This window comes from Lepisma saccharinum, chromosome 15 (assembly GCF_977018435.1).
Source record: "Lepisma saccharinum chromosome 15, izLepSacc3.1, whole genome shotgun sequence".
NCBI lineage: Eukaryota > Metazoa > Arthropoda > Insecta > Zygentoma > Lepismatidae > Lepisma > Lepisma saccharinum.
The window spans coordinates 21,009,906-21,081,994 of NC_139243.1; the positions used below are offsets into that span (position 1 = coordinate 21,009,906).

General features: G+C 39.6%; 1 protein-coding gene across 1 annotated transcript; it reads right to left on the minus strand.

Moving 5' to 3' along the window:
- Window positions 1-23,183: 23,183 nt before the first annotated feature.
- LOC145999157 (glycine receptor subunit alpha-4-like) lies at window positions 23,184-40,876 on the minus strand. The gene is made up of 9 exons (XM_083136090.1): window positions 40,836-40,876; window positions 39,578-39,672; window positions 33,857-33,924; window positions 32,085-32,299; window positions 30,444-30,526; window positions 29,314-29,466; window positions 27,801-27,999; window positions 24,929-25,142; window positions 23,184-23,396 (listed from the first exon to the last, which is right to left on the minus strand). Exons 1-9 carry the CDS (start codon window positions 40,874-40,876, stop codon window positions 23,184-23,186), a joined length of 1,281 nt encoding a protein of 426 aa, XP_082992216.1.
- Between the last annotated feature and the right edge of the window lie 31,213 nt (window positions 40,877-72,089).

Sequence of the window (72,089 nt, forward strand, 5' to 3'; positions counted from 1 at the left end):
ACCATAATTGTTCTTGACTACACAAATTAACACATTCACATTTCCAAAATCACTTCCATTATCCCGCAACATATTCATATTCATATTCATACTTTATTGGTTTTAGCTGTTATACCAGCTCTACACCAAGTGTCCTAAAAATTTGTCATGCATGACACTGTTACACAAATTACAAATTTTGAATATATACAGTTTTCTTATACATAATTTATCTACATCATTATCATACAAATTTAAAATTGATAATAAGTACAATTGTTATATCTGGTGACTATATCAAGTTACACATTTTGAATATTTACAATTTTCATATGTCTATATTAATATCATGAAAAAATCTACAAATGATAAATACAATTGTTACATCTGGTGACGATATTAAACAGGATAAAGAAGTTGGAAGAGGTATTCCTTTCTTTATTAGATTCTTGAATAACATCTCCCTTTGAGTGGTATAAAGTGGACATTGAAATATAACATGATGAGCATCTTCCTGATCTAGATTGCACTTGCACATAGGTGAATTTACTAAATTAATTTTATATAAATGGTGATTTAAACGTATGTGACCTGATCTCAATCTTAGTATTAAAACTAAAAACTTTCTGGGTATATTAAATGTATAAAACCACGGAGTCTTATTGTTTAAATTTAGTACATTTTTATATGAATGACCCATATATGTAAATTTTTGTTTGACCCATATCTCCCAATCTTGTTGAATTTTGTTTTTAACTCTTGGTAACATATCTGTATATGATAATAATATATTCGTTCTGTGATCCATAATTCTTGCTTCTTTAGCATTTTTATCTGCCAGTTCATTATAATGAAACCCTGAATGTGCTGGTATATATGCAAAATGAATTGTCCTTCCCTCTGTAGTTAACTTACCATACAATCTTATTATGTAAAGTACCAATGCTGATGCCTTATATAACTTTTTATATGAAGATTGCACACTGTACAAAACACTTTTAGCATCTGTTAATATTAATATCCTTTTATCTGGAATATTATTAATGTACATCAATGCACGATATATTCCATATGCTTCTGCCGAGAAAATAGAACACTCTCCAGGTAGTCTAAACTTTTTAATATTTCCATTTGAAGAGTCAATAAAAGCACATCCTACTTCTTCTTTATTTTTTGATGCATCTGTGTATATGAATCTATAATTCTCCCAATTTTGTAAATATAATTGAATATTTGCATAACTTGTTAATGAAACATTCCTTACCGGTATTTGATCATATGAAATTTCATAAATTGGATGTTTGCTATGCGTTATTATTGTAGAAAATAAATCTTGAAATTCTATTTTACATTGTAGGAAAGTTGAATATTGTCCCTTTATTTTGTTCTCTTGATATAAAATCCATTGGTCTTGCATAAGTTTATTTACTGGATGTTCTTGTGTTTCCCAGCACTTGAAAACGAATTTATTTGTAATCCATTTGCATCTATACTTAAAAGGTTTTTCTATGGATTCTAAATAAACTCCTACATTGGGAGCTGAATTCATGAGACCCAATGATCTCCTCAAGACTTTTCTTTCTAAACTATCTATCTTAGATAGAATTCTTTCTGTAGCATTTCCATATATGCTGCATCCGTATTCTAGCTTAGGCCTAAAAAAGTTTTTGTAAAATAAAAGCATTATTCTTGGGTGAGCACCCCAATTAGTATTTCCTAAAATTTTAAGCATGTTGAAAATTTTTTCACCTTTAGCTTGTAAATACCTTATATGATCCATCCACATTAATTTTCTATCAAAATTAATTCCTAAATATTTTATTTTATTTTGAAATGGAATACCAGCAATTTGTGTCAACGTATTTGGATATTTATGTTCACTTTTGTTATTAAAACATACAGCTGCTGACTTGTTCTGTGATATGATAAAGTTCATTCTCTCCAGCCAACATTTCACTTTATAAAAATTATTTTCTATTTTCTGAATACCTTCATATGGATTACAAAATGATCCTAATATACACAAGTCGTCTGCATACTGAATTATTTTTATTGTAGAATTATGAAATTGAAATATTCCTCTCATATATATATTAAATAATAATGGACTCAGTGGACTTCCCTGAGGTAATCCTTGTGAAGTGGTACGGGGCCCACTAAGTGTGTCCTGAAACCAAAATAATATTTTCCTATTTATCATCAAGTTCCATATTATCTTCATAATTATTTTCGGAGTATTTGTCTGATTTAACATATCAATTAATATATGAGGATCAACGCTATCATATGCACCTTGTATATCTATAAAGTGAGCAAATGTATATTGTTTCTTATACATTGCATTTTGAACATGCAATGTTAATGTTGATAATGCATCAATACAACCCTTGTTTAGCCTAAAACCGAACTGATAGGGATAAAAATATTGTTCTTTCTCAAAATACCACTCTAATCTTTTTAATAATAATCTTTCAAATATCTTCTCAATTGTAGGAGCCAACGTAATAGGTCGATATGATTCAGCTTCTTTCGGATCTTTAGTTGATTTAAGTATAGGTAGTATCAGATGTGTTTTCCAGTTTTGTGGCACATTTCCACTTCTCAGAATATTATTATAAATATTTACAAGTACTTTTAATGCATTGTCCGATTGATGTCCTATCATTTCATACGTTATTCCGTCGTATCCTGGAGCAGTTGATTTTATATTACTTAGAGTTTCTCTTAATTCTTGCAATGTTATTTTTGAATAAATTTCATCACTGGAACTTATATTATTTATAGTCTCGGGTATTTTATTTCTTACATAACTAGGTGTAAACTTTTTTTCAAAATGTTCTTGCCAAATTGTTGTTATAGGTGAAACTCTAATTTTATGTCCTTTTTTAAGAAAATTTATTTTTTTCCAAATTGTGTTTGTTTTAACAGATGGTGATAATGATTCACAGAATTCTTCCCATGCTTGCCTTTTTGCTTTATTAAAGATACGTTTTGCTTTAGCAATTACTTGTTTTAAATTTATCCAATTATTTGGCAAAGGTTGTTCAGCAAATATTTCAGACAATCTTATTCTTTCTTCTTTTGCATCTTGACACTCATCATTCCACCAACTTATAGTAGGAAAGTTGTTTTTATTATTAATTTTCTTCCGTTTAGCTACAATATCCATTGCATATGTTATTAATTGTAAGTAACGTTGACACGTTATGTTTTGTTCCTGTTTAATATCTTCCATTGAGATATAAGAGTCCAAAATTATAGAATATAATTCCCAATCGATGTTTTTAACCTGCCACCTTCTAATTGGTAATGAATATATTTTAGGTACTGAGTGTGCATCATTTAACAGTGTAATGAAAATTGGCAAATGATCACTACCCCTATTCACAAAATCTACTTCCCAAAACAATTTATTTATTATATTATTTGACACAATAGTTAAATCTATGGCTGTTGGTGATTTACCATTCCATGGATAATGAGTAGCTGACCCATCGTTCATGAAATGTAATGATCGATCACTAATCCAGTCCAAAATACTACATCCTAATGCATCTCTATAATTACAACCCCATGCTTCATGATGAGCATTCATATCACCTGTGATAATGACATTGTCGTGGACATAATATAATAATTCATTAAAGTGTGTTACTTTAATATGTTGAGATTTATAACTCGATGGAATATAAATTGAAACTATTGTACACTCTAATGTGTTCATCTTAATTTTCACTGCTATTAATTCTACATTAAATAATTTTATCAACCCTAATGATTCTGGTAATGTTACTCTCTTAAATTTTATACTTTCATGTATATATAAACCTACACCTCTTGTATCTTTAGTATGTAAATTAGATATTAACTCGTAATGAGGTATTTGATAATATTGATGCTGTCTACCACGAAATTCGGACAAACTCAATATACCTGGATGATGCTCATCTATAATTTGTAATACTTCTAATCTTCTAGCTGTAAATGAGTTTATATTCCATTGCACTATAAAAGACATACCTATTGATCCTCTTCTACAAGTTTAACTTTCTGATAATATTGCAATTATCTTTCCTATAATTTGTTGCATTGAAATTAAAATCTTCTGTTTCTTCCTGGAATCATTTAAATCACGAACTGATTCAATCATGTCTGGTAAAAGGTCCAACAATGACTGATATATTTCCTTTTGTCCACAAGAAACTGATTTACGATCCGAATATCTTCTGCAATTTATATTGTCCATATCTTGTTCTTGCTTACTATAAGGGGATTCTCTCAAATATACTGGATATTTGTATTTTATTTGTTCTTTTTCTGTGTCTGATGAGGATGAAGAATCCACGTTCACATCCTTTTTGTTTTCCCGTGGGAGTTGTACAATACGTCTTGTAGCCGTTTTCATAATCTTCTTTGGAGGTGATGTAACAACTTTGCTGTATTGTACTCTCATTTTTTGACCACTATTCTCTTTTGCTATTTTCTTTTGTTCCGCCATTTGAGTTACAAAACTCGCACAATAACTCTCTCTGCCCTCCTTGCAACTATCACTTGTTGGTGCATTCTTCTCATTCACATAACTCTTTTTGATGGGAGGGAATTCCAATCCGCTTCTTCGAACAGTTTCATGTTGAAATTGATCCCTAAATAATTTAATTTTTTGTTCACATGATATGGATTTAAACGTAACCGATCAACTACAGATCAAATTTTTCACATCAGACAGACACTTGAAAAAAAGTGGGAATATAATCAAAATGTCCATCAGCTATTCATTGATTTCAAAAAAGCATATGATTCGGTCAAAAGAGATAAATTATATAATATATTAGTCGAGTTTGGAATACCTAAGAAGCTTGTTAGTATGATAAAAGTATGCACCAGTGAAACAGAAAGTAAAATTCGTGTGGGTATTAATATGTCTGACAAATTTACAATTCATGATGGGTTAAAACAAGGAGATGCATTATCTCCATTGCTCTTTAATTTTGCCTTAGAATATGCTGTTAGGAAGGTAAAAGAAACTAAAGAAGGACTAAAATTAAATGGTGTGACTCAGTTGTTAGCTTATGCAGATGATGTAGACTTACTGGGGGATGATGTGAATACAATTAAGAATAATGCTAAAATATTTTTCAAAACTGCTAAAGAGATAGGTTTGGAAGTTAACAAAGAGAAAACTAAATATATGCTAACAGGCCGAAACCAAGTGTTAGGTAATAATCAAAATATAATTATTGATAACAACTCGTTTGAACCAGTTTCCAAATTCAAATACTTAGGAGTAATATTAACAAATGAAAATTATATTAAAGAGGAAATAAAAAGTAGGCTTAATTCAGGAAATGCATGTTACTTCTCTCTTCATAAACTTTTGTCTTCTCGTTTAATATCTAAGAAACTAAAAGTTAAAATATACAAAACAGTAATTTTGCCTGTAGTATTATATGGATGTGAAACTTGGTCCCTTACATTGAAAGAGGAACATAAATTGAGAGTATTTGAAAATAAGATCCTTAGGAAAATCTTTGGACCTAAAAGGGATGAGGAGACAGGTGAGTGGAGAATGTTACATAATTTAGAACTACATAATTTGTACTCATGTCCAGATATTATTAGAATAATTAAATCAAGAAGACTTAGGTGGGTAGGCCATGTGGCACGAATGGGAGAGGAAAGAGGAGTTTACAGGATTCTTGTTGGGAAACCAGATGGTAAGAGACCTGTAGGAAGGCCAAGACGAAGGTGGAGGGACAACGTTGAGATGGACCTAAGGGAAATCGGTAGGGATGGAAAAGAGTATATAGATCTTGCTCAAGATAGGGACAGATGGAAGGCCTGTGTTTCTGCAGCCATGAACCTTCGGGTTTAAGAAGGCTAGAGAGTTAGTTAGTTAGTTAGTTCACATGATATATTTTTTGAATTATTTCCCGTCACAATACCTTTTGCTTCATAGTATGAGATGTTTTTCTTGGCCATAATAATTTGAATTTGCTTTTCATCCTGATATTTTGAGCACATTTTGTTGCAAGCGTTATGATCTCCTTTGCAATTTATACATGTTTCACTCATTTCGCAGTTTCCTTCGTGATAATCTTGGCCACATTTATAACACAATTTTTTACCCTTGCACTGTTGACCTGTGTGAGCAAATCTGAAACATCTATTACATTGCAACACTGGTTTCACACGTGGCACTACCTCAACTATTTGTTTTCCAACTGCTATGTATTGTGGTAAAACTGTCCCCTTAAAAGTTACACATAAGACTTGAGTAGGTTCAAGCTTAAATGACCCATCATTCCGCCATATTTTCTTCTTCATTCTTTCCATCTTAGTCACTAGCACTGGGCTTTCTATACTGCTTTCCAAATACTGCATTTCAAATTCTGTGGGTATTCCAAACACAAGGCCTTCCTTCTCCACTAAAGATTTAGGAATTCTGGCATTTACTCCTAACTTGTCTAATAACACTTTATTTTTCACAAAGTTATTAGCTTCTTGTGACGTGTTGAATAATGCTCGAACTCTATTTCGTCCACTTTGATCTACATACTTTACTTTCACATTATTATCCATCAACATATATCCAACTTTAACTGGATGCAAATTTCCTAACTGTTGGTTTCTACTTTCTATTATCACTAAATAGGGTTCATTGGCACCTATGTCATACTGGTATATTTTTTCTTCATGATTGGTAGTGTGTTCCATCCTAGAACTTTTGTTACCCATTTCATTTTGTATTGTATTGTTCTTTCTTTTATTCGGCCCATTTACTTTGTGTGAAATGTCCATGACATCATTTACATAATTTTCTTCATGTTTTGAATCAGATGATATTATATCAATATTATCACTGGTTATAGTATTATTGCATATAGCACTATGTCCGTCCTCAACAGTATTGCTTCCCTTTTGATCCATTATGATAAATAAATGAGACAGTTAAAGCACATCTCTAATACAATCCAAAGGGATATTGAACGTCTTAAATTGTAATATATTTGATTATTATCAATCAACTTTTGTCCTTTTCTATCACAATAGATAATAATCTAAACACTACTTAATCTTACTACACAAGTCCTTCAATTAAATCCACATAACATTCGATTCAATCTAGCGAATAATCTTGCTTATTGAACCAATACGCCATTTTTTCACTCAATCCTCCCGCAACATTCATATTATCTCTCTCCACACAACCCACAATCAAATGTTTTAAGGTTAGTCCATAACCATAACAGAGTACCCAATTGAACAAAACAAATTACGTCATCACAGACAATTAACATATTAAACAATTAAAATGATACAATAAGTGGGTGCGTATCAGCTTTTTAAAAATAATCTTCTATCTTCCCAGGTTTACGCTGCGGTAAGGATGGATGGTGAAAACATGAAATAAGTTAGTATTTGATAGGACCTTGGATTTGTGGGGAGATATCCGTTAACCACTCCGACACAGTGTTTAAATCTTATTTATTGTTCGGGATGGTGCCTAGACGAGGCGGTTTTTAAAAAGTCGAGACGAGAAGGAGACCACACCCTTTCTGGCTTGTCGAGACAAGACCGAGACAGATCTTTCCGAAATAGATACGTAGTGTACCAGACTTTAATAAACCATATTGTAGGACATTAAATAAAGTTGTGCCTGAACAAAATTTGCCTCGCTGTGCAACTTATTCAGACATACATGAATATCCATAGGTATGTTCATACATCGGTTTAATATCCATTCTAGAACATTCAAACGAATCTTTTGATTACTTTCATTCGTAAATATCGTATTTGCCTGCGTATAAGATGCACTTTCCCCCCTTAAAAATAGGTCTTATACGCCGATACTCAGTTTTTTATTATCTCCATTTCTGGAAATTTTCTCTGTTCTGAGTTGGACAATTGCCTTGCGGTGTGTTGCAGAGAACATTAAAATGTCCTGGTCAAATTAGTTAAGTTATTTTTTTTAAAAGTAGACCTAGATATTACTTTATATTGGAAATATTGTACATTAATTATAATATTAACTGATAAAGCTTTTTCCTCAAAAATGTATCCAAAAAGGGGGCTGCGTCTTATACGCCGGCAATTACGGTAACTTTCTGGTTCCTTAAGTCCAATTTTCCATCGAGACGAACATGATGATGATTATGCTTGACTAGTGCGGAAGAAATTCTAAAGAGATGTAGTTTTTCGGAATTTGGAACTTCGTAGTGCTTTTTCGAAATAACCTACTGGACAAAAGGTTTTGAATAACCAAATAAATCTTGTAACCAAATGTTTTTTTAAATTGGTAAAAAATAAATAGAAACAACTTATTTTAGTAATCGTGCGCATTTGCTTAGTTACCAACACATTCAATCAAAAAATATAAAATTTAGTAAAGGTTACCTATTTTTTGTGTGCTGTTACCAAAAAAAGTTAACTGAAAGTGTTTTGTTAAAAAAAAAAATCGTTTTTTTCTGTGCACGCAACTCGAAATTTTAGTTCCTTTGAAATTATCTTGATCATCTCAATAATGCGTTTGTGACATTACTGGTTAAGGTTTTTGCACGATTAGAATTAGTTCATAAATATTTCGAATTATAACACGAAGGTAAAGATACAACTTCTATGGGTCTATGTATTAGTAAAATAACTGAGCAATATGAAATTCACTATTACCCGTATTTCCATTTTGTTATAACCATTGCTACATACGACTATTGATTCTCGTTGCTATAGCAATGTTAGAATTCTAAATATTATCTCATTTATACAGCGTTTAGCGCAATAAATAACAAAAAACATAATTAACGTTGTACAAAGTCATTATTAGCCTATACACTTTTTTATTATTTGATTTATTTTACTTCGTTCTTTTGTGCCACTTTTGGCTAATTTGCGAAGATGGGAATGAGGGATGATGTGATGAAATTGATGAATGGACACTCACAAACATCCATGCCCAGGCTAGGATTCTAACCCGGGATCCCTAGCTTCGTAGCGCGATGTGCAAACCACTCTGCCACCGGGGCCGGCTATACATTTTTGGTTGGTTGGTTGGTTGATTTGGTGTTTTAAGTCCACTTTATGCACAGTAAGGCTAATCGGGACTAGACCTATAGTTTAAAGTGGGATCCGAACCACTATGAGCCTCCACCGGGTATCGAACCCGGGACCCCTTGATTGCAAGGCGACGACGCTACCACGGCGCCATCGGGAAGGCCCCGGCTATACATTTTTAAACCGTTAATAGAAAGTTAGTTGTATAATATGAAATTAATAATTTCAATAAACATATAACTATATTGTGCGGATTCACAGGACCGTCACACGTTTTAGTGCCAGCAGCTGATACGAGTACCCTTTGACGCATTTCTGAGTGTATTTTAGTTTGAGTTTCAAGTCCAGTATTTTCCCAGTTTTTTCTAATTCGGATTGGATCTGCACTTTAAAGTGGGACCCATACCACTACGTGCCTCTATCGGTTATCGAACCCAAAGACCCATTGATTATAAGGGGACTACGTTACCACTAGCAGCCTAGGCCCGTAACGAAGGTTACGCCTCACGTTTTTGTGAGCAATGACGTGTTAGCGCTAAAGTAAATGCATCGCTTGAATGTGAAGCCAAGTGAAGGAAGGAACGAGATATATTAAACACAGGTACAAGAACAATCTCTAGGTGAGAATGTTTACCATAATCTGTGGAAAAGCCACTAGCACCGTGAAACGGTTGGACGGAAACTTGAAGTTACAAAGCCATATACCGCGACTCAAGAAACTCATAGAGTGATTTTGCCGGTCAAACTGGCGGAGTGGTTAGCACATCGTACTACGACGCCAGGGGTCGCGGGTTCGAATCTTCGCCTGGGCATGGATGTTTGTGAGTGTCCATTCATCAATTTCATCATATCATCACATCATCACCATTACCCAAAAGTTGCACAAAAAGTGAAGTAAAAATAATGCAAATCAATCAATCAATCATAGAGTGATTTACCAAACTTCATCTAATTGCATTGTAGGGTGTATTACGTTTTGTGTTAACATTGTAACATAAAAAAATCTTACTATATAGGAGAAAACATCGTACATGAAGAAATGCGCATTCGCGTGATCGATTTCAGTTTCTGACATTTTTTCCTATCTGCGTATTGCTACACTAGCGCATAGATTTGCAATTCGTTTCAATGGTTAAATTCACCGCTTACCGTCGTTTCGTCATCACTAGATAAACAAGCTCTTAACCCCCCCCCCCCCACCGACCACTACTGCAGCGGGGAGGCCTCGAAGTTGAGAGAGAGGCCAAAATGCCAGGGATACCTTAATTACACTATGCTTTAAAAACGTATCCTCCCGCATTAAATGAGAGCCTTTGTAGAACTCTTTTAATTCGTGTTGACTCCATGGGAAACACCCCCCTCTCTCTCCCTTCACCAGAAGCTCAACAGTTATAAGTTTCGCACTGTTAATTCGCCTTGAAGAATACAATAAAGCCCCTATTTTAAAGTGGCAAACGGCTTGTAACAGTATGAGGGTAGTAGGAATCACCCTCCAACCTGCTGCATGACGTTGCAACCCCCCACATGGCCGCTCCCCTTCAATTGACGACACGGGGTTGCTGCGTGGCCTTGGCATCACCAGACGCATTCATGCGGGCTCTTTATAAGGGCAAGGTGATTGTTCCCTCATTCGCCGAGGGGTGACGTCAGAAATCGGCGAGTGGGAAGGAAAGGAAGCTATTTATTATCTGTTGCTTTGTAACATCTATCTTCCGCGCCTTAGGCGGTCATTAGGGCACTATGCTTCTCTGAATTGACATGATCAGGGTTGTGATAAATGGGGAATCGATAAACTTCAAAACTGACTTTTGTTAAAGTTGTATTAATCATATTTTCTTCCCACGCGGTTTTTCCTGATTTCATTTTAATTTAGCCTACCTCTGTGGCGGTGTGGTTATCACAGCGCGCTACAACGCCACGGATGGTTCGAATCCCGACCTGGGCATGGGTATTCTTTGTAAGTGTCCCTTCATCAATTTCATCATATCATCACTCATTTTGTTCGTCGTAATTAACGGAAAGTGGAAGAAAAATGACGCTAAATAACATTTTCATTCGCAACGACCTTCACAGATGTATTGAAATGTAATTGTAACTACATGTGTCACGTAAGTGCCTATACTCTAGGTATATAATACAGTAAATTACTCGGTGGAGGAACATAGTGGTTCGGATCCCACTTTAAACTGTAGGTCCAGTCCCGATTAGCCTTACTGTGCATAAGGTGTACAAACACCAACTCAATTCAACTCAAATCAATGTAATAAGCAGGGAAAACTTTTAAGGTGCAAAACTATGGTCGGGAAAGGTAAAAAAAAGGTTCTGAAAATATTTTCAAAAGGTGTAATAAAAAGGTAATGATAAAATGCCTTTATTCAATGCTCTCTTTTTCTGCGCCTTCTGAATATAATGCTCGCGGACCGCGTAGAGAACTGTGGTCATATAATGCGCGCGGACCGCGTAGAGAACTGTGGCTCTGCCGAATAGTTTTTGTTTTAGTTTGTGTTTTCTCTCGCGGGTTTTGCTACATTATCTTGGGAACTATTGGGGCTGCAATGATTATATTATACCATTTTATAGTCCTAGTTCTGCTCTACAAAATGAGACTATAGGGTTTTATGTAGCTGCTCAAGAAGAGTAAAAATAATTTATTTTTCTGTCCAATTTTTTAACCAGACATGAAAGGAAAGAAGGGAAAAGGGTGCTGAAGTATCAAAGAGGGGGTAAAAAGGGGATAAATGTGCTAATCTCACGATACAATATGAATATGAAATACAATTCAAAATACAATATGAAAAATCAGGATATTTCATTGCTTTTATTGAATATTCTATTTACTTTAACAAGGAATACAGCACTACTTTAGTATGTTCTACGTTACAATTACTGTACAATTACTGATTGCAATGACACCTCTCGGAAATGTTCTGTTTGATTACAACGCCACCTCTCGGAAATGTTTTGTAAACAAAGAGCAAACCTCGGACCGCGCAGGGAGTAAAGCACTCGGTGTTTACAAAATGCAATCAATGATGGCTTGTAACCACACATTCTCACATATTATTCGCATTTTTACCAACTACAACAAACATGTACAAACAATGAAGTCAGTGGCGGCTTGTAATCACATATTCGCGATTATCTCGAAAACGGCTCGTTTGCAGACCCATGCTTACTGAGACTTTCTTTGCTTCTATTATCGTGTACTTTCACCTGTGTCAGTTTGCGCTATTACTTATAAGACACCCTGTATAAATATGCTTGCTCGCTTTGGTCGCAATATACGAGTAACTATATCTGTAAGAGTCACGATTCTATATTTATTGCTTAAAACTAGAAATTGCATACGATTTGTTCGTGATGATGGGACATAGTACAGAGTGATGTCTTAAATTATTTACTGGGACGTCATGCACTAAAACCAAAACTATTTGCATCACTGATTAGTGTTTTATTATATTTAAAAGAGATGCGCATCATTTTTACGGCGTTCTTCTATTACAAATAGTGTTTTAAACTACTTACATACGTAGGATCACAATACTTCATAAGCATTTCAGTGAGGAATGCTTAGTTTTTACAGTTTCTGCACACACACATTAGGAATAGTGCGTTCAAACCAAGACCGTCTTCCGCTTGATTAACACACATCTGCTAGTATTGTGATCCATTGCCTACTACCTTTTGGATCCCAAGCGTCTCGATCGAGATACCCAAAAGTAACCCCTCACGGTCCCAAGCGTCTCGATCGAGACGCTGTGTCAAGGTCGTAGTTTTTACGTTATAACTTTTCTATTTTTATATATTGTTCCTAACACATGTATTTAACAGAAATGTTTCTTGCACCTTTTTCTTTTCTTCATGAAAATGGAAGTGAAAAGGCGGGAAAAGGGACTTCTCTTTTGCGTCTCTTTTCAAGGGAAAATATAAATTTCAAACATTTCAACAATTTTTTAAAATAATTTTTGGGGGGTTTTCTCCCTTCCCCCTCCATATATACGCCAAATTTGCATAAATTTTGCATTTTGTGCATTTTGACATTTTTTTCGGGGGGCGGGGGGAAACGTCATTTTTTTTAAGAAAAGTATTTTTGAGGGGATTTCCCCCTTTCCCCCTCCATATATACGCCGAATGTGCATAAATTATATATCGTCTGAATCTGTGATTCATTCTGCCTACAACGGTATATAGTTCATATCTCCAGGGCAAATAGTCTCTGAGCTAAAGTCATTTCAAGGTACCGCTGCATTTTGAAGCTTGAATCAGTGGCGTGCCGACCATTCCTTTTGGGATGTACAACTCAAGTTACATTGGTCATATGATAATAATGCAAATATTTTTTCTTGTTCCTTACATGTCAGCGATCATTTTCATGTGCATGTGGACACTGTCATGTACTTTTTCGAGGGGGCGGGAGGAGGGCGAAACCCCATTTTTTAAAAAAAAAGTATTTTCAGGGGATTTCCCCCTTTCCCCCTCCATATATACGCCGAATTTGCATAACTTTTATATAGTCTGAATCTCTGGTTCATTCCGCGTACAACAGTATATTACTCATCTCTCTAGGGCAATTAGTCTCCGATCTACACTCATTTAATTGAAACTCTGCATTTTGCTCAAAATCGGCTCGGGACCGTGAGGCTTACTTGTGAAAATGGCCTTGGGACTCAAAAGGTTTTAACACACATCTGCAAGTATTGTAATCCATTGCCTACTACTCGTGACGTTGCACGAAACATAATCTCTGGGCAGGACTTGTGTTCAAGAAGGCCGGGAGTCTTCCAGAATCGTACTCACTATGCCGGACAAACCTTATCATCTCCCGTAATAACGAGATTTAGTATTATTATAGGCTACTTGTATTATTATCTTATAATTTCATTTCGGTAAGTAGACCTAGAGCGAAGGAATTTGTTATTGCAAAGCAAACAATTAAACCTCACAATAATATTTTGAAGACACGTGAACGAGATAAATGAGTCACTGTTTAAGTATGTGATTGGAGTGAGAAATAGAAAGTTTAATAAGCACATTGTTGCGTCAAAAGCGTCTACACAAGAGCTGAAGAAAATTAAAACAATGGCATTGTTGCGTCAAAGTCTCGAGACTTCTTTATTTCCCTCTACCGAATTTGCTTCATTATACTGTATATGTTAACTCCGTACCACCTAACTGTAGGCCAGGCGAACGAGAACAAGTCTCTGCGCAAATTGTGACGCGAGACGCCTCCACCAATGAACAGTGACAGAAACGGGATTGCGTAATGGACGACTGGAGTTACCCGCTTTCTCTCCTTCGCTCTGCAGCGTTGCAAACTTTTGAAAACAATAATACAGTACCAACATGGCAAACGGACCGTACTCTTTTCTCCAGGTCCGTTCGCTTGGTTTAAAAAATTGTTAGGGAAATATTAGCGATAAAACAGCAAGTGGAAATTTTGACAAGCCGTGCATTTAGCGTACGGACAAAGGTCTGGACAGTACGTCCGTACATGTACGATCAGGGTCCTACGGTTGGTAACGCTGCGCTTTCACCAATCGATTTCCCTTCTCCTTCTCTGCGGCTATGCGCGACCCCGCTTCACAGTTAGCTTGGACAGGGTATAGATTTAGTTCGAAGTATGTTACAGTTACATTTCGATGTTCCTGTTGTCGTGGCTAATTCGCAGTCGCGAGAAAAGAAAAGATTGGAAAGTAGGGATGTGCCGAAGCCGATTACAGATGTATGAAAATCGGCAGAAATTGACATATCGGAATCGGCAAAAATCCGATATTTAAACAGGTACAGATTATACTTGAGTTTTACCTTCTAATACGTTTTATATTCTAGTTTTGAAAGATTTATTGAAAATTTGGTTATGATTCGTCATTATTGTAGAGTTTTTGTAATAAAATGATTGCAAACTCTCATTCAGAGGATCAACCTAACTATAAATCGGAAATAAACCAGTACATTGCTGAACCAGGATCTGCTGTTGTATTGGAAATTCAAAAATGAGTATTCAAACCTGAAGCAAGTCCTGAGAAAATACTTGGGCATGCCTGCTGCATCAGTATTCAGTGATTGAGTGTTCAGTGTTGCTGAACAGATTTGCGATAAGAGAAGTCGGTTACTTCCTGAAGTGCTTCCAAAGCTATTATTTCTGAAGTTGAATCTGGCAGAACAGGAATTCATTTTGCATTTCAAAGAACTGCTTGTGTACTAATGTTTAATCTCTTGAGAATCCATGTTCTTCTTAAAGGTTCACATAACATTTTGTAGATGCAAATGTACGAGTACATTCGCATCTCTTGAGAATATATATGTATATACATATGATATGCAATAGAAATGTACATACCAAATTTATTTTTGTCATGCAGAAAATAACATCCCATTTCTGTTTAATAATCTTATGTATCGGAATCGGTTAAATATCGGCATCGGTATCGGTTCCAAAAGTTATCGGTGAGTACATCGGCATCGGTAAATTTTCAGCTTCGTCACATCCCTATTGGAAAGTATTACTAAAGCCCCTATCACACGGAACTGGATATCTAGTTGGAATGCCCTACTTGGCGATGAACTGACTTTCTAGGTAGAAATCATGGCCGCCTGGCTGACTGCTTGACTGGTTTGGAGGAATATGACATGTTCTAATTGCCACTTGTTTTCCTCGACTGGAACAGCCAATCAGACCAAAGTTTGGCCATGTGAAGATAATCTGTGAGTGTGCAAAGGAGCGTTTTTTGTCTGTGGCTTCCGAGTGCATACAACACGAAAGGCATGTTTACAATTGAAAAAGCTAAAATATTCTTCCATACGTGTATAGTAAACGTTGTAAAGTAGGTATTTTATCAGCGCCGTTCTTCTCTACCTAAAACCATTTAATACGAAGCGATATTCCTCTCGGTTGAATAGTTATCGTATTTTAAAAGTGTGCAGTGATACGTTGTTTACATCTCACGCGGCCGCCATAATGGGAACAAAAGACTATCGACAAGTACGGCGTAACAAGTATCGTGTGAGGCGAAAACTAGCAAATGGGTAGTCAGTCCAGCGTCAACTAGAGCATTCCTACTGGATATCCAGTTCCGTGTGATTCAGGCTTTGCTTGTAAACAGACAACTGATAGTCTTCCAGCATATTAATATAAAGGGATTGACGGCTCTACAGAAATCTCCCAAGATTTCATTCCAAGCCGGTTTGGCGGTTGACCCCATTCTTACTGTTAGAACGAAGTTAATGTGAACAAAACCACGTGACTTCTGAGGAACAATTCCTTTCCTATATGATGGTCCTGGAATTGTCTTGCCCGTAGGCAGTGGCGGTCCCTCCATGGAACAGAGGGAACAGGCTGTTCCCTCCTACTTATCGCCCATTGAAGCTATTTTAATTATCTATATTAACATAATAAGAACACTTCTTTCTCTCGAAATAAACACGCCGAAGAAAATTTTCACCGTGACTGGACGTTTCTTTACTTCACCCACCCTCGTCGTTCCACCCTCTGACCCCGAGTATTTCCGACCACGCGCGAAGGTAAACGATCCTCAAAGTCCCACTTCTAGTGATGGGTCGTTCCGGAACGAATCGTTCCAAAGGAACGAAACCAGCAAGTGAACGAATCGTTCCGATTCCGGAAGTCAGCTGGAATCGAATCCGGTTTTGTTTTTAGCTACTGCGCCTGCGTCGTTGTCAACACATGCGAGAAACTTCTACAAGCGGCTTCTCTTGTCCTTTTGTTCCCTTACTTTCCCGCCATCTGCCTCAGCATTGAAAAGGCACTCCGAGGAGAGGGAAGAGGTGGGGGGGGGGGTAGGAGGAAAGTTGTATTTTGCCCATTCCGAGTGGTCTGGGCTAAACAGCAGGGACATTGTGAATTCTGCAAAATTCTTCCCTGGCTCGGAGAAAAATTTCCCTCCCGTGTAGCAAAAAATTTCCCTTTCGACTTGAAAATTCCTGGTCTTCCACAACCAAGAAATACAACAATAGAATAGAAAATAAATTATCCATACTTTCACGATTTATCCAGAACTTCTAATCTAGTAGGGTGTAAATGATGTAAAGGCAAATTTAACACCAAATCAGACTGATTGATTTGCTTTATTTTACTTCGCTTTTTGTGCCACTTTTGGCTAATTTGCGAAGATGGAGATGAGTGATGAATGGACACTCACAAACATCCATGGATTCGAACCCGGGACCCCCTAGTGTTAGCGCGAAGTGCTAACCCCTCCGCCACGGGAGTCGGCCAGCAAATTAGATGATTGTGAATAAATTTAAAGGGGGTCTGTTGCGAAAAAAATATAGCCGTGATATGTAGAGGTGGATAAATCATTGAGTATGTACTTAATTTATTTTCTTCATGTTGGACAAAATCTGTTTTATTTGAGTCGTTATTGTTAATTAATATTTTTACTTGAATGTTGATTGATTGATTGTTTATTTTACTTTGCGTTTTGTGCCTCCTGGCTAATTTGCGAAGATGGGAATGAGTGATGAAATTGATGAATGGACATTCACAAACAACCAAGTCCGAGCGGGATTCGAACCCGGGACCCTTGGCGTCGCAGCGCGATGTGCTAACCACTCAGCCACAGGCTCCGGCTTTACTTGAATGTTGTTACACTTTTTAACTCAATCACGATTAACTGCGATCAACTGAGTTCGAACTGAAAGAAAATACATTTCAGGTGTTTATAAAAGATAAGTATTATTTAATGCAAGACATCTAATTCCACCGTTTCTTGCACATTTTAGACGTTTCACCCTTTTCCCTTCCTTGGCTCCAAAATTTCCCGTTTTTAGGAAAGTTTCCTGCTGGGTTCATCGCGGTTAAACTCCTCTCCCTCCTTCACCCGCTATTGAGGTCAGAAGGAACCAACCAAGAAGCCAAATATAATGGAGGGCGTTACTACAGTTTTTAACTCGCTCCAAGCTCCCCAATAGGCGGACTGTACGTTTGAAGGACTAGTCAGTGAGCCTTGGTACGAGTTTTTGGAATCGGAACGAGAATTTGGAGTCGGAACGAATCGTTCCGAGGTTTCGTTCCGACCAAACAGCCTGGAGAGAGGCAAGGGTGCGGGTGTGTTTGAGATACACCTGCACTTCGTAAAATCAAATGTTCGCTGAAATCTGAATCATAAGAACATCGAATTCTAAAAATAAAGGGACGTAACTATGTATTTGAAGTTAATAAAAATACATTTACATTGAGAGAAGAGCGCAGTAATCATTTGGCATCCATGACAATTTAATTTATTAAGTACATTCGACGGTTCATTTTTCTCCCCCTTTCCCTCCCATTACACAACCTTTATCAAGAATATATACAAGGTAAAAAGAAAATATCAGTTATGAACCATTCCTGTTGTCGACATAAAAGAAACGTATATTTCTAAAAAAAAAAACGATATTGATATATTTACGTCGAATCAATTACACGCAATCGGCCTTTTTGAGAGATTTTGTTTTACCACATGGCATATTTTTCTTAGCTTTATTTCCATCGCTTTTAGTGTGATTACAATTTGTTATAGCTAATATCAGTAATAAATGGGGAAAAAATGCATGATGATAATTTTCTCCTTTCAAAGTAAAGTACTTGTAATTTCACATTGTTTAGCAGTGCACCCGCGAAGTGTAAAACGCTGCAAAATAACATTGAATGGGCCCACCCTTTAGCAGCGTGTAATTAACACACACACACACATTACCAGGTCCACAAAACTCCATCCTACATTATTTTCAATTTCCCCCACCTCCTCTTCTGGCAAGGAGGAACGAAACATGAGCCTCGTTCCTCGGAACGAGAGGAAATGATTCCAGGAATCATGATTCCGAAAAGGAACGAGTGAACGAAAACATGGTGGAACTGGAACGAGACAGCCGGAGTCGGACCGACTTGCAGTGGAACGAAAGGAACGAAGGAACGAGTTGGAGGAATCGATTCCTTTAGGTGAGCGGAACGAAAGGAATCGAATCCGCAAAAGGAACGACTTTTCCCATCACTAGCACTACCCACTTCCCATCTCCCCCACCACGGAAGCTGAACTCTCTGGCTGTTCCCTTCGAGAGACAGCGAATTCCTTTTCCTTCGAGTTTTTGCTATGTGCTAAAGCTTAATTGCGTCGTAGTGATAGTTTTGAGTGTAGTAAGTCTATAGTTTCCTAATCTCATTGCAAAATTGCGTCTGACATTCATAACGAACTGGAAAAATCTTCTACAGTTAATCGTCTGCTAAATGCCTTGGCTAAATGCTGCGAAATACCTTCCGAGGGAACAGCTCGCATCCACCTGTTCCAACAGCCCCAAGACCAGGCGCACGCAGAGGCAGGACAAGAAACCGAATGTTGCGAGCGTAGGGTTGAGAATGTTGTATGATCGACAGGCTGAAGACGAAAGTTTTTAGTTCATTGAACTTTACAGAAAAGACAGCAAACCAAGACCTACCCTAACCGAATTAAAAACAAAAACGTAATTGTACACAAGGCATTTTATAAAAAGTTACAACAACTCTGTAAAATGATTAACTGGATACTCTTCCAGTGGCAAATTATTGTTGTCCTTGTTTGTTCACGAGAAGGGAGTTTGGAACAGTTCGGGTTTTGTCACAATTTCTACAAATCTAGCGGACGTCATGAAAAAACTCGGCCATCTGAATGCCATTATTGCACTGAGGACGTTTGAATTACAAGAATGCTCAACTCTACAAAAAAGTCAACTTAATCTACAAAGAGAGAGATTAAACATGTTTCGACAAAACATTTTTTCTCTCCGATCACTCATAAATTGCTTTTATTATTATGTTCTTTGTTGGGCATCAACAATTTTTGTTTTTAATGTTATTTTTACATTATAGTATCATATATGCTTTAACATTGTTATTGTCCAAATTATAACGTGCTTCATATATGTTACTTCTGACAATTTGTAACATACGTATCGTATGTTTATTTGGTCAGGAGGGGTGTCAACAGGGAGGATTATGGTGCAGGTTGCGCTATCAAGATTTTGGGGGGGGTCCCTTCAAATAATATAAAATTCAACATTTATATCTTTTTCCAAAATATATGTAACAATTTTACACCTTAAATACACCATATTTAATGCATTAGATGAAGAAAATGAAGTGTTTAAGGTGTTAGTATCGAAAGGGGGGGGGGAGAAATATCCAACTCTTACATATAAGGCCTTAATTGACACGGGGGTTCTGGGGGGATTCTGAATTAAATTTGGGGGGGGAACAGTATCCAACTCTATGTCTTAGATTATTGCGGGTATTTTAGTTAGAGGTGGATTGAGCCTTAAATTGAGGGCAATTATACAATTATTGTGTATTACTATTGTCTTAGACAGACTATTGCGGAAATTCTGGTGTGGAGACTGAGAATTAATTTTTTGGAGGAGGCATAATCCACTCTTCAATATCAACAGTAAGTCTAAAATTTTCATGGAAACTTTGGTGAAATCTCAGATTTAGCGATATGATATCCACACGTTTTCGACCCCGAACGTTCCAAAGGGGAAGCTGGAAAAGACTAAATATCTCGGGATCTTAAGAAAGTATTGACATCCCATTAAATTAATATTCTTGAAAGCCTGCAAAGGAATGGATTTAAAGATTTTCTTGCTCGCTTTGATCGCAATGATATGTTACTAGGATGCGTGTTTGGCGCTTGAATGAGGCGAATGTGAAGTTTATATACTATAGCTCCATTACAAGACAAGCTATATTCTCGATTATGATGAACGATTTTAGGGGTGATCTTGAGTGATAGGCACCCCTGTTTAGGAAGGAGGGGCAGATCAAGTATAGTGTTCAGTAAAGCTAAGAAAGAAGTTACTTTTAGTAGACATGCTGGCGTAATTAAATACGTTGTGGGGATTACGATATGGTTTAAGGGCACAAATTATATGATTTGGAGGGGATGCGCCATTGGCCTTGGGGCCAATGTATTTAGTTCAATTCAATAAGGGTTGAATTTTACTTGGTCTACTGTATTATATTACGACGGGTATGGGAGGGGAGGGGGCAAGTGCAGGTCACCTGTTCCCCTGTCTGATTTAGCACCGCACGCCACTGCCCGTAGGTCTTAGCAATACAGCTTATAATACGAGTATAAAAAGTCCCATAACTTTCTTTAGCTGGAGTGAGTGGTTTGATTAATTTTATTCACCTCTATACTCTGTCCCTAGAATCTCTGGAGTGAGTGCAAATACTAACTCGAGAGGTCTAGACCAATGAACACGTGAGAGGGAACGGGATTGCGTGGAGGGAGAAAAGAGCTGTCTTCCTTTATGCGCGGCCTTGCTGCACAGATTTTCGGTAGAGAATAAAGATGGAAGCACCTGCTCACCACTTGAACAGCTGCTCCTCGAGGGAGCAAGTAGTCGCTATGTGGGCAGGTTCTCGGCATTTCTATTCGTACGAAATTAAGTTCATGCTACAAATAGTCAAGAACTGAATAGGTGCTTAGTTTTATTAATGTGATCAATGGAACTGTAGGCATCCACTCCAAATTAGCGTCTTTCTCTCTATAGCCTTCTTAAACCCAAAGGTTCATGGCTGCAGCAACGCAGACCTTCCATCTGTCCGTATCCTGAGCAAGATCTATATACTCTTTTCCATCCCTACCGATTTCCTTTAGGTCCATCTCAACGTTGTCCCTCCATCTTCGTCTTGGCCGTCCTACAGGTCTCTTACCATCAGGTTTCCCAACAAGAATCCTGTAAACTCCTCTTTCCTCTCCCATTCGTGCCACGTGGCCTGCCCACCTAAGTCTTCATGATTTAATTATTCTAATAATATCTGGACATGAATACAAATGATGTAGTTCTAAATTATGTAACCTTCTCCACTCACCTGTCTCCTCATCCCTTTTAAGTCCAAATATTTTCCAAAGGATCTTATTTTCAAATACTCTCAATTTATGTTCCTCTTTCAATGTAAGGGAGCAAGTTTCGCACCCATATAATACTACAGGCAAAATTACTATTTTGTATATTTTAACTTTTAGTTTCCTAGATATTAAAGGAGAAGATAAAAGTTTAATAAGAGAGAAGTAATATGCATCTCCTGAATTAAGCCTGCTTTTTATTTCCTCTTTAATATAATTTTCATTTGTTAATACTACTCCTAAGTATTTGAATTTGGAAACTGTCTTTATAATTCAAATACAATTCTCTAACTGTGAAAGTAAAATCCCATTCAAACTGCCACGAATAATTTCTTAGTTTCCACTTGTTACAATACTTGACTTTATGCCTCTAATATATAAGAAATAACAAAAATAAATGGGGCGTGTTTAATGTTACACACATCATTACTCTTATTACTAAGCTCAGCATCCGTCGCGTCTACGGGAGGGGGGTAAAGGGGTTTCTTGGCCCCCTGAAATGTGAAGAAACGTCTTATTTATTATTATTATTTTTCTTCCTATGTTTGTATCCCTTTTCCGCTTTCTGTTTTTATTTCTCTATATTTTTACCTTGCTACACCTTTGAATCTATTTCTTGTTTATTTATTTTACTACGTTTCTTTGGTTGTCTTCGTTTCCTACTTATTCTCTTCTCTTTCTCGTGTTCCTTCTCTTTCTCCCTCTCTCTCTCTCTTCTCTGTAGCGTTATTTTATTTCCCCTCCTCTTTGCTTGTCTTGAAACATTTCTAAATCCTTGCTTCATTTTCTGACTGCTAGATTCATCTCTTTGGAACTGTATTGTACCGTCGGAGAATTCTGTTCAAATTTCTGATCCTGTCCCCTTCGAGAAACTTTCGAAATTTGAGTATACTATCGGATTCAAAATTATAGATACTCGATTTTGGACTCCAATTGTATTTTGGGGCCACCCAATTGTAAGAAAATGCTAGTTCGTAAAATTGATAAGAACGGATTTTTTGACAAATTTTAAAAATCTGAAAATTAAGAATTGTGTTTAAAATATTTCTGCCTGCAGCGTACTAAAATTTCGTCAGGATCGGGCAACCCATTTTTTTATTTATAGAATTTCGAAGAGAGCAAAACTGAATAATAACGGCATTTCTTTTCTCACGACGGTAAAAAATATAAGCATACTCGAAAAAAATATATTAACGCAGAATTGAATAACCTAAATTGAGATGCAATTCTTTTTTATGTAGGTCCACTGGAGTCCGAGTTTTTATCCGATAGTAGTTACATGCACTCTGGCGTGCTGATGCTTTCCGCTCTTTTGCTCACGTATGAATGGAAATAGGCGATTGCATAAGCCACAAATACCACCGGAAATATGATCAAGGATAGGCGATCCTCCGGTTTCCAGTTTGGGTGGTAGACGTATCTAATGACCATTCCTGTTGCCTTTCTCCAAGTCTTCAGGACTACCCCAATGCAACCGTTGTCACTAACCTGAAATAATATATATAAATGGTAAAATGGGTTTGCTGATAGGCCGTAGAAAACGTACTCTAAATTCTCAAAATTTAATGTTCACTACAGAAAGTTAAAGTAAATCCTACCGACATTCCTATTATTTCCACCAAGTGAAGTAACTGTTACAAAATGTAATTAATATATACGAGGAGGGGTCATAATATAACCTTAATATTTTGCGTTTTCTCACAAATTCAATATGACATACTCCCCTTTAACAAAACACGATTCAATTGTATTGCCCAAATACCGTTACTCATCTAAAGGAAAAGCAATGATTTACAATTCAGTATAAGTTACAATATTAGTACTATACAACTAATCTGAATTTCAACTTCAATGTTAAATTTTTAGTGCAACCTCAGACTTCGGTTAAAGGCGAAAGAATTTTGTTTCAGGAATAGACAGTGATGTGCCGTAGACTATAAGTTTACGTCTACATGCGTTGTCTACACGTAATCTACGCGTAGATTACATTGGGTTGTAGTTTACATAGACTATGTAGACAATCTAAAGTGCATTAAAATTAATCTTCAAGGGTTTCATGAAAGGAATGTGACATTTTCAACTATATTGGTTCCTAACGAAATGAAAAGAATCCTATTTACAACAAAATTTATCTCCTCTTATATTATCAACTATGGAAGGAGATAAATAGTATGCAAAAAACAACAACAGATGGCAGTCGTGAGGCAAAAGTGGTATTTTCCCCATAAAACACTAGAATATTTCCTATATTAGGTTTCTTCCTACGTGACAAATTGTTCAAATTTGGAAGAAAGAGCATGAAAATTGCTCCTCACACTTTAGCAACTGATACGCAGTATAATTTTCTTTTAATTCCACGGCGCCCTTTGCTAAGTTATCACCTTTTGCCATGTTGTTTACACAGATTACGTAATCTACGTGTATAAAATAGTCCACGTGTAGAATGTAGACTATCGTTGTTTACGCGTAGACGCACATCACTGGGAATAGATGAAGTAATAATCCAGTAATCTGAGACCCAGTGGGTGTATTAGCTTGAGGATATGAGACATATATGGGTATGAAATTTGTCAACTTTTCACTGTTTCAAATTTTAGAACCGAATAGGCTGGATTGTAACACCAGATAATATTATGTATTTTGACAGGTTGTTACTTCTATGTAAATACGAAAGTTGTGGAAATCCCGAGTTTTATATCCAAAGCAGGAATGAAATATGGAAAGTTGGAACATGTGAGCGATTATAATCTAATTTTATCTCAAAGTAAATCGTTTTAAGTATTGAGAATACAAAGACAATATTTTACTGTGAATATTAGGTAAAATAGATGTATTATATGAACATGATAACAATAATAATTAAATAAGTAAATTGAGTATTTTGTTTTTTTAAAAAATGGTGATTAATTTTCCTTGTGCATTACACAAATAGCTTTACAGTGACTGTTTAGAGTGAGAATATAGATTGTGTTGTGCCTTCTTCTTTTTTTTTTAATGCTAGTTCTGTAGTTGATGCTTACGTCTTGTTTTTCCATGCAATCCCCGTACATTGGCCTCCCCCTCGTACCAAAAAGAACAATTCTGGTTTGGTCCTTGACTGCTGACGGTACGGTACCAGAGCGAAGCCTGAATAGTAGAATGGCGTACTCTGCGAGGCTGGCGAAGACACTCACGATGCACATGAGGAGCCAGATTTCTAGCGGTTGTACTTTAACAGAAGGAGGTGATGTCTCTCTATAACAACAACAGAATTTATGTTAATATGATTTGAAACATGCACTGAAACGTAAAGTTTTAACTCGTGGCTCGTTACTATAAATAATCGTATCCGTAGTATCATATATTGATTGGATTTTACAAGCTCATGGAAAAAAAAAGTTTTGTTTTACGAAAGGTAAGAAAAGTTGTCCGGATGGACGACATCGGAAATTTGATATCGCGATATATCGTCAAGAGAATATCGTCACAGACGATACGATATGATATTTTTTTCCGAATCATGATATCGGTGATATACTTCGCTAAAATATCGTGACGATGTATCGCCGACCCGATATATATCGCCAAATATCGTGACGATATATCGCCCAACGTTAGTCGTCAGTCCTCAAGCTGCGCTGGCGTGAAACGTCCATCCTATCATTTTTGAACATCTCTTATTTCTAAGTATGAACATCTTCATTATCTAAATTAAATTTAATTAAAATTATTAGCATTGATATTATTACCTGATTATGTTTACACAAAACTGAGCTTCGGAAGTTTTTTAATCGATAATTTGTTTATGTAAAATGTGCATTCTAAAGACTTGACGGGTAAATGATGGTCTAATTCCGTCAATTTCCATTGCCGTAAAACTACCGTTAAAAACGACCATGACCGTTTTTAAAGTGTATTCGGCTATTATTGAATTTTCAACTTTTAAAATTATATTTATGGTGCAATCAACTGGAATTTGTCATAATTGTCAAGCATTATGTGTGATAAGATATTCAAATTTAAATAAAATACGGTTGCGTTCCAGACAGATTGTTACAATTTTAACTGTAGAATATTTGGGAATCTTACGGTAACTCCTGACAGTGTACCGTAAAGACGACGATAAATGAACCATAATAGTAAATGAACAGACAGATTGTTAAATTTTAAAGGTAGAATAATGTAAATTTAATGCTAATGTTTTACGGTGCGAAAGATAATTCACAATTTTTACATCCGTTTACCCTATCGAGAAAACATATCAAAATTTCTGATTCGTAGTAAAAATAGCAACATTACTACGTGAAAGTAGATATTAGAAATTTCAATTAGTTAGGCATACCGGTTCAGTCGTCAGTTCTTATTCTTAGAAACATGATTGAAAATTTTCACGTCTCCTTTAGTTTTGTCTGATGTAGCAGCGAGAATACTTATTGTGATGTCTGAATTGGATAAGTATCCTATTACGAAGTTCACCCATGAAAAACCGAACTTTTTTTTTTTTAGAAAAGAAAACAAGTAATTACCTTCATTGACTTTATCACCTTTAAAATAATCACCGGAGGAGGCAATACACTTTGACCAGCGTTTGTACAGGTCTTGGAAACACTGTTGATTTAATGTCCGCGACGTCGTCAGATCTTCGCCCTTTCATAGCCATCTTAAGCTTGGGAAGAAGGAAAATATCAGCAGGCGATAAGTCCGGAGAATATGGAGGGTGGTGACTGCCACTGAATGCTTAGCAAGGTATTGTTGTTCAGACAATGCGGTATGAGGCCGAGCATTATCGTGTAACAGAAACCATTGGCCAGAATCACAGAGGTCCTTCCTAACCTGCTTCATTCTGTTTCTGAGTCGACCAAGCACTTCCTTGTAATACCACTGATTGATTGTTTGGTTTTCAGGGACAAATTCATGGTGGATCAGTCCTTGGGAATCACAAAATGCGATCACCAGCACCTTTTTCTTCGATTTCGACATTCATGCTTTTTTCTTTACGGGCGAGAACTGTCCTTTCCACTGCGTACTCTTTTTGTTTCGGGGTCATATTGTAAACACCAGGTTTCATCTCCCGCCACGATGCACTTTAGGAAATGGTTGTCCTGGTCCGAAGTTGCCACCAAATCCTCACAGGACTCTTTCCTTTTGTCTTTTTCTCTTTCTGTCAAAATGCAAGGCACAAAGCGAGCACACACTTTCCTCATTTGCAGGTCCTTCGTTTGCTGATATGAATCATGTCTGACAGTTGCTGCGTGGTTAAACGTCTCACCAGTGCACGAACTTTCTCCACATTGTCGTCAACATTGACGTTGAAGGGCGTCCTGATCTTGGTTCATCCTCGACACTTTCATGTCCACCTTTGAAACGATTGTACCAGTCATACACCTGGGTTCTTGATAATGCTGCATCACCATACACTGCCCGTATCATCTGTAACGTTACGGTAAACAATTTACTCAATTTGTAACAAAACTTTATGTTGTAACGTTGTTCCATCTTGGTGCGCGTACTTTGTACGCCGCCTGCACACGACCTGCATCTGACGCAAGCAATACATTATATTTCAAGAACAGATTTAGCCTTTTCTAGAGTAATACACATCTGCCGGCTTGCCCCCATACCGACGGTACCTTTTTATTTGGTTTGGTTCTTTTTTTTTTGACAGTTCGGTTTCTTTATGGGCGGACCATGTATCAATTACTGCAATTGACAACTCCATTTACTTTCGTGTATTTGCGGTATCAAATCAATACCTGAACCGTCGAACATTAAAGTTTGGCGCATGAGGAGGTATTTTGAAGGTGTGTTTAGTAACGTTTTTCGTGTTCAAAACATAGTCCCCAAAAGAGTCAAGTAAAAAAAAAAAATTATGTTAATGTAAAATGTCGAATGGTAAAGTCGATGTATACTTACTTGTTGGAAACATACATGGTGATGAGGCTTAACAATGTGGTGACAATGAGAACGGTTCGTCCTGGAACGACTTCCGGAGCCACCAGGAAGCTGCACCACGACACCATCACGAGAATGGTGCTAGGCAGGTAGGTGCAGAGTATATGATCCTCGAGATCCCTGGTCAGCACCATTCTCATCACCAACCTCGAGAATGTCCCTGCGAAAAAAACATCATAGACAAACCTTCAGTCTTTTTCTTGCAAATGACTCTTCGTCCCTGGTTCGATTCTCGGTGGGAGACATTTCAGTAATTCAGATTTAATATAAATGCAATTTGAAGTATGAAGCAGGTCCCGATTAACATATATGTGCACAAACCATACTCCAAACTTTTTTGTTTTGTTCCCAGAATGCACCATCCGAGGCGGCGGGCGCAGATTCCATACCTATTGGTGGAAAGTGCCAACCATTGGGCTAGGTTAGATGCTAAACCGTTTTGACACCAAAATTAAGTGCTACAGATGTAATATTTATTATCAAAACTCCGTACCTCGTCCTCCAAAAATTTGGTCTTTGAATATTTAACACCCTGTATGTGACTACTTGCGTTTGTGGAGGCCATGTTGACAAGGACAAACACTTTAGAAGGGTAAAGTGTGTGAAAGTTTCTACTTTATAATGATGTTAATATCGTAAAGAATAAGATTTAGCACATGAAAGCTAGAAAGATGCTGAAAATAAACTAAGTAGGTAAGGCATATGTCTATTTTGGCAGCTTGAGTGCCATTTTGAGGTTACGTCAATTATGGGAAGACACCTGGTCTATTTTTTTTAATGGCGAAAAAAATTCTAACGGTTTTTAGCAAGTTTTGTTTTAACAATTATTTTAAATTTATTTTCTTGTTTTGAGATTCAAGATTAGATTCGAGGCTTTATTTAAAGCTTAAATATTGAGAACGAAACAATTATTACTAGCTTACAAGTCTCTAGTATACCTAAAGTTTATGTCAACGTAGGGTCCGAGTTCTGTCGGTCGCGGGGCTTCTTGGGTCAGTTGTCAATATGGTGCCAATCAGAGTTCCTTCCTGCCAAGGTCGTTCCTGCCTGTAAGGGTTGTAGTCTCGTCTCGGCCCTGTTTTCAATAGTTTTGAGAATAACATATATAATGGAAGAGTCTGATTACATTCGGATCATCTTCAGTTGATTGTGCCAGTCTAGCTAGCGAGCCTGCCAACAGTGTAGAGTGTGTGCAAGAGAGTTAGCGATTGGTGCTGGGTTGATATGACGTCAGTAAATTGTTTGTTGATTGGAGGCTTCGGTACATTTGACTCGCTCTTGCATAACAGCAAGAGTTGTTAAGCATAACTCAACCTGGCTAGCGAGCCTACCAACAGAGAGCACGAGCAAGATAGGTGCTGCTGACGTCAGCGGCTCGCTTGTTGATTCGATACTTCTGCAGTTGTGACTCGCTCCCAAGCTCCAAATGCAGAACGGCCAAAGATGTTACGGAAATAGTCTGACTAATAAGTACCTGTTAGTTCACTGTAAACTGCTTCTCGGCGAGTAGCGCACAGCTGAATGTAGTAGAGCGGCAGGTGCTGCGTCGTTGTCCCATTGTAATGGTCGAATGCCACAGGCCTCATGCTACCCCATTCGAGTTTAACCAGTTGCATGCGGTAATGCCCTGAGAGGTAAATATAAATATTCTGAATATGAAAGAGCCATAATTTGTAATCTTCATTTCTACTTTATACACACATATCCACAAACTGTTCAAATTGTCAGTTTTCCACCTATTCAATACATATTTTGCGACTGCGACTGTGATGACGATATACTGTTGCTATCGATAACCTATCAGTTTTTATATCACTCTCTGAGGTCATAGTGACGTAATAGGGGCTAATTTTGCTACCAAATTATGAACCAGGCTCCAAAACTATTAACATAAACTATTAACTAAAAACTTATTGCAGATTTTGAAAGTTTAAGTCTTTATCTAGATCTGTCATACATAGTTGGAATGACGAACGTTTAAAGATGTATAATAACTACGTATTAATAGCTGCATCTTCTGTTAAAGTTGTAACATTATGCAAGAAAACCTACAGTAAAATAGCTACATAGATTGAAAAATCCCTTTAATTACTGTTATATTTACATATAGGTTTCCATATCGTACTACATGGATGTAACTTGAGGCCTAACTTTGGGAATGGGCATAATCAAACTTGACACTTAACTCCCGGGGGGTTAGAATTAATAAGTTTTCCATCCCATAAAAATAGCGCCAAGAACTATTTTCCTAAATAGCTTATATTTACGCAATCATAAAAAAACACTTCAATACTTTGTTAATCAGGTCCCAAGAGGTTAACAAACGTATCATTAACTTTTAAATGTACTAACCTGAAAATTTTGTCCAAGCCAAGTTACGCCCATGCCGTACTACTTATTCCTGATTTATTAACGTTTGAAAATGTTGCTTTCATTTTACTACGCAAAAGTTACGTCAAAACGAACTTTATAAACCTAGGAACTCAAATACTTGTATATGTCATAAGTTCGCAATTAACGGAAGCAAAACAATTTACTGTGTGCAAAATGTTACATTTTGAAACCCAAAACTGGAAGGAAAAGAACAAAACATGAATATCATACTCATTGTGAAGTTCACGTCGCATACTTGAATGTCAAATGGGTAGTACTCGAAGTTGAATGGACACGGTAGTTCCAGAATAAACCTGGAAAACACGATGCATTAATATTAAAAATAAATGTACTAATGATAAAAAGTTGTTCTATAGCATCTACAAGGTAATTAGGTGTGCTATTTAATAAAATGCCTTTTAACTATTTCCGTACTTTAAACTTTGATTTACGTCAAATACCTGTTTTGGCTTAGATTAGTTCTCAGGATTTAATTTTGGAAATTTCAAAAATGTCTTATTTTAAAAATTTGTTAATATTTAATTTAATGTGAACTTCTACATAGAAAAAAAATGTTTAGAATAATCCAAAAATAGTTTCTTGTAATCAAACGTTTGTCTAAATAGGATACAAAAAAATGCTTCTTCACCATAACCAAACTCTTTTAGTAATATTACTAAAATTACAAAACAAATTGGTCAAAATTACAAAATTTAGTAATGGCTACCAAATCTTTTGCTCATGGTTGTCAAAAAACGTAACCAAACGTCTTTTTTAATTCAAACGAACATTGTGTTTATGTATACTGGAATCTTATAATTTTCAAATGCTGATGGATAAATGCAATACTAATTCATACGGAACTACGTGGCTGAGTGATTAGCACTCCACCCTACGACGCCAGGTATGGCCGTATTTAGAGGGGGGGGGGGGGGGTTCTATGGTTCAACCCACACCCGAAACTTCTGACATGTTGGATTAATGGAAGTCCAGAAACCAAAATCTGTAACTCATTTTCAAACATTTTTTTTCGAAGCTTCACAAAAATACAAGGAGACAATGTTGAAACGATCGAGCTAGAATTTTCATACATTTGGAATTCTGAAACTTGAGTGAAGCAGGATTTATTCTCGGAATCGTAGTCCATTTCCTCCATTTTCACTTCTGCTGTCTTCTTTCCAGTATTGTTCCTCGGTAAAACTGAAAATTCCCTTACTATTGTCCTAATATTCCCTTTCCATCTTTTAAATTCCCTGTCCGATAATGTTTAAAGTCCTCCTTGAGAGAAATTCAAACCAAGGATCTCCAGTTTCGTAGAACGTTACGTTCACGATTGAGGTTACAATACATGCACCAGGCTAAGTTTTTAAAAATAATAACTGGTTCCACAGTTAATTTTCAAAATTCCAAAAATTATTATTATTTTGGGAAAAAAGTTTTATTATCAAATTATAATTATTATTGTATTATTATAATAGGTATAACCATGAAGAAAATTATAATAAATGCATGTGCGGTTACCATGGTAATCCTTTTTTCAGGCATCTTATTTATATGTTAATTATAGTATTGGGTTAAAAAAACTTATTTATTGGGTTTTTATTTTTATGGTTAATAAGTAGAATCTATTTATTAAATAATATATTATTCCTATTATTCAAATTTCTGGCGACGCCCATGGGGACAATTATGAATGAACCCTCCCCCCCGAAAATCTTTCCTGCCTACGCCCATGACACCAGGAGTCTCGACTTCGAATCCCAACCTGGGCATGAGTGTTCTTTGTGAATGTCCCTTCATCAATTTTCTCATATCATTAGCCAAAATTGGCGGAAAACCGACGTTAAACAACAAAAATCAGATGAAACTTACTGAATGAAGTATGATATCCATTGCTCTTTTGTCATATAGAAGTAGATCATTTCGTGAAGTCCAGACTTTGGGATCATGGCGAGCATATTCAACACGGTAACTGAAGGCTTCCATAATTTTTCGCAGTCCGACATCCCCAATCCAACAATAGCCTCTTCTGTCCTCACATAAGGGTCCTGCCAGCGAAGAGCGGCGTGCATGTGCAGCTTCATCTTCTGAAACAAGCACGGTAAAGCATTCGTTCTTAATTTCATTGATGCAGCTTGTCTCTTTCAGCAAATATTTTGATCTACAAGCCAACATGCCTCCACAAGTTCCCACCATAGAGCGCATCGGCTGTGTATAAAGGAATCTGATTGGCTCCCTGGCTCGGATTAACACAGTTACGTCATAAATTATGGCGGGAAGAGAAATAGACTATAGATAAGTTTGAATGTACCCTCAGTTCTGTTGGAGAAAGTATAATCAACACATGTTCAACATTTAACAGATTAGATCATCAGTTGAGTTTTAATATCTATGACTGATATAGCATCAAATGTCGGGTTGAGGTAAGCTGACGATAACTACTGTAAATTAAGTAAGTTTATAATAATTTAATTTTATCAATGACTTGATATCTGTGACAATATTAATACTTTCTACTATTGGAGATTTTAAGTCAATTTTCCATTCACTTTTTCTTAACTGCAGTACAAAAATGGGCAAAGATTACATTGGGCCAAACACACTATTTAACTTAAACACATAAAATTAGCTCAAACTGAAAAAAATTCTTCTTGAATTTTCACACATATTTTTTTATGTTTTCATGCGATAAATAACATTTCGATATGGAGAACGTTCACGTACAGTGGGATCCATGATTAGTACCGTGCAAATTGCCCATCACAAGGTTCGTGCACTTTATTTGATCCAACAAGAGCTTCAAGAACTAAAAGAGGACTCAAAACAAGCTGTTGACAACTTCTGCCTGCACCAGCATACATAAAAATCCATCGCTTAAAAACACATAGGATATAAGAGAAAAATTAATGAAAATAGTCGTGATCAATTTGCCGAGCAATACTAGTGGATCCCATTGTACACTCGCCTCACTAAATAATGCGGATTTTTTTTATTTTTTGTGCAGCAGGTTTGTAGAAGATGGAATCCGATCGATTTTATTCAGCTACTTTTAAGCTAAATTATCTTTTATTTCTTCCAATATGTCTTTTTTTTGGTCCTTTGTGAAAGTGAAAATTTTTCTAACAAATTTTCCAAGGGTCAAAATGAGTGCATCAACATTACGTTGTATACATGGTAAAGTACTACTTACATTCCTTGACCCTGTGCAGTCGTGGAAAGAAATACTTCTCCCACAAGAGTACTGGTATTATGGGGGAAGTATTTTCTTCCATTACTGAAAGCGACAGCCTGTAGTGGGACTTCCTTTATGTGTGCCTCCAGGTATTTCAATACATTCAAATTTCCAAGCTGACTTTTTAAAGGATGTTCACGTGGTGGTTTATTTTATACTTGCTTAATTCTTCAATCAATCACTTTCTTTAAAATGACAAATATTTTTGTCTCAAATTTGACAACACCTGAATGGTTCTGCCCGATCATACTCAATATTCTTCTTTCTACTTGCCCTTTCAAAAGATTTGTCCAAGTTTTAAGTCCAATTAATACACAGATAGGCTAATCGAGACTGGATTTACAGTTTAAAATGCTGTCCGAACTACTGTGCAAAGTGCCTCCACCGGGGATAGAACCCGGCAACTACTTACTCTTGCCACCTCATTGATTTCTGTCACTTGGTGAATAACTATTTGGGCTTTCACGACAACTGGTTGCCCTGGAACAAAATTTAAGATGTACTGTCGAAACGAAAAACCAAATATGTGTTACTAATATTACAGACTACCTCAAAGTTTACGCAATACATTCTCCCTCAAATATTTTTAAACAAAGGCTTCATTTAGAAGCAAGTTTTATTTACAGAATTCATATAGCCTCTCAGGAAGTTATCTTTGTGCAATTTATATCTGTAAAAATGAAGGGCCCAATAAGATTTAATACAAGATAAATGATCGCGCATGAAATTGTTTGAAAATTTCTAACATGAAACTAACTATTCATACAAACAAGAGCAAAGCAAGAGAGACAGAGGTAGCCTAGAGAGAGAAGGAAGGAATGTGAAATAAAAAATGCGGGATATAATAGAGAATAGCTAGACTGAGTAGGAAATACACTGCTAATAACAAAGCGTAGAACATTAATAATACTTAAGTCATATAATAGGGCTACCATACGTCCTGGTTTTCCCGGACATGTCCTCTTTTCGGACCATGAAATATGCGTCCGGGCGGGTTTTTACTTTCTGTTAAAATGTCCGGGTTTTTACTTTTATCCAATCATCATAGGTCAGAGATCACGAAGTTACAACTTTTCGAATCATTAAACCTCTGATGTTGGCAGTACTGGACGATGCACTAATCGTTAGTCGTTTGTTGTTACAGTTTCAAGTTCCGGTCGATGTGATTTCCGCGTTTGTTCGTGTTTCGAAGTGGAAGTTATAGTTTGCGAACACGGTGTAAGCTACTAATATGCCTAAAAGAAAGTGCAAGTTTACTAATGAGTTACAAGAAAAGTATTCATGTTTTAGACGTGGTAGAGACGATTTTGAAGGCGAGTGTATGGTTTGTAAACCAGGTACATATTAGGGATGGCCAAACGGATCCGGATCCGAAAAATCCGGATCCATTCGGATCCGGATCCGGATCCAAAAGTTACGGATCTGGATCCGGATCTGAAAGTTTCGCATCTGGATCCGGATCCGAGAGTTCCGGATCCGCGGATCCGGATCCGAAAGTTCCGGATCTGGATCCGGATCCGAGAGTTCCGGATCCGCGGATCCGGATCCGGGTCTGAAAGTTTCGGATCTGGATCCGGATCCGAGAGTTCCGGATCCGCGGATCCGGATCCGGGTCTGAAAGATTCGTATCTGGATCCGGATCCGAGAGTTCCGGATCCGCGGATCCGGATCCGGGTCTGAAAGTTTCGGATCCGAATCCAAAAATTTCGGATCCGGGTCCGAAAGTTTCGGATCTGGATCCGGATCCGAAAATCCGGATCCGGATCCTAGAGTTTCGTATCTCAATCCCATTATAATATTACCACACCTTAGTCCTACAAGAATTTTTTTCAAGTGTTGTTCCTAAAATACTTTGCTACGCATCGGCTAACACACTCGTGCACAAATGTCCGAAGTGATTTTGTAAATGCCATTGAAACGAATATGTATTCATTCGAATGTATTGGAAATGAAAACACACATAAATGTGAGACATTCCATTCCAGGATGAAACCTTTAACACATATAACAAGATAGAAATGTTATACAAAAATTATACAATTGTTCTACAGTTACAGTTCAACAAATTAAAATGAAACATTATAATATATGCAGTGTTAAATAATTACAAAATGTAAGACTAACAAGGGAGGTTATCTAAGTATCCCCCTCCGATTTCCATGAAACTTGGCAGGTGTATAGTGGGGCCCAAAGGAAGAATTACGTGTTTTTTTGTTTCAGCTAAAAAACTGTTTTAGGGGGCAAAACCCCCTCAAATGTCAAGATGAGGACAAATTGAAGTGAGGATCTGACCCCTGTGTCTTTCCGATTTCCATGAAACTTGGCAGGTGTATAGTGAGGCCAAATGGAAGAAATACTTGTTTTTTTGTTTTAGATAAAAAACGGTTTTAGGGGGCAAAACCCCCTCAAATGTCAAGATGAGGACAAATTGAAGTGAGGATCTGACCCCTGTGTCCCCCTCCGATTTCCATGATACTTGGTAGGTGTGTGTATAAACGGGCCCAAATGAAGAAATACGTGTTTTTTTTGTTTCGGCTAAAAAACGATTTTAGGGGGCAACCCCCCCTCAAATGTCAATATGAGGACAAATTTAAGTGGGCATTTGATTTGTGTGTCCCCCTCCGATTTCCATGAAACTTGGCAGGTGTATAGTGGGGCCCAAAGGAAGAAATACATGTTTTTTTTTGTTTCAGTTAAAAAACGGTTTTACAGGGCGAAACCCACTGAATTGTCAAGATGAGGACAAACTGAAGTGGGGATCTGACCCCTATGTCCTCCTCAGATTTCCATGAAACTTGGCAGGTGTGTGTATAAACGGGCCCAAATGAAGAAATACGTGTTTTTTTGTTTCGGAAAAAAATTTGTTCTAGGGGGCAACCTCCTCTCAAATGTCAAGATGAGGACAAATTGAAGTGGGGATCTGACCCCTGAGTTCCCCTCCGATTTCCATGAAACGTGGCAGGTGTATAGAGGGGCCCGAAGGAAGAATTACGTGTTTTTTTGGTTTGAGCTAAAAACTGTTTCAGGGGGCAAAATCCCCTCAAATGTCAAGATGAGGACAAATTGAAGTAAGGATCTGACCCCTGTGTTCCCCTCCGATTTTCATGAAACTTCGCAGGTGTATAGAGGGGCCCAAAGGAAGAAATACGTGTTTTTTTGTTTCGGCTAAAATACTGTTTTAGGGGGCAAAACCCGCCTCAAATATCAAGATTAGGACAAATTGCCGTGGGAATCATCTGACCCCTGTGTCCCCCTCCGATTCCCATGAAATTTGACAGGTGTATAGAGAGGCCGTATGCCCCCTGTTTCTTCCTATGCCATATTTACGTGGTTTCGGGGACAGATCCCTACTTCAATTTCTCCTCATCTTGACATTTGAGGGGGGGGCTCTATACACCTGCCAAGTTTCATGGAAATCGGAGGGGGAGACTTAGACCTCCCTAGTAAGTAAGTGTATTAATTAATTACAAATCGCGCACGCGAGCACACTCACTATATATATATATGTGTATGGATATATTATATATATATGTATATTAGCAGGTAACAATATGTTATAAGCACATTCTTACTTTCCAAAGAAGCGCATGTGGGATGGCAAAACGGATCCGGATCCGAAAATTCCGGATCCGGATCCGAAAGTATCTGATCCGGATCTGAAAGTACCGGATCCGAAAGTTTTGGATCCGGATCCGAAAATTCTGGATCCGGATCCGAAAGTTCTGAATCCGGATCCGAAAGTTCTGGATCCGGATCCGAATCTGAAAATTCCGGATCCGCGGATCCGGATCCGGATCCGAAAGTTCTGGATCCGGATCCGGATCTGAAAATTCCGGATCCGCGGATCCGGATCCGGATCCGAAAGTTCTGGATCCGGATCCGAAAGTTCTGGATCCGGATCTGAAAATTCCGGATCCGCAGATCCGGATCCGAAAAATTTTAGTATCCGGATCCTAAGGATCCGGAACCAACCGGATCCGGATTTCGGATCCGCCAGGATCCGGATCTGGCCACCCCTAGTACATATGTGTCTGTGGCAAACAAAGGAGAGCTAGATTTGCAAGCACACGTGGAGTGCGAGAAGCACAAAACAGCCATCAGAGGTGAAGCTTCATCTACAAAACTGACTCAGTTTTTCACGAAACCTGGCAGTGAACATGAAGATAAAGTAAGTACTAAGTGCATCATGGAGAATAATATTTTATTTAATGGTGATAAATTGTGTGATTTATGTAATGTTTTCGTGTTTGTGAATAAATTGATGGTGTGTGTGGCTTTCGAAGAAAATGTCCTCTTTTTAGCATTTCAAAATATAGTAGCCCTATCATATAATAATTACAACGGGGCATTCCACCTTTACGTGTGTGACATTTTACACATAAATTGTAAGGTTCTAGACATGAGATTGGATTAAAATATTCATAATGAATTGATATCATAGAATTACGAAGTACTTTGCTAACAAATGAAATACAACTTGACTATGATGGGATAAGCTGAATGCATGAAAAGCATTAACGAAATTGCGTTACGTGTGTGGCGCTTTAAAAAATTAGCAAATATTTACTTCATTTGCCTGTGAAGCATACAGGCTGCAGAGGCTAATAACTTTTATTGGTGAAATGTGTAAATTATATGCATTCACGAACATCTAAACCATAGTGCAATTGAAGACAATAATAATTTTCATATTAATTCATTTTGTTATTCATGGAGTAGGATCATTTTTCGTGGAATGCCCCGAAGGGTGATATTGGTAGGGGGATGCGGTGGAGTGACTTTCCCTCCCTGGTAGCAAATATTTATCCCTGGCGGGGATGCTACATAAGCAACCAGATTTTTCGAAAGAATTACTGAAATCCCCCTTCCTTTCAATGTAATTTTTTCAAATAGTACACAGTGTTACACATCATTATAGATGATACAAGAGAGAATAAACTTCTGTTCAAACCCAAGTTATGTATATATATACGAGGCGTATTCGTAAAGTAAGTACCGTTTGCAAATATTGCCGCTGTAGCGCTGCAGTCGCGACCGTGTGAGTTCTCGCTGTCGTCATTCATCCGTTAGTAAGCCACAGGCACTCGTAGGAGCAGGTAATGCTTTCTCTTCGTAGGTTTCTGAAGGTTTGAAATGTTCGAGAAAATCAATCGGCCCGCCGACTGTGAAGTCCGGTCTGTGTTTCGTTTTCTCAATGCAAGAAACGTGAAACCTGTAGACATCCACCTTCAACTGTGTGAGGTCTTTATTTTTGATGTTTAAAGAAAGTCGTAAGACAGTTCACGATGAGACAAGGAGGGGTCGGCCATCTGTTGTGACCGAGGATTTGCTGCGTGCGGTCGACGCGGAAATTCATGAAAACAGACGCTTCTCAATATCGTCGCTATCCATGGAATTTCCACAAATTTCAAGAACAGTCCTCTACGAAATTGTGACAGATCGCTTGGAATATCGAAAATTGTGGTCAGCGTTTCGACGAGGATGATGACGTCGAAGCAGGAGTGCATGGATGGCTTTCATCACAGGCGGGAACATTCTATGAGGATGGGATACAAAAACTAGTGCCACGCTATGACAAATGCTTGAAAAATGGTGGAAACTACTTAGAAAAGTAGTTTAAGGTCTGTAGAATGCAATGCAAATAAAGAAGGTACAAAACTAGTTTACTTTATTTTTTACACCCTTTCGGTACTTACTTTCCGAATACGCCTGGTGTGTGTGTGTGTGTGTGTGTGTGTGTGTGTGTGTGTATATATATATATATATATATATATATATATATATATATATATATATATGTGTGTGTGATATATGTGTGTGTGTGTGTGGGGGTGTGTTGGTGTGTGTGTATGTGTGTGTCTGTCGATCGAGAGGTTGACACGGTCCCACTGTTCATTCATTAATCATTATCCATATGTATATCCATCGACTTTTTTTCCCGTGGCACATGCTTGCAAAAGAAAGAGGGGGGAAAGAGAAAAACCCAGAGGGAGTAAGAAAGAAACTGAAGAGAGGTAAAGAGAGAGATAGGGCGAAAGAGGAGAGAAGGAGGGAGGGAAAGATAGAAACAGATAACAAAAAGAGAGAAAATATGGTAGGAGCGCCGAACGTAAAAGTGGAGACACATACTCACCATCTTTCATAGGCGGCATATGCTTGTTGTAGTTTTCCGAGAGCTCGAAAATATCTTTCGACGATACTTCAGGTTGAAAAAGTGCCATAACAAAGCTGGAAGACAATATAATGTTTGTTTTTTTTCGCAATATTACGTTTTTTGAAACGAATAATAAACTTTGTTTCATAGTCTCACCTGTGAAGATATCTGTCTTGTCCTCGTTTCAATTTAGAAACACTCATCTCCTTTTCCCTTACAGTCGAAACATACAGAGCGTGCCACCGCACAATTTTCACAAGATATATTTTCTTAATAACTTTTTTTTTCTATTTGACGCCCAGTTCCGACACTACGATTCATCTAAAAACATTTTTTTCCTGAATGTTTGCAACCACGCTTCACAGGTTCACAGATGCCACTAATGATTAACTTTGCAATTACGAGAAACAAAGTGTCTCTCTCGTCATGGCGTAGTGGTTACGTCGTCGCCAATGGATCCAGGGTTCGATACCCAGTGGAAGCATGTTGATTCGAACCAGTAACGATTACCCTATCTGTGCAAAAAGTGTACTTAAAACCCAACTCAAGGAAACAGCCAAAACTATATACAAATTGTATTACCTACGATAACTATAAATAATGAGGTACTGTATATATTTCGCTTGATATGTCTGAATAAGTCGCACAGTAAAGTAAATTTGGCTTAGGTGACTTTTTTCTATATTGTGCGTACAAAACCTGAAGCGACACCTAAAGATTTAAACACTACATCTCGATCTATCTGCATTATCGCTGCTATTCGCTAATATTCGACTAGTAGTTAAGGGGTTGGATATGTCAGAAGTGTTTATATACAGAGGCCTATGCATACACATAGCCGATCTCTGTGGCGGAGTAGTTAGCACAGTGCGCTACCACGCCAGGTGTTCCGAGTTCGAATCCAGGCTTGCGCATGGGTATTCTTTGTGAGTGTCACTTCACTTTCATCATATCATCATCCTCATCCTCGAGGTAAGCCAAAAGTGACAGTCAAGCGAGACTAAATAACAAGAAAGAAAATCATGTAGATACACAACCTTTTCTGTATATAATATTTTGATACTCGAGATGAAACCGAGTCTTTCCCTTCGAGATTGAAACGAGACGCAATTCGAAACGAGATTTACTTGTCTCGGTACGATTTCTACACAAGAAGTTCCCAATCTGCCTCAACCTGTATGTACTTATCTTGCGACAAAACTGACCCAAATAAATCTAACTTATAGCAAATTATTACCAGATCACAGTGAAGAAGTACACAGTGCCACTAGATTCCATGTTTTCACACTTGGATGACTCAACCACCAGAGAAAAAAAGACTCGCACTTGACCCTTGATCTCTCAGCTTAGAAATATCGCACCATATTGTAATTTCTTGATTTCCTGTCGGATGTACCTTAACGTAACAAGAAATTGTATAACGGATTGTTTTCACTGCACACATATTTCACCTTGTCACACGAAATGTAATTGGAAATTGGAATACACGGAACACCTATTGCTTGTCCTAGTTTGGAGCAGGAGGTCCAGAATGTGTTACGTTATTCAAGACAAGTAGTTCTCCATTAAGTGGAAAGCTTTACGGCAATCGTATTTGTTTGAAATCTATTCCATCTGTTACTTGCAGGAGCGTGTATTCCAGGCTAGCTAGGCTATCTGCGAAGCCTGAAGCCTAGAAAGTTCAATACTGAAGAGAAATCTCTTAGAAATTGTGTGAATTAAGCTGATTTGAAATAGAAGAAAATGGCGATTCTGAAGTTGGCAACCTGAATTCTTAGAAGTTGGCAACATGAATTCTTAGTAGTTGGCAACCTGAATTCTTAGGAGTTGGCAACATGAATTCTTAGTAGTTGGCAACCTGAATTCTTAGGAGTTGGCAACCTGAATTCTTAGTAGTTGGCAACATAAATTCTTAGAAGTTGGCAACCTGAATTCTTAGGAGTTGGCAACCTGAATTCTTAGGAGTTGGCAGCCTGAATTCTTAGGAGTTGGCAACATGAATTCTTAGAAGTTGGCAACCTGAATTCTTAGGAGTTGGCAACTTGAATTCTTAGGAGTTGGAAACCTGAATTCGTAGGAGTTGGCAACATGAATTCTTAGAAGTTGGCAACCTGAATTCTTAGTAGTTGGCAAAATGAATTCTTAGTAGTTGGCAACCTGAATTCTTAGGAGTTGGCAACATGAATTCTTAGAATTTGGCAACCTGAATTCTTAGTAGTTGGTACCCTGAATCCTTAGAAGTTGGCAACCTTAATTCTTAGTAGTTGACAACCTGAATTCTTAGAAGTTGGCAACCTGAATTCTTAGGAGTTGGCAACCTGAATTCTTAGGAGTTGGCAACCTGAATTCTTAGGAGTTGGCAACCTGAATTTTTATAAGTTGACTAGCGTTGGGAAGGCAACGTGGCTTCTTTGAAGACGTCAAGAGTGAGCCTAGTCTTCTCCCTTCCTCCATAGCCTAGGACCAGGTGTCATAGTGAGATAGCCCAGGTCTTAGACTCAGCATACGCCACTGGTTACTAGGTCAGGCACGTCGTTATGGCAGGCCCGGAGGATCTCTGCCCCCTATAAATGTACATGTCCCCCTTCAAATTCTTTGTGGCTTGTACGAAAATTGGTAAGGATGTCGAATCGACCTTTCCGAATAGAAATACGTATCACACATCGTTGGAAAGGTAGGAATCAAGGATTCCAGAAATGTATGAATTAAGTTGAGGAAACAATTGGAAGTGTAAAAATTTCATAAAAAATTGCCCCCCGATTCCGGGCTTTGCCTCTGGGGTAATTGTCCTACCGCCCCTTCCGCTGCCGCGGCCCCGCCTTTTTCTAAAGATACTCTTTAATGGAATGTTTGAACCTGCGCAACACTATTTTTTGACAAATAGTTTTAAAGAAATTGAAACCTCAATAAGGTCAAACCTAGTGGAAATTCGTATTATGTATATCCACGTTGAAAACCAAAGTTCGACCTGGCAATACTATGTGAAACATGGATTAGGTTAAAGGAAACCAGCTATGGTGAGTAATGTAGTAGTAAATTCTTTATTATTTCATAGAAGTGTAACTTCATATTGAGAAATGAACAGTGGCTGTAAAAATCTGATATTCCCCGGACACCTATAACTTCTTCGTTTTGTCAATTTTTGACATTTGTACTTACCTATCTGCTTCCCGGAACATTCTTTAACGTGTATTCACGTTTCTTTGATCAAAATAATTGCATTTTATTTAAAAAAGTGTTTTTGCAACTGAAGAACGTACGTTTCCGCAAATGGTTTGTGGGGCTATGTGTCAATGGTTCGTGAGGCTATGCAAGAATGATGAGTGGGGCTACGCAAATATTTTTTTCGAAACCAATTTTTAACTATTGTAACCTATGCGTGACCCTACCTAACCTAACCTTACCGGAAATGGTTCGTGGGGCTATGCGTCAATGGTTGAATTTCCGCTATGAAACATTCCCACATCACACAAAATACCCTCCAGATGTTTGATAATGCTACAGGAACTTATTACCGTAAGTAGTTTCTTCTGTAAAAATGAACAAATCTGTCCGGGAAATATCAGATTATTACCGCAGTGGCAACTCGAAGTGTGACATAAGTACTATTAGCGAACATTTTTTTTTACTTTTAAACGGTAAAACATAAGGGTCGGTTGTGCAGTCTAGCCCGAAAATTTACATTGTTACTTTTGAAAAAATCTCAAAAGTCAGGAAAAAACATTTTTTTAATTATATCTTTTTTGGATATTTCATGTAGCTTCAACATTAAAATGTATGACTTGAAATCATTGTTCATGCTCTACAACAACATATTAATAAAATAAAACTAAATATGGAACATAATTAGTGTGTTTAACATACTTTATAATTAATATTATTCAAAACAATCCCTCCCTCATATATATATATATAATCTCAAAATTTTTCCTCACCCCCGCCAAAAAAATCAGTTCTAAATCGAAGTCATTTTTAAAGATGAACTTCACAATTTTCGAACTTCTTTTTCTTATTCTTAAGCTGACATAGACTTGAAAACAAGCAATTTTTGTCATCTGTGGCCTATCAATGTTGCCACATCGACCGATCTAACGCAGTGAGAAGGTATCAATAAATAAGATGTTTAAATAAGCGCAATACCATGATCTGATCCGTATTGCATATCTACTTTTGGATTATATTTATGGATTTTTTCGTGACGAAAACGAATATTGGTTCAATATGAAAGTTTATTTGTAAAGTGTCAAAATGCATTGTCTAAACTAAAATAAGAAAGGGACATGGGGCCAGTATCGAATTTGTGGCTTAACTTTCGGAGGATCAGAATCGAAAAATTTTCCATCGTATAAGAATAGCGTGTGGTGAAGGCTTGTTTGCTAAATAACTGTTAACATTTGTGAAGTCACATATATTACTTTGCTCCTCAGATCTCAGAAGGTTGACAAAAGTACCCCCTAACAGTGTTGCCACATGTGGGGAAATTCGAAACAAATTTTATTAAAGGAAATGGGATGAAAAGTTCCAAAATTCCATGGAAATTTTAAGACACTAAACTCCATGTTAGTACAGATTATGTACTACTACTACTAATTATTTTTATTATTATACGATTTTCGTGAAGGGAAAAATTGAGTGGAAAAGGAAAATCTTGCCCTTTGGAAATGGAAATTTTGCCCCCGGATTGTGGCAACACTTCCCCCTAACTTGTACAATTTCATAAATCCTTAAGATTTGCCGGGGGAATTGCCCGGCGTATGCCTAAAATTTGACCTGGTTTACAGTAACATTCTTATTCATTGTATATATTTGTTATACCTCTAAATGAAGTTAGTGTGTATATATAATATAAAAACACCAAATTAAAACAAGAACGAGTTGGACAACTTCAAATTTTCCGAAATTACAATATTTTTCATAAATTTTTCCTTTTCACTGAAAATTGGACCTGAATTTCCTTCCACCAAGGGAAATTTCCCTTAATGTAGCAACACTGCCTCAATCAAGCGCGGCACAGAAACAAGAAGGAACAAGCAATTTTCTTCCGCCAACGCTGTTTCTAGCTGTGGAACTGACCACTCAGGCCTTGTGTTTTTAAATAATCACTCGCATCGGCTCCCTCGCCCTCCCAGCGTACAATCGGGGAGGAAACCGGTCGTCAGAAGGGAGCGATGGAGAACGATCAGTGGCGTACATAAACCAGTATTTAAGTTCTTTACATAGTTTCAGTGACGTGCGCTGAGGAGTAGCTAGTCTAGCAGAGATAGATCAATCAATCTCACGTCTCTAATTATTTTCAAATCACAATATTTATTGCCTTGAAGCCTCAGTTCATATGCAACACTTCGTTCCACGCGCTTCTCGTCCCTCGATGTGATCAGCTGGCAAGGCTGGGTACCGTAGCTGGCTCTTCCTCCGCCTTACCAGTTTCAGGTATAGACAACCGCCCAAAGGGAAAGGGAAGATTTCTGCCTGTACTTCCCTTGCCCTCTCGCCCCCCGCTGCAATGGTTGAAAGCCCGTGGTTTCAGATCTTCCAGTATATCTCTTATAGAACAGATAGGGGATTGGTTTCCCTTCGATTCCTTTGTAAATCCTCTAAAGAACTCAGGGGAAAATTTTCTGCAGTACTTATGTTCTCTGTATTTACACAACCTTTTAAAAGTTGTATACAATATGTATGTATACTATAGGATGTAGTTTTATTTGTATATGAATGGGAGCGTACGAGTATTGTATGCAGACAAAAATGTTATGGTTTCTTTTATCTTTTTTCAAATATGGAATACATAATGATTAAATAACAAATATTTGCTCACGCTCTCCCTCGTTCTCATCTTAGTAGTTTTATTTAAATATAATAATAATTAGTCCTCCAATAAAAAAAATGGGTAAACTAAACAATCATAAATACGGATGTATTAATTTGGGGAAGTAAACGCGCGTTCTAATTGTTGTTGTTGGTTTGGTTTCTTTTACTTCACCTTTCTGCCACATTTGGTTATCACGAAAATGAGGATGAGTAATGATATAATGAAATTGATGAAGAGACCTCACAAGGAACAATTCAGGCCGGGATTCGAACCCGTGACGAGCGCGCATTTTAGTTCCTATGTGTTGTACTCTGCAGTGACTAATGAAATAATTTAGAATGAAAAATGTATCCCAGAACTCAAAAAGCCAAATAAATATCATTGAGGAAAGTAGAAAAAAGTGTGTTTTGTTACCTGTTTATCTCCTCTAATATATTGAATTTTTGCCATCTCCCATCGCTTTTTCTAGCTGTATAGATTTAATCCCAATAAGTAGCTAATGAGCTTATGGAAGTCACGAGGGACAATCATAAACAGAGAACTCTGGACTCCTGATTTCACAGTGCCCTGCAGATGCACTGGGAGGAAATTATTTGTATTCCCCCCCCCCTTTTCTTTAGCGTTGCTTTTCCATCACTTTACCTAAATTCTGCCATGACCATTAACGTTGATTAAATTAAACGGATAAAGAGTGGTTACAAAGGAACACTCATGCACAGGCCAGGGCTCGAGCCAGGATCCTTCAGTAACGAGATCGTGAGATGGAGAAATTAGGGAAATCAAGCGATGCAATTTTTTTGGAAAAACGTTAATCACTGAGTAAATACGCAGTTTACTTTACCGATACCCACGTATCCGAATAGTTAGAGCTTTCCACTCACCTTTGTTGTCGGCCGACCTCCGTGGAGGAGTGCAAGTGGCCCCGGATCGATACCCGGTGGAGGCACATAGTGGTGCGGATCCCACTGTAAACTGAAGGTTCAGTCCCAATTAGCTTTTATGTACATAAAATGGACTTAAACATCAAATCAACCAACCGCAGGGGAGTGGATATCACTGCACGCTATGACACCAAGAGTTCCGGGTTAGAACCACGACCTCGGCATGGGTGTTGTTTGTGTTTGTCTCTTCATTAATTATATTGTACCATCTTCGCGATTAACGAAATGTGTCAGCGACGCTAAGTAGCATAAATCAAATCAAATCATTGATTGATTGTTTGATTTGGTTTGTTTTACTTCGCTTTTCCACTTTTGACTAATCGTCAAGATGATATGATAAAATTGATGAAGGGACAAACATAAATAACACCCATGCCCAGGTCGGGATTCGAACCCGCGATCTCTGGCTTAATGGTCAAATCAACATGTTTTGGATTTTCGAAAGTGGGTGGGATTAACACGTGCTTCTTTTCAGTAGTCCTTCCTCATTTTGCAATCCTTTCCTTTCTTTGACGTTCTATTTTTAGGAATACTGGGTCCTAAAAGGGGGGGGGGATTATGACCCACATCAACCTCTCTTGGGCACGCCACTGGTTGCTTCCCCAAGTGTCGACATCACCACACGTCACTGCATAGTTTACTTAAATTCGGGTTTTAAAGCTTGTTTTAATACTTTGCATAATATATAATGAGAGATTTGTCATAGATTAAAGCTAAGTGCATTAAAGAAGGTACGAGGATAGTTGCTTTACCCTCTGTAAACGCGATAACATGGAGAATATGTTCCTGACATACTTTGAAAAGGTGTACGACACAAGCAATAGACGACACGCACACACAAAACCTTTACAAAATGAATAATCGTAACTCACTGAAACAACTTATTGCCAGTGAATTTACAAATGCTTGTTTTAGAGCATTGGGACACGAAAGAAGCCAGCCAGCCTCATTGATTGGGACGATTATTCTTCCCCAGCGCAAGCACTGACGTTAACACGCACGACCCGCATGCTAGGCCCCTTGCCAGCACGTGATAGTTTCCCCCTTTCCGTAGCCTGAACAAAAAGAACCAGCTTTTACCTTGACCTCACACAACAGTGAGGTCGGGAACATGAGCGCCGAAACTGGGGGCCCTCCCCCTATAATCCGGTTGCCCCTTCTCTCCCCTCCAAGTAAAGGACCCAACATGTTGAATGTAAAGACTGCTTATTCTTATTCATTCCCGATAACGTCGTAATCAATGGGTCCAGGGTTCGATACCCGGTGGAGTCACAAGTGGCTCGGATCCTACTTTAACTGCCTGTCCAGTCCCGAATAGCCTTCCTGTGCATAAAGTAAACTTAAAAATAAAAAATTCAAAAAATAAACCAACTTCTTTTCTTTTGAAAATCGATTTTGAGAACTGGTTTGTAACAGTCTTCGTTTCTTTCACTTGCTGTACATAGATTCTTTGTTGTTTTTTTTTACGTGCAATTGTTTCCCAACTTCAACTTTTTCAGTTCGTAGAAAAAAAAAAATTCAATACTTAGTGTTCCTTTCTCTCTTTGTCAATTTCTTTTCCGCCGGCTCCCGTGACGAAGTGGTTAGAACATCCCGGATTCGAATCCTGGCCTAGGCATGGATGTTTGTTAAGTGTTCATTCATCAATTTCATCATATCATCACTCATCCCATCTTCGCAAATGAGTCAAAAGTGGCACAAATAGCAAAGTAAAAATAAAGCAAATCAATCAATCAATTTCTTTTCCAGGCAAGTTCATGTCTTTGTCACTTCCAGACAGGATTTTTGACAGCGTTAAAAATGTAAACATAAATATTGGTGGCGTTTCGATCGGTTCATCCGGAACTTCCGGTTTAGACTAGCCCCATTGTTTCCAGTATACGTACAGATACACCGCCATATGAAGTAAGTGAGTGGGTTTGTTTGTGTTTTTAAGTTCACTTTATGCACAGTATTGCTAATCGGAACTGGATCTACAGTTTAAATTGGTATCCGAACCACTATGTGCGTCCACCGGGTATTGAACCCGGGAACCCTTGATTACAAGGTGACAATGTTACCACTATGCCATCGACAATACCCTATGTATGAAGGAAGAAATGAGCACTTGTTTTCATCAGTTGTGCGATGATAGTCAAGAAAGGTATTTTATAAAATTTTACCATGAAGGAGTGAACTTGTTGAATCGCTGAATCCTTTGGATGATCAGCCGCAGTGCAGATTATTGAAAAAACAATGTGTCTTTGTGGCCGCCAGTTGTACGTATTTGCAGACATATACAGGTGTTTCATGTACTTGCACTACGGACAGTATACACACACGACGAACTCAAACCGCACAAAAGTTAAGTTATATTCATTTTTCTTTTCTAAATAGAAAATTGAGGTGAATAGAATGCTATGAAACTTGCAAGGACGTAATCCAGGGGGTCCGGACCCCACCCCCCGAAAGACTTACCAAGCACTAAAATTAACTAAAAAAAAATATAATTGTTTAGCATTTGTTACATAACACTGTTCTACAAAAAAAACCTTTTTCTTTTTTCTGGAGGAAAATGTTCTGATTCCTATTGCAAATTTTCCGCTCATTTCAAATCTGTATTTAGATTTTCTCTGTCAGGGATGGTTTACGAGTAATCGTGATTTTAATTTTTTCTGACATTCTTGCAATTTTTAGGTGAATATTGAGTGAACTCATGGAATAATTTAATCATCCTTTCTCTAAACCTAGTATATTATGTTTAAAAGTTATAAATGTAATATGTGACACAATATTTCCAAACAAAATTGTTATATAATACTTATTTTCCAAAAATATAATTATTTCTTTCAATTTATATTGCATATAACATTATATCCATGTTCTTTTTTCTTTGTCTGTTAAACATGCTTCAATCTCTGGAGTTTGCTGAGGTTCTCTAATTCCAGGTCCCACAAAACGCCTTCCTTTCTGTTTGCTGGTGAAAGACAAAGATAAATCATGTAGATCCACTTGAGTTAAAAAGTATTAGACTTGTGCACTTGTTGCCTGATGCAAAGGGTTATTTTATGTGGAGATGATGAACAGTTTCTCATTGTTACTTTCTTCACTTTCATTGTGGATCTCATTTGTTTGTTTCTTTGGTACTGGAAGACTTTCAGAGTGTGGCACTGGTCTTATTGCAGAAGGTAGATTAAACTATACATCTCTCAGATTTCCTGTTTGTAAATCCCTGTGTAGTCAAACAAAAATAACAATTGGTGACAAGGTGTTTTGGTTCTCTCCATACTATAGGTACAGCAGACAACATTGCATTTTTACCTTTCCATCAATTAATTATAATTATATTATAATTATTAGGAATAGCGTTACATTGTGTACGTATTCAATGCTGATCACATCACCCCCACTCACGACCGGATCAACAAAGTGTGGGGCGTTACCCCCACACCCCCTATACGCCTTCATGGCGTGGTGCTATGCACAGGGGAACACTTTACCTTTACCTTTACCTTTACGTATTCAAAATGCCATTTCCGGAAATGGCATTTTTTTTCTCAAGACTAGAATGAAAGGGATTATAAATATGTATTTTACATCCCAATCCCGTCCCGACCAAAGATTTTTGTCCTGCACACCTCTAGTTACGGCAGTCATGATGATTCTATTGCCTGTGATGAAAACGTTCTTTCCTTATTTTGTTCAACATGGCAGTAATTGCTGTAACTTACAGTCTGCAAGTCATAGAAAATGATAATAAAATATCACCACTCGAATTACATTGTCTTTTCCCATATCACAGGGGGACATACTTAGCACCGTCTACTCTTTAATTATATAATTAATTATATAATTAATAATAATATAATATATAATTAATAATATATATAATTATATTAATTATATATATATATATATATATATATATATATATATATATCAGGTGCCTAATCCTTATCCTGGTCTTCAATGTTCATTCCAAGGTAATGTTTGTAGTACTTCTTTATGATGGATCGAATCATCTTCTTATGCCTTGCAAAGACCAACTCTCCACAGATATATGTAGCAGAAGCTACCTGGTTGATTTCGACAGGCAAAGTATATCAACTTAAACGAAAGCTGCAAACACAATGCTTAGTATTTTGACAATAACTTGCAGTTACATCATGTAGCTTAGTAACAGAAGTGCCAACATCTGAAACAGAAGCTCAGAAGCAGATGTTGCCAACTGCTCATCTAAATATTCCCTGCATTTATCAGGAATGGTGAATCTGAGTAAAACGAGGGTTTATTTCCGGAAATGGCATTTTTTTTCTCAAGACTAGAATGAAAGGGATTATAAATATGTATTTTACATCCCAATCCCGTCCCGACCAAAAATTTTTGTCCTGCACACCTCTAGTTACGGCAGTCATGATGATTCTATTGCCTGTGAGTAGTGCAGGTGGCCGGGTTCTGAAACCGAAAATGAGGCTCGGTGAGGCTCGCCTTAATGGATTTCTCTCGTAAGGCATGAGCCTCATTTTCTCGCAGTGTTGCCAGCTCACCCCAAGAATATTTCACCATGTGATATTTTACAGGCGAAGCTAACCTACAAATGGGAGTTGGCAACACTGGCAACATCAATTGCGGTTTAGTGTTGCCAACTCACCTCAAGAATATTTCACCATGTGATATTTTACAGGCGAAGCTAACCTACAGAGTAGTGCAGTGGCACGGGTTCCACGCCCGAAAATGGCGCTCGGTGGCGCTCGCAGTGTTGCCAGCTCCTCACTCGAAAAAATCACCAAGGTTTTTGTTTTTGGGTATAACCTAACCTCAAGCAAGGAGCTGGCAACGCTTGAGGCTTTCTCGCAGTGTTGCCAACTCACCCCAAAAAATATTTCACCATGTGATATTTTACAAGCGAAGATAACCTACGAATGGGAGTTGGCAACACTGGCAACATCAATTGCGGTTCAGTGTTGCCAACTCACCTCAAGAATATTTCACCATGTGATATTTTACAGGCGAAGCTAACCTACAAATGGGAGTTGGCAACACTGGCAACATCAATTGGCGATCAGTGTTGCCAAATCACCTCAAGAATATTTCACCATGTGATATTTGACAGGCGAAGCTAACCTACGAATGGGAGTTGGCAACACTGACTAGTGGAGGTAGCCGGGTTCACCAGCATCAATTGGCGATCAGTGTTGCCAACTCACCCCAAGAATATTTCACCATGTGATATTTTACAAGCGAAGCTAACCTACGAATGGGAGTTAGCAACACTAGCAACGTCAATTGCGGTTCAGTGTTGCCAACTCACCCTAAGAATATTTCACCATGTGATATTTGACAGGCGAAGCTAACCTACGAATAAGAGTTAGCAACACTGATTAGTGTAATCAGCTCAGTTGAGCGCCATCAATTGGCGATCAGTGTTGCCAACTCACCCCAAGAATATTCCACCATGTGATATTTTACAAGCAAAGATAACCTACGAATGGGAGTTGGCAATATTGACTAGTGTAATCAACCCGGTTCTGCGCCATCAATTGCGGTTCAGTGTTGCCAACTCACCCCAAGAATATTTTACCATATGATATTTTATTTCCAAGTCCCGGGGACACCAATGTATATCGTGATTTTTGTAAACTTTTCTCGGGAACGATGTGCCACACACACGCGCGCGCGCCTATCGGCAGATTACGTTTCGCGTATTTATTCGTTGCGCTGACACAGCGTGATGAGTAAATAATGCATTTTCTCATTTCTGAAGTATGAATGCACTTTATCGTAATCTTCCAAGTCCCGGGGACACTAATGTTTGTATATCGTGACTTTTGTAAACCTCTCTCGGGAACGATGTGCCACACGCACGCGCGCGCGTGCTTCTTTTTTATTTCTGTATTATGGCGCAAACACATCTAGAAAAACTACAATTTTGTTCCCTCTCCTCTCTGCGTGTGCTATCAATGTTGACACAATAACGCAAATTCAACAATACGTAGGCTTTGGGACGACGGAAGTTACACAACGGCAAGCCTCGTCAGTACACCTACCCCCAACATCCGGAGTGTGCAAGTACATAATAGCGGGCTGCTTGGGCGTATACAATTTGTTTTGTTTATATTTTGTTTCAGAGCGGGCGAGATGCCCGAAGATTATTAGATATCTGGAGCATGCAGGCACACAACAGCGAGCTGGGATGGAAGATCGTCAGCACATCCGGAGCGTGCAGGTACATAATAGCGAGCTGCTTGGGCGTTAGCGTGGCTTCGCCGGATGCAATACACACGATGCTTAGGTTACAACAGGTTGTTAACATTAGCTTTGGGGAAGAGTGTTCTAGAGAAGATTGTCTCAGAACATTTTCATAGTTTCACACCTCTATTAGATTGGTAGAAAAATATATTAGTGGGCAATAAAATCAGAAGAAGATTTGTGTCTAGCAAAAATAAGCTAAATAGAATTACACATGCATACAATATTTATTTTTTTCTATCTACAATCATATTTTTCTTATATATTTTTTTAATTTTTTTTATAGGGTTGATTAAAGCACATATTTGAGGAAGACAACACTCTACCACCAACAGATCACATATAAATAAACATACCCCGAAAAAATGCGCTCCATGAAAAGTTGCCCTGTGTGTAAAAGAACTATATCAAGCAAAAATTTTGCAAGACATTGTCGCACCTGCGTGCCAGGCAAGCATTTGGCTGCCACCGAACTGTGTTCCGGATGCAATAAACACATTACAATTGCGTATGCCAAGAAGCATAAGCTTACTTGTCTAAGCAAAAGTACATCTGGTGCTCAACCGTCGACCAGCTCAACCAAAAGGAAAGCGGAAGCCGACATGCCACTATCCGCCAAGCGCATCAAAACTGTTGCGAAAGCGAACCAGTTTGCTTTCGAGCGTTTGTTAGAGGACTTTCCCCTTACTTCGGAGGACTCATGCGACGCGCGTAGCTTTTTGGAGAACGTACAAGCCCAAATTATTTCCATCCTCGGCGATGCGCTTGCAACGCACTCCATCAAATTCTACGCATCGCTACGTTGTCGGTACAAGAAGCCGTCTGATGAAATTTACAGCTTCTGCCACAACACCAAGGCGAAGACGCTGCATCTGGCGGATGTCGACAACCTCGAGGTCATCTACAACAAGTTTGCCGAGGAGCTGGTGGCAAAGCAGGAGGAACATCAAGCCAAGGGCTCGGGAGGTTCGTTGTGTGGTGAGCCTCACGAACTGCGCGTCAAACTTTGCAAGTTTGTGCCTCTCTCCGCCTCCAGCTACGTCCGCTTACCATCTGCCATTGCGGCAAAGAAGGCCGTCCTGAACATTCAAAACAGTGACGCCAAGTGCTTTCTCTGGTCGGTGCTTCCAGCATTACACCCTGTCGACCGGAAAAACCAACCACGCCGAGTTAACCACTACCTACCCTACGAGCCAGAGCTGGAAGATGCGATGGCTGGGATCGACTACCCGGTGGCGCTTTCGGACATTCGCAAGTTTGAGGCCCGTACACACAACCCTCGGTTGGCTATCAACGTTTATGGCGCCACCGACGAAAATGTGGTGTACCCTATTCGGGTGAGCGACGTAGACGACGACGGTGCGCAGGAAATTCACCTTCTGCTCATCAAGGATGAAACTCGCCACCATTACACCCTCATCTGTTCCCTCTCTCGGCTTGTTTCGAGCCAGCTGAGCAAAGACAAAACCCACATACAAGTTTGTCCCAGGTGCTTGTCTACATTTCGTAATCGAGAACAGCAGGATTACCAGCGCATCAGAGGTCGCAACATCGCTGCCGAGAAGCTCGCTAGCCACAAACTTTATTGTAATGCCAACAAGCCTGAGGTGATAGTCTTACCCAAACCTGGCGCCGTGGAGCGTTTCCACATGCACGGTGCCATGGTGGAGCACCCCGCTATCATCATCGCGGATTTCGAGGCCTTCCTCAAACCCCTGTCCACTTGCGATCCCGATCCCGAAGTTTCCTCCACCACCCCTTACCAACTCCACGAGGCATCCAGTTTCGCATACATTGTGGTGCGACGAGATCAACACATCGCCCCCGAGCCCTACGTGTACCGTAGTCCCGACGCAGCCAAACACTTCCTCGAGAGGATGGTTGTCGAGGCCATCGAGATAGGGAAGGTACTGTTGGCTCCCAAGTCTATGCTCCCACTGTCCCCCGATGATCAACGTAGACACGACGAGGCCATCTCTTGCCCTGTCTGCGACGAGGAGTACACCGCCAACAACCGTAAAGTCCGACACCACGATCACTTTAACGGTAGGTTCGTTGGTCCTTGGTGCAATGATTGCAACCGTATGGCCCGGGACCCACGCTTCATCCCTGTGTTTTTTCACAACGGCTCGGGGTACGATTTTCACCACCTGATCAAGCATCTTGGGTACGACGACATGCGAATTAACGTTCTCGCCCAGAACGAGGAGCGTTACATCAGTGTGAGCAAACTAGTGTCGATCCCGGGAGCAGACTCTACCGTCGAGCTTCGCTTCCTCGACTCCCTGAGGTTTCTCCCGGCCAGCCTCGATGCTCTTGCAGGGAAGCTGAGCAACGAACAAATGCTTATTACCTCTGCGAATTTTCCGAACTTGGACGCCGGTCTCTTCAGGCGTAAGGGGGTCTACCCCTACGAATACGTCACCGACTCTACCAAGTTTGCGGAGACGTCGCTACCTCCCCAGGCGAAGTTCTACAGTCAGCTACGAGGCTCGAACATTACCAACGAAGAATATCATCACGCCCAGTCCATGTGGCGCGAGCTAGGTTGTCGAACTCTCGGAGACTACCACGACGCCTACCTCAGACTTGATGTGACGCTCCTCGCCGATGTGTTCCAGGCGTTTCGTGCAACTGCGAAGACCATCTACAAGCTGGACCCCGCCTACTTCTATAGTCTCCCCGGACTGGCGTGGTCAGCCATGTTTCTGGTGACAAAAATCAAGCTGGAGCTTCTTTCGGACGTAGACATGGTGCTGTTTGTGGAACGCGCCGTGCGGGGTGGAATGGTCCAGGTGTCGCAACGGCACGCGCGCGCCAACAACCATCACATGGCTACTGGCTACGACTCCACCCAACCGTCGAGCTACATCATGCACACGGATGTGAATAACTTGTACGGGCACTCCATGATGCAGCCACTCCCTTTTAGAGGGTTCGAGTGGGCCGATCCTTCCAAATTCGACATCGAAAGCTTCGACGATTCGGAACATGGGTTCTTCGCCGAGGTGGACCTTGAGTTCTCCGAGAAGCTGCAGGATTTGTTCTGCGATCTCCCCCCTGCACCCGAGTTCAAGTGTCCACCCGTTTCCAACCAGAAGAAGCTCGTCATGGATTTCGAACCCAAGAAGAATTACATCCTGCACTACCAGAATCTCCGGTGGTTGATGCAGCAAGGGGTCACGGTCCACGCAGTTCACCACATCCTCAAGTTCGAGCATTCTCCGTGGTTGCGCCCATATATCGAAGTCAACACCAAACACCGCACCGCAGCCACGTCCGAGTTTGATAAGGATTTTTTCAAACTCATGAATAATGCGGTGTTTGGCAAAACCATGGAGAATGTACGGAATCGCGTGGACATAAAATTGGTGACGAGGAAAGAGCGATGTCGTCAGCTTGTCGCAAGTCTATTGTTCAAGTCTCGAACAATCTATAACGAGCAGCTGGCTCTGATTCACATGAAGCAAGGTGAGGTGAGGCTCACCAAGCCCATCTACGTTGGAGCCACTGTTCTGGATCTGAGCAAGCTCCACATGTTCGAGACGTACTACGATATATTACGTCCACACTACGGCCACAACATCTCGCTTCTCTACACGGACACGGACAGCTTGGTGTACCACGTTCGCACAGCCGACGCATACGGGGATATAGCCACAGTTCCATCTTTGGTTAACCTCTTCGACACCTCGGGCTATCCCCAGCCGAACCAGTACGGCATCCTGGCCCGCAACAAAAAAGAGCCTGGCAAACTCAAAGATGAGAAGGACGGAGACGTGATTCTCGAGTTTGCAGGTCTTCGCGCCAAGGCCTATACCATCAAAGCCGAGGGCAGCGTTACCAAAAAGGCCAAGGGTGTCGGCAGACAGGTGGTTCGGGAGCATCTCACATTCGAGGACTTCGTGGATTGCCTCAAAACCAGGTCGTCGATTCTAAGAGCAGAACAGCGCATCCAGAGCGTCGACCATGTGTTGACCACCAACAAGGTGAGGAAGATTGCCCTGGATCCCAACGACGACAAGAGGTGCGTCCTCGAGTGTGGAATCCACACATTGCCTTGGGGACATCGTCGTTTAGAAATAAATAAGAATTGCACACAGTGCAAATAAACCAGCATGCCTATGAACTTGTTCGGTTTCAAAAAAAAATCATCATGGAAACTGCACCGTCCATACCACATCATGAAGTCTTACCTTCCGTGTTACCTAAACTCAACGGTCTGTTGATCATTCATCTCAACAGCATTTGGACGAAATTGGATGAAGACGTCGGCAAAACTTTTTACATCTTCAACAACAATTTACATTTTTACGAAATTCCGATCGGTGGGAAACTTCAAATCACCGTGAATCCGGAAAACGTAGGCGAAATCAAAATATCTACCGGCAAAAACATTTTTCGAATCAAGCACGACAAGATGCTTTCTAACATTACGTACGATGTTTCCGCAGGAGATTATCTTTACGTTCAACTCCTGGGACATTACGACAAACTCGTTCCTCTCTTCGTAGAATTACGAATCGTCTATCCTATTATAAATAACCGTTAACCAAAATGCCTAACGATATTTTCGGCAACACCAAGCGTGTAGACCACGCAGAAGAGATTCTCATGTTGGACGTCCGAATTAAAAAGTTGAGGAGCGATTTGATCGCTTTGCAGGAGACCTTAAACAAAAGTTTAGAGTCCGAGATCGCTACGCTCCAAACGCAATGTCTCGACCCCATTCTGAAAATCGATTCCGAACTGAAAACGCTCATAAAAAATTATGTCGACGTACCTTCTTATGACAGCGTTCAAAATATACAGTTGAGCGTGGATTCGCTTCAAAATGATTTGGCCAAATTACAGCAATTTCAATCGAAAAATGAAGATTTGGAAAAATTGAAACTCGAAATCGAAGAACGAACTTCCGCAATCGAAAAGAATTTCTCTGAACTTCAAACTGTCGTGAAGGATATCGATGTAGAACGCTTGCACGTCGTTGTTTCCAAATTACAAGAAGAATTCACCAGCACGTTGGAAGAAATTAAATCCAAGTTACAGACTTTGGAAGATACAATGACGAACCTACCATCGTCAGACGAACTGCAGGTCATCGACAAAAGCGTCGCGAACATAAAAATTCAATTGGAGGCTTATCAAGATTTCGAACACATTCAAACCACCATCGCTACGCTTCAGGCGTCTCTGGAGTTGATCAACGAAGAAATTAAAAATATTCACGCTGAAGCCAGTGCGTTGACGAGCATACAAGACACGTTGAGCACGGTTCAGCAGAAGATCGAATATTTGGAAAATTTGAACGTCGAAACGAATCTTGCTCATTTTCATCATGTGCTGGACAACATACAGGGTGACTTGGAATCGTTACGGACGAGCGTACCTTCGAGCGAAGATTTGGAAAAATTGAAATCGGCGGTGACGGCACTATCCGATTCGAGCGACATCAAAAGTTCATTGAGCGATCTCGAGAGTAGGGTGGCCAATCTCCCCACCTCCAAAGAATTACACGCTTTAAAAAGGAACATATCACGTATGCTGAAACGACTAGAAACGGAAACGGCGAACGTGGAACAGATTCGAGACGAACTTGCTTCGCTGGTGTCGACGCTGCCCACTTCACAGAGCGTCGCAGACCTTCACACGCAGTTTACCGAGATGCGAAGCATCGTGAACGATCTTACCGAGAAGAGCTCGAAATTAAATCAAGTCGAGAACCTTCAGAGTATCGTCGTCAACATCAGGGATCAAGTTGGAGTGCTGGAATCCACGCAGGAATCGACGCTGGCCTCTTTCGGTACCAAATTACAAGAACTCAACGAAAACTACAAGCAGTTGAACGTGGAAGTGAAAATCAAACCGTCATTTTCTACAGTAACGGATACCATAGTCGAATATTTGTTGCCCGTACAAAATACACTGGGACAGCTTCACAGCAACCTCGTTAGCGTCGATACTAAATTCGCTAAACTGCATTCTCTGCAAGCCATCGAAATCAACAGCGTACCCAATCAACAGAGAATCTCCACGTTCGTCGAAGGTAACAAACTGTACATGTTGCATCCTTATCATCCGTACTACAAGTTTCTCCTCGATGGCACGATTCAGATAAACGAATTTTCGTACTGGTCTCACGGCAGAAAAGCTAGCGTTCCCACCATGACCTTAATATCGAATCGTGGTGTTCAGAAAGCAGGAAACATTCCTCTGGCACGTTGGAACGAAACGCGCAACGTATATGAAATACACGAAGACGAAGATCTTACCGTTTTCGACGTGAGTGCCGGCGATAAGCTGATCGTTCAAAACACAGGTGAGGTGCCACCCTCTTTGAATCCCATCACGCTGGTGCTTCTCTTCAAACGTAATCTCTAAAAAAATGTCTAGGCAAACCATCGTCCAAGAATTGCATAAACCTGCACGCCGCAACTACGAACGTTTGGCGGTGGTAACCAAGGGCATCGATGACCTCTGGCAAAGTGACCTCGTGGAGATGAGCAGCGGCAATCTAAAAAACGTACATAAATTGAACAAGGGCAACAAGTACCTCCTCACAGCCATAGACACATTTTCGAAATTCGCATGGGCTCTACCTTTGAAGGCCAAAACGGGGACGTGCGTCACGGAAGCATTCAAGACAATTTTTCGCGAAAGCGGCGGCAGACGACCACGGTTTTTGCAAACAGACAACGGTAAAGAATTTTACAATGCCGTATTCCAAAAGTTTATTCAAAAACATGACATTCAACATTATTCGACTTTCAGTCACATCAAAGCCAGCATCGTGGAAAGATTTAATCGAACCTTGAAAACACACATGTGGAAACGATTCACGCTTCGGGGAAATTACAAATGGGTCGACATTCTGCCGGAACTCGTCGATACCTATAATAATACGGTGCACGGAACGATAGGTATGAAGCCAGCTGACGTTACCAAGTCCGACGAGCAGCGATTAATTTCCAGCGTTTACTGTCCAAAGTACACACCCACGACAAAAAAACCTAAATACAAAATTGGAGACGAGGTGAGGGTCAGTAAATTGAAGCAAACGTTCGACAGGGGTTTCACACGAAACTGGAGCACGGAACTTTTTACCGTGGTTCGAGTTCTACCCGGAAACCGTCACACGTATATAATAAAGGACAGTGGCGGTGAAATTTTATTGGGGCGCTTCTACGAGGAGGAACTCTCTAAAACTAAATACCCCGACACGTACCTTATCGAAAAAGTTTTGCGTAAGAGAGGCGACAAACTTTTGGTGAAATGGCTGGGACTTCCGGACACGAGTTGGATCGATTCAAACGAAGTGATTCTATGAGTGCGTGGAATGTCGTGAAACGTCTACCTGATTCGGAAAATCGAAAGAAGAAAAGGAACGGCGAGTTGCTTCCCGACAGCATCCGCTGTCTGATCGTAGGTCCTTCAGGGTGTGGGAAAACGACACTGCTCGTGGACAATTTTCTCCTCGCACCGAATTGGTTAGATTGGAAGAACAGGCACCTGTACGTGTTCTCGAAAAGTTTGGAGCAATCCAAATACCAGCAACTGATGAAACTGTACGATGGTCTGGACATTGCAACGTTCTCTTCGGAAATAAAACCACTCGACGATTGTCGTGAAAATTCAGTCGTTGTGTTCGACGATGTCATCCTGGAAAATCAAAATGAAATTCGCAACTTTTTCACGCAAGGTCGTCACAAAGGAATGGATTGCTTCTTCCTAGCTCAAACGTTTTCCAAAATTCCAAAACAGTTAGTACGCGACAACGCTAATTTCATATGTTTGTTTCGTCAAGATCACACCAACCTCAAGCACGCGTACGATGACTACGTAGGCGGAGACATGAACTACAATCAATTTTCGGAACGCTGCTGCTCCCACTGTTGGAACAGTGACGATTTCGGATTCGCAACGATCGACATGACAAGGAAACCCAACGACGGAAAATACAGAAACAAAATCAACAACTTTCTAAACGTTGCAACGTTGTGAGAAACGACGTGTATAAATAACGTTATGACGAAACGAAAAATCGAAGACGAAAATCTCAAGCTCCGCGATTACCTCGCGAAACGCTTCAAAGGTTGGAAATCCGAGAATCGCGGATTCTACGAAGAGAAGAAACGTCAAGATCAACCTGTGATCGACGCCATCAGCGATCTAGGTAAAGAAATTAAAGGCGTCACGGAACAAAATAAAAATTTGATCAACGAACTCGTACCACTTGCAGCTAAAAGTTACGGCGTACCCACGCCTATTTCGAGCATTCCTTCGACGCTGTTCGAACTGAAGGACGTACCGGCACGACGTCAAGCCATAGGTAGCACGTCGTCGTCTTTGGATAAGATCGAGTTGGGACCTTTGGCACGAGACTACCTGAGCACGGGGAAATTCGACAAGGATGAAGTGTTCGGATTGTATCCGAGCATGGAGAGCAACGAGGGCGGCGGTGTGGTTTGGAAGATTGGAAAATCGAAGGTGACCTTCGAAGGCAACGACATTAAAGTTAATTTAGGCGAGAAGGATAGTTGGAACAGGTATCCGGGTACGGTGGGACTGTGGGAACTCGTTGCCAAAAAGCAGCCGAAAGATTACACCGACGAAGATTACCAGAGTTACAAGGAAATTTTGATCATGACGGATGCCTTGTACCAGAACAACGACGCCTCGCAGAATAGGGTGAAATCGAGCAGCGGCGAGAAGTACAGAAATCTCATCAAGCCGATATGGAACCAGGTCAAAACAGGCAGCGGCGTCAAACTCTACAACACCCTACCCAAAGAGTTCGTTTGGGTGGACGACGTGCGCAAGCTCATAGACCGATTGTTGGTTATTGCAGGAGAGGAGAATGCAGGCAATCGTAATTTCTACAACGAGAAGGTAGGAATTGTGGACATGATCAGCGCCAAACTTTCCAACTTCATCGTGAACGACGACAAGGGCATAGGTTACCTCATTAAAATTATCAACACGCTGCCTCCGAGATTCTGGAACATGGTCGAAGGAAAGGGACTCGTGAACGACATCATCAACAAGTTACCTTTCGAGATGCATTTACCCGGCTACCAGTACTGCGGACCGGGTACCAAACTCGAGAAAAGATTGGAGAGAGGAGACAAGGGTGTAAATCCGTTGGACGCCGCATGCAAAGATCACGACATCGCCTACAACACCACTCGCACCAATCTAGATGCACGTCACGAAGCAGACAGAAAATTAGAGCACGCTGCTTTCGAAAGATTCGTCAGCAGAGACGCATCGCTGGGAGAAAGAGTTGCGGCACTGGGCACCACCATAGTCATGAACACAAAACAAAAACTTGGGTGGGGTATATAAATAACATACAGTAAAAAAAACATCATGTCTGGTATAACCGACTTGCCACACGAACTACTGTGTAAAATATTCAAACATGCAGTAAACGGAGATTGTGAGGATATAAGAAAATTTTTGATCATAGCGAGATCAACGCCGGAATTTCGCATCCCTTGTGAAATGGCTGTCAAGGATTATCTTCGGGAAATTAGCGGCATGAGGTGCGACGATCTCGACACTCTTTTTTCGGCCGCAGGGGAAAAATTAAACAATAGGTTAGATGAACTGCATGAGGCGAGGCAGGGGAGAAGACGATTCACAGATGATTGGCATAAGTCGAAACAAGAGACGGAAGATATCATCACGCACATCATCGCATTTTCCGAAGCACAAACTTTCTTCCTCTAACACAGACAAAAAAAAAATCTTCGATACAAAAATCTCGTGAAAAAAAAATATATATATATAAAATAACACACATCGTGAAAAAAAAATAATCTTCAGTGTATATATAAATAACACACATTGTGAAAAAAAATTAAATTTCTCTAACACACACACTGAAAATTTCTCTTCAATATGACGACTGAAAAAATGAGTGACCTCCAAGCATTAAAACAAATGCTAAATTTGTCAGTTGAGTATGTAAAAATTCAGGAATTGGAAGTGGACAAACCTTACACGATAACTTCCGGTTCAATTGTTTCTACCCAGTATGGTCCCAAGGCGCGTCTGTTGCTCAACGCACAATACAGTCTATTTTTACCAGATCGATACGCTAACATGTTATCCGACGAGAAGCTAGCTATTTTAATCGAGAACAAAACTCAAATCGTGTACAAGGGTACAAAGGAACTTCTTGGTAAGAAAACAAAGCACGTAATAGAATTTGTGTAAGGGCTCTGCGCGGAGTATATCCTTGAAAAAAAAATTACACGCAACAAAAAAATCTCAGAACATTTATATATAAATAACATACCGAAAAAAATTACACAAAACAAAAAAAATCTCAGAACATATATATAAATAACATACCGTGAAGATAACATATAGAGCATCAACATGAAGCCCAAGGGTGTCGTGTACCAGATACCATACTCCAATCTGAAAAATCTAGGTGCCCTCGATGGGTTACTCACCAAGAAACAACGCGAGAAGAAACGTTCTTGCTTGACGAAAGGACACGGAATGAAATTACTTCTCAGCACACCTCAATTGAGACGCTTGCAGCGTTCGCGGAAACAGCAAAAAATCGGAGGTTTCATATTCAGCATCCCGGCCATTCTGGCAGCATTGGGGGCCGTTGGAAGTTTGGCCGGCGGAAGCGCCGCCATCGCGAAAACCGTCATCGACTCGAAGAAGAACAAGGCGGAACTGGAAGAACAAAAACGTCACAATCTGGCTATGGAGAAGAAGGGGAAAGGTATAACCAAAAAGCAAAAAAGCAACCTCGATGCTTTGAAAAAATAAAAAAAAAAGAAGAAGCCCTGTCCAACTTCGATATTGAATCTCTAATCGAACTGTTGGGAATAAGAAACTTCAGGGGTGTTTTCATGTCCGATTCTCTACCTTCTGCTGTGAAGAAAAAGGAGTATGGCGTGGTCAACCTGGACAGTTACAAAAATCCTGGTACACATTGGATATGCTACCTCAAAATTAACGATAACAATGCATTTGTTTTCGATTCGTTCGGTGGCACACCACCTGCCAGGTTGGTGAAGTATCTCAGTGTTGCCAACCTCTACTACAATGACAAACGCATCCAGGGTTTCACCGATGTTAACTGCGGCCACCTTTGCCTTTCTGTTCTCGCATACATGTCTAAAATAAATAACCCGTCGGTGGAACATTTTCAGAAAGCATTGTGGAATCTTAAACACGATGGGCGTGTTCCATCTCACGAGCGAATCTTCAATCTTGAAACTCACGCTGCACGACGACATCGTCTATCCTAAATCCGTAGCTTTGCGTGCATTCTACAGCATGTACCTCATACCTAACGTCACGCATCACAACAACAAAATTAGCGTCGGAAGCGAACACATCGTCGTCACGCCAGGTCAATACAATCTTTCCACTTTGCAAGCTCAATTACCCAAAGGCACGTACCTTTCTCAAAATTCGGTCACGCACAGAGTGGAAATCGTGTCGGCGACGGAGACCGTGGACCTGGGCACCATGGGAGAACTTTTAGGTTTCGAGAACGACACCAAACTCGAAGCTGGCATCAAACATACGGCAACCAACATTCCTAAATTTCTAGCCATAGAAACTCTAAACGTTCACTGCAACGTGGCGGAAGGCATGATCACTAAATCTTCGGACGGGGAGTTGCTGGGAAGTCACAAGCAGACGGGAATCATCGCCACATTCAAACCCAATTCCGAATTCATGGAACCGATCATCTACACGCCCTCTTCGCCGATCTATTTTCCAGTATGTCGCAACCGCATAGACGACATAGAGTTGGTAGTGACGAACGAGAAAGACGAGGTGGTGGATTTCGCAGGTGCCACTACGACGGCCATCGTGGAGATCAACGTATAATAAATAACCATACATAGTAAAAATGGAACAAATCGAAAGTTACGAATTGCAATCTTTCCCTCCGAACCGTCGCACGTTCGCTAATCTCAACGAAGCGAACAGGGAGATCGAATACGACGTGGACGTAGGGGACGGGTTCGTTCATCCTCACAGAGCGGACCTCTACCTTCAATTCGACGTAGTGAAGAAAGAAAGCGGAGAAGCGTTTCCACCCAATGCAAATTTGAAACTCGTGGACAACTTCGTGCCTCACCTGTTCTCGCAGGTGGAGGTGAGGAAACACAACACCGTCATCGACAGAATCGATTATCCAGGTATCACGTCGACGGCAGTGGGAACATTGAAATTATCCAAAACAGACGCGGCATACTATCAAGCGGGAGGATTCGAAGCGGGAACAAAAATATCGACGAGAAGTCACACGGTGCTCTTTCCCATGCGTCTGCTGCCGGGATTCTTCTCCGACTACAAAGAGATCATGTGGAAGGGAGGATTGCGCGTCACGTTTCGAAGAGCGGCCAACGACAACGGCGCACTGATGCGATACACCAACTTGAACGCCGACGGCACGCCGATAGCCAACACATTACCCGAAGCAGCCAAGTGCGTCATCCGAAGCATGGAATTGAGAATGCCGATCGTGGAATACGAGACGAACTACGCCCTCAAGTACAAAGCGGAGATCTTGAAGAGTCCGCAGGTGCCGATTCACTTTCACGGTTACCAGTGCGTACAGAAGTTGGCGTCGGGAAGTCACATGGAATTCGACGTGACGACTCAGTTCAACAACATACAGTTCGACATGCCAGATTTCGTCGTGGTACTCTTTCAGACCGGGCGCGATAACAACCAGGAAAAAGATTCAAGCAAGTTCGACGACTGCAAGATCAAGAACATTTATCTCAAGAATGGTAGGAACGAAGTGTTCCCGCGCGAGAATTACAACCTCGACATGACCAAAGACGATTACCTCAAACTTTACGAAGCTTACACGGCTTACAAGCGCGTGACCGAGGGAAACGTGGACATGTACTACACGCCCAGCGAATTCAAAATCCGCAGGCCGATGTTCGTCATCAACACGACGAAGAGGAGGCAGGTGGTGGTCAACGATCGCACCAACATCAAGATCGTCTGCGAGTTCCACGAAGCCTTGCCCGATGACACCGTGTGCAGCGTCATCCTGATTGCAGAGAAGTCTTTCGCCTACGACGTGAAGAACGAGAGGGTCACAGAGCAGTTTTAACAGGTTTAACATCTTTTTCTTGCACAATCAGTTACAATAAAAATTTTGTGCTAGCACAATAATAATACGAATTTCTCTAGTTCAGATCAGTTACAATGTCAATTTCACTAATTATCAGTTACAATATCTTTTTTCATCAGTTTTTTGCACTATAGCACGAGACAATCAGAATTTGCACAAAATTTTGTTGTTTTTACATGAGAAAATTAACAATAAAAATTCTTTTTTTATCGTTTCAGATGCTGTCGAACATCAAGCACAAACACACACTAGAAAAAAAAAGCATGCAACTTTAGTTTTTATAACACACACATTCTCCATCTTCATCAAGAAAATATTATAATAAACATATCTCACAATAAAACTCTATATCCAAAAATATTACAACATCAAATAACACTAGAGTCGTTAGTACACGTTGCATGCATTACGGTGGTCCTCTGTAGAGTTTCATGGAAGTTTGAGAGAAAAAAAAAACACATGAAAACTTTACAGAGGTGTGGTTATCCATAACCACAGCCGTTAGAACCTTTTTGGGTTGGGCACCACGCACCCTGGCGAGGTTAGAGGCTAGGAATCCTAAAAAAAAATGAAAAAATATTTGTTTGTTTGCTTGCGTCGCAATACGAAAATAATAAGAGGCGCGCGCGCGTGCGTGTGGCACATCGTTCCCGAGAGAGGTTTACAAAAGTCACGATATACAAACATTAGTGTCCCCGGGACTTGGAAGATTACGATAAAGTGCATTCTTACTTCAGAAATGAGAAAATGCATTATTTACTCATCACGCTGTGTCAGCGCAACGAATAAATACGCGAAACGTAATCTGCCGATAGGCGCGCGCGCGTGTGTGTGGCACATCGTTCCCGAGAAAAGTTTACAAAAATCACGATATACATTGGTGTCCCCGGGACTTGGAAATAAAATATCATATGGTAAAATATTCTTGGGGTGAGTTGGCAACACTGAACCGCAATTGATGGCGCAGAACCGGGTTGATTACACTAGTCAATATTGCCAACTCCCATTCGTAGGTTATCTTTGCTTGTAAAATATCATATGGTGAAATATTCTTGGGGTGAGTTGGCAACACTGATCGCCAATTGATGGCGCTCAACTGAGCTGATTACACTAATCAGTGTTGCTAACTCTTATTCGTAGGTTAGCTTCGCTTGTAAAATATCACATGGTGAAATATTCTTAGGGTGAGTTGGCAACACTGAACCGCAATTGACGTTGCTAGTGTTGCTAACTCCCATTCGTAGGTTAGCTTCGCTTGTAAAATATCACATGGTGAAATATTCTTGGGGTGAGTTGGCAACACTAATCGCCAATTGATGCTGGTGAACCCGGCTACCTCCACTAGTCAGTGTTGCCAACTCCCATTCGTAGGTTAGCTTCGCCTGTCAAATATCACATGGTGAAATATTCTTGAGGTGATTTGGCAACACTGATCGCCAATTGATGTTGCCAGTGTTGCCAACTCCCATTTGTAGGTTAGCTTCGCCTGTAAAATATCACATGGTGAAATATTCTTGAGGTGAGTTGGCAACACTAAACCGCAATTGATGTTGCCAGTGTTGCCAACTCCCATTCGTAGGTTATCTTCGCTTGTAAAATATCACATGGTGAAATATTTTTTGGGGTGAGTTGGCAACACTGCGAGAAAGCCTCAAGCGTTGCCAGCTCCTTGCTTGAGGTTAGGTTATACCCAAAAACAAAAACCTTGGTGATTTTTTCGAGTGAGGAGCTGGCAACACTGCGAGCGCCACCGAGCGCCATTTTCGGGCGTGGAACCCGTGCCACTGCACTACTCTGTAGGTTAGCTTCGCCTGTAAAATATCACATGGTGAAATATTCTTGAGGTGAGTTGGCAACACTAAACCGCAATTGATGTTGCCAGTGTTGCCAACTCCCATTTGTAGGTTAGCTTCGCCTGTAAAATATCACATGGTGAAATATTCTTGGGGTGAGCTGGCAACACTGCGAGAAAATGAGGCTCATGCCTTACGAGAGAAATCCATTAAGGCGAGCCTCACCGAGCCTCATTTTCGGTTTCAGAACCCGGCCACCTGCACTACTCCTGTGATGAAAACGTTCTTTCCTTATTTTGTTCAACATGGCAGTAATTGCTGTAACTTACAGTCTGCAAGTCATAGAAAATGATAATAAAATATCACCACTCGAATTACATTGTCTTTTCCCATATCACAGGGGGTCACACTTAGCACCGTCTACTCTTTCTAGTAGTCAGGCTCAGTGGCTGCAACCACAGGGTGGGCAATGTACCCCAACCTTGGACGGAAATTAGTTCTAGGGGGGCAAGGGGAGGCAAACATTTGCGACCAACTCAACTGTGCCTGCAGGGGGCAATTACCTCCCACAACTTGAAATTTTATGCAAATAAAAATACTTTTCGTAAAATTTTATTTTAGTCTTATCAAGATCAGAACTGTAGCTAGGGGACGGTGGGAGTCGGCCCTGGGCGCCAAACGATCTAAATGAAAATAAGTTGTAAAATTGATTGATTGATTGATTTGTGGTTTTACATCCAATTTACGCACAGAAAGGCTAATCGGGACTGGACCTTCCGTTTAAAGTGGTATCCGAACCACTGTCCCTCCACCAGGTATGGAACCCGGGACCCCTTGATCACAAGGCGACGATGTTACCACTACACCATCGGGGATGCACAAAATTTGTAAAAGAGAGAATGCATTGGCATCCCGTGAAATTATTTGCGCCCTATTAAATCAATATTTATTTCAGCCCGCAAGAAAATTGGATCCAAGAATTTTCTTGCTCGCTTCGCTCGCAATATTCATTGTATTCTGTAATGCATTTTAAATTACCAGACAAAGAAATGACTTGTCTTAATTGATTTTGTTTTAAACTCACGAACAATTGTTTTGAGGAAAGGGAGCGTGCACATTTGGGAGATAATTTATGTAATTTTTGCTGTTGGTTTATTGTGAGATGGATGAATTTGGTTGTGTAATATTTTTAAATAATATATGTTGTATATATGTACATGCATTAAGGAAACTTTGAATACGTAAAGGTAAAGGTAAAGTGTTCCCCTGTGCATAGCACCACGCCATGAAGGCGTATAGGGGGTGTGGGGGTAACGCCCCACACTTTGTTGATCCGGTCGTGAGTGGGGGTGATGTGATCAGCATTGAATACGTACACAATGTAACGCAGTGGCGGCTGCTTAATACGTGCTACCGTGCTATAGCACGTTGCTAAATTTGTTAAAATGAAAAGAAGAAAAAAGCAAATCTCACAGATGCAAGAAGTTTAATGAAGCCCCAAAGTGAAATGAAACTTCTCATGTTAAGAGCCTCAACATTTACCAGCGGCGCCACGTATTTCCCTCACGCTGGCTATAAGGAATAGCGTACCGTGCTAAAATCTCAACAGCACGTTTTCGCCCCTTTTTCATCCCTCCGCGCATGAATACTGTACACCCCCACTCCTCGATTTGTACGGGGGATAGCGTCCCGGCTCGAGAAAAATCGTCTGCTAGCGTGCTACAGGAGGAATCAGCACGGTAAGTGTGCCATCTCAGGATAAGAAGAAACTCTACGACAACCTATTGCCTCTGTCAGAACAACATTTCTTAATGTCATTTTCAAACGTTCTGTACGTTATCAGTGTAGAGTTATGTAATGTTTGTAGCATGTCTTATACATTAGCAGCACCTGCAAAAAAGTTGGAACGCGAATTGACACTACCCCTTAGCCTTTAATCTATTTCGGTGGTAAGTTTTAAAGATTGCAACTCTGAAACTATAGTCCGTGCCCTTTTTGCTTCCGAAAGTGGATTCTGCTACGCAATTTATGTTCAGGAAATTCTAATTTTATATTTTATCTAAATTGCCTGTTTTTAAATGCTAGATATTTCCTTGTGTTTATGTAGCACTTCAATAGTCAAGAAACAAACTTACAGAGTACCGTCATTTTTCCCCGGCTTCCAGATCCGAAAATTTTCCGCGCGGTTCATTGTGTTAAAATCGCGTGGCGCGTGAAGTGGTGGTCATTGTTGTGAAGGATTAGCTTTATGTTGTTGTTAGAAGTGAAAGTGATGAATTCGGTGGATTCTTTGTTGCAGCGACCTTTCTCTTCAAGAACACTTGAAGAAAAGTTGGAAATAAAAGCGTTAGGACGGCCGTTGCCAGATTTGGATCAATCGCAAAATGCAAAGGGAGGTAAGAACGATACGTATAAAAGGCGATTTAATAGGAAACTGTATGATAGTGAACCATGGCTTTGTGGGTGTCAAATTCGAAATGCATTATTCTGTTTTCCTTGCACACTTTTTGGAAGTAATGATTCGTGGTCTGAAGGAGGGATAAAAGATCTAGGACATTTATGTGAATATATGAGAAAACATAGTGAAAGCAAAAAGCACATGAATAATGAGTTAAATTTTGTCTCTCTCGGAACTGTCAACATAGCAACGCAGTTAAGCCACGTTTATCTAGAATCTCATAATGAACAAGTTGAAAAAAATCGCCAAGTCTTGTCAAAAATCATAGACTGCATCAAGTTCTGTGGAGCTTTTCAGTTGTCCCTGCGTGGCCGGCCACGATGAAACAGATTCCTCCGCAAAACCTGGGATATTTTTAGGGCTCCTTGATTTTGTCAGTAGTTTAGACAATGCTGTTAAAGAACATCTTGACAACAGCACTGTATTTAAAGGCACTCGATCTCGCCATCGAAGTTCCGGGTTGAAGTCTCGGCCCGGGTATGGGTATTCTTTGTAATACTTTGTAATAATGAAATTAATGAAGGGGCATTCACAAAGAATACCCATACGCGGGCCGAGACTCCAACTCGGAACTTCGATAGCGAGATCGAAAGTCGACCACTTAACGTTCGTGGCCACGTATGTATGGGTGGGGGGGGGGGGTAGGGGGCATTATAAGTACAGGAAAAACAGCATCAGTTGTAGCACGCATCTTTGAAAAGTCACGAGCCGCCGCTGATGTAACGCTATTCCTCGCTCGCAAAGGAACATAAGTCAGATTGTGTGCAATTCGATATTCATTTGTTTCCCTTGTTCGAAGAAGTAATACGTCACCAATCGTGTGAATATGGAAAGGGAGGGCTCTCGCGTGGCTTGCGGAGTTCTCTCTCTCTCTTACTCTGGCAGCGGTTGGGGTTACATGTCGTAGCTCTACCTTGGACTGGTAGAATCGGTTAGCTGAAGTTATCATCTGTGTACTGGTAGTATAATTATAATATATTTAAGTTTAATGTAAGAAGTATATTACTTCATTTAGTTAATTAGTTTCATTTGTGCACTATTTAGTTATTCGATGTTTAATGCTCCCATTACGCAGATGGTCATTTCAGATTTGGCCGATATTTACTAGTCTTGTTCATTTTGTATCCAATTAGAGTTACAATTTCCCCATTCAAAATTGCTGACTAATATATTATATACGGAAGAATAATACCGAATATTGAACACAATCTAATTCCGGTACATCTATTTGGCCTTGTATGAAATGTGGTTGGCTATATTTGTAATTTGAATTAATGTAAATCGGACATATGTATACATTTCCAGATTCATGGAAAAATGCTAACGTGGTGCCATTATATAAATCTGGAGACAAGTGTGCCGTTTCTTCTTATAGGCCTATTTCCCTTCTTTCACCACTTTCTATCGCCTGTGAAAAGATAATAAAGGACCGACTCTACAAATTTACCTCTCCATATATAAATACAGCACAGCACGGCTTCTTACCAGGCAGCTCCTGCTTAACCAACTTAAGCATTTTATTATCTGACGCTATCAACTCTATATCTGAAAACTCTCAACTGGATGTAATATATCTGGATTTTTCGAAAGCTTTTGACTCTATAAACCACAATTTCCTGCTTCATAAATTATCCCACCGTTTCAATATTCATGGAAACTTTCTCTCTCTGCTCAAGCACTACCTCCAAAACAGACAACAAAAAGTTGTTGTTTCCGGAATGTCTTCTTCTTATCAAGCTGTATCTTCTGGTGTACCTCAAGGCAGTGTTCTCGGACCTCTTCTCTTCATCCTGTACCTTGATGATCTTCCAGAATATCTTTCCGATTCATGCAAAAACCTTCTCTTGTTCGCTGACGATTGCAAAATATATAGTAAAATCTCCAATTTCAGTGACATGACACTTCTGCAAAAGAATTTAGATTCTCTAATAAAGTGGTGTGAATTATGGAACTTAAAACTCAACCCTCAAAAATGTAAAATCATGACCTTCTCCTTGAAGAAAAACACATTTAATACTAAATATTTCATAAAAAACAATTGTGTTCAAAGAGTTGCCGCACAAAAGGACCTGGGCGTCATATTTGACGAGAAACTTTCCTTTTCTGAGCACATCTCTACAGTCA

Coding starts and splice junctions, on each gene's coding strand:
- LOC145999157 (XM_083136090.1), bottom strand. CDS start 40,876: ATGGAATCTAGTGGCACTGTGTACTTCTTCACTGTGATCTG. Junction 25,143..27,800: donor ACCATGTATGTTTCCAACAA/GTAAGTATACAT, acceptor TTGTTGTTATAG/AGAGACATCACCTCCTTCTG. Junction 23,397..24,928: donor ATTGCATGGAAAAACAAGAC/GTAAGCATCAAC, acceptor ATATTATTTCAG/GTTAGTGACAACGGTTGCAT.